Source organism: Diceros bicornis, chromosome 3 (genome assembly GCF_020826845.1).
Source record: "Diceros bicornis minor isolate mBicDic1 chromosome 3, mDicBic1.mat.cur, whole genome shotgun sequence".
Classification (NCBI taxonomy): Eukaryota; Metazoa; Chordata; class Mammalia; order Perissodactyla; family Rhinocerotidae; genus Diceros; species Diceros bicornis.
In genome coordinates this window covers 11,495,145-11,567,233 of record NC_080742.1, presented here as the reverse complement: position 1 = coordinate 11,567,233, position 72,089 = coordinate 11,495,145, and the positions used below count along the sequence as shown (strand labels likewise).

The window sequence follows — 72,089 nt, the reverse complement described above, 5'->3', positions numbered from 1 at the left end:
GGGGCAGTCCCCATTACCGTGCAGAATTACACTTCTTTGAATTAATGCTATGATTTTAAAAGCACTGCTCTTTTAAAAACAACAAAACTATAACAAAGAAAAATTAAAAATGCTTTTGCTTTTAATGCTGCCTGCTTCTTATAAGTCCTTGCTAATATCTTCATTTCTCAGTCAAAATGTGGGTAAAATAAGTTTACTTTACATTCTTCAGAATATCATTAGCAAAAATGTTAGCATATTGGCCTGACTAATTTTGATTAAATTGTGCTTCATCTAAATATCTAAATGCTGGGTTTGCTTCTTCCAAATGGCCTTTACTTAGCTTACAGTGTCTCCCATAATGCATCTTCCTCTACTCAAGTGGTAAGAAAGGACACTGTGTTGAAGGTCAATTCCCACCCATAACCGGCAGATATAGAAATACAAAATGGCGGCATTTTTGAGTACACGTTGATATAGTTTTCTGAAACCAATTCCGATAAAAAGACAACCACTTATGTCTCCATTTTCCTGCCCTATGGATCTTGCAGCTACGCAGGCAGCAGGTGTCTTCCAGTAATGCTTTTAGGATCATGACTAACATTTAAAGAAATAAAGGATGACAGTGTTCATATGCAGTAGCTGGAATTAGCTACACTAAGAATACATGAATGCCTCCATTTTTACACTTTCCATTCTCATATGTGTAGTTTCCACAGCTTCACTCATCTCCTTGTTACTTTAGCAAAATCTTTCTCTGTGTCACTCTCGACATCAAAAGTATATTAATCAATGGGGCCGGCCTGGTGGCGCAAGCGGTTAAGTGCGCGCGCTCCGCTGCGGCGGCCCGGGGTTCGCTGGCCCGGATCCCGGGCGCGCACCAACGCACTGCTTGGCAAGCCATGCTGTGGCGGCGTCCCATATAAAGTGGAGGAAGATGGGCACCGATGTTAGCCCAGGGCCGTCTTCCTCAGCAAAAAAAAGAGGAGGATTGGCGGATGTTAGCACAGGGCTGATCTCCTCACAAAAAAAAAAAAAAAAAAAAAAAAAAAAAGTATATTAATCAAGAGTTATTCTCATCAAAAGTCCACAGTGCCTCATTTTATCGTGTATGCATTTCTTCTTAAGTCCTGTAGCGTCCTGGCTGTAACAATAATACTGCCTCTTCACAGGATTGCTCTCTCTGGTGTTAGTTCTGAGGAACTGATTCTAGAGGCTAAGCCTCAAGAGACTTTGTTCACTTCATGGATTTGCCCCCATGGACTCAGTGTGGACTCATGTTCACCATGGTCAATTTTGGTGCCAACACCCAAGACAATAGGGGTGATTCTTTTTCTCCAAGAAAGTGCTAGGCCTACCCATGGCTTCACCCTGGTCTCTCTCCACATTTGAGGGGCCCCAATGGGACCTCCAAGGCATCAGTGTTTAGTCCATAGCTGAGCACCCATTCTCAACCACCTCATCAAAATTTCTGTGGCAATATATCTATGGAGATAAATAAATGCTCGGAACTTAACATAGTCACAGGGACTGTAGCCTCTATTTTCTGCAATCATATGACATGTGCAATAAACTATGATGATTGCGTATATGTCAACTGAATTTAGTGTTATCAAAACTGCAAAAAAGCTAATTCAGCACCTTCATGGATGTGTCTATTTAACATTTTGCTGCATAGTAACTATGCATAAATGGTAAGCAGTTTTCGTGAGTTGTGATTACTTTTGCCAAAGCAAGTTTTATAGTTTTTGGGTTTTTTGCTATGTGTGTGTGTTTTAATAATATCTATAAATGTCAATATCAACAAATTTCCCTAACATCATATAAATCCAAACAATAAAAGAAATCAGTGCAAAGACTGACCCCCCCTCCAATTGCTGGGGTTCCCTGGGCGGTAGGACTCACCCACTGGCCCTAGAATCAGACCTGCTATTCTTATCTTCAGTATCCCTCTTACCTCTGGGTTGATTATCCCCCACCCTACTCCACCAATGCTCCCTCAACCTGAGAACAGCATTATAAAGCCAATTAACTCTTTCCTGTCCTCCTTCCAAAAAGCTTGGCCCATATTCTAGAGGCCCCACACGTTACAAAAGCTCCAAAAAAAAAAAAAAAAAAAATATATATATATATATATATATATATCAGAGAACCCATGGTCACCTCTGTCCCTTGGAATCTGGTGTTCAGAACTGACACAATATAACCCATAATCCTAAACATCCATCCTCATGACTAACACCATTCAGTTCCCCAGGAAATACTTCCTTGCATGCCTTGCCCTATGCCCTGCAATCTCAAAACGAAAGTCGATTGCAGCCAAACATCATGAAGGTTGTAGGATGTATCTTTGCTGACTTTGGAGATACTGCTTTGACTTTGAGATTTGAAAGACAAAAGCACTTAAGTAAGAGAAAATGCAAATTAATTAATTCCTCAAATCTTTCCTCTCAACATCAATGCAATAGATTCTTGTATTGACCGAGTAGCATGTCCCAATGGTGTCAAAGCTCCTGGTCGTGTTCCAATTCTGGAGGGATTGGTTCCAGGGTACTCACAAATTACCATAGTATTTGCAGCAGTTGCATATGGCCTCAGGAATATATATCTAGTAATATTAAACAATCCGTACTACTGTTAAATTGTATACATGTAGGTTTGGACACGACATTCATGAAACATGAAACCATTTTCCTAATTGCTGCATGTTTCTACATATTGCTTTAAGAGAGTGAAAAATCAAAATCATATGTGATAACAATCTGTATGGCATGAAGTATGATATTGTGTGGACTTCTGACTCTAAATCAAAAAGTGTTCCGGGGCGGTTAAGTTCGCATGTTCCGCTTCGGCAGCCCGGGCTTCGCCGGTTGGGATCCTGGGCATGGACGTACTCATCATTCACCAAGCCATGCTGAGGCAGCGTCCTGCATGGAGCAACTAGAAGGATGTACAACAACAGCATACAACTATCTACTGGGGCTTTGGGGAGAAAAACGAAAAAAGAGGAAGACTGGCAACAGATGTTAGTATAGGGCTAATGTTCCTGAAAAAACAAAAACAAAAGTATTTCAAAAAAGTCAGACTCTAACTATAAATAACTTTTAATAATACTTTAAACAATTTATTCCACTTTTATTTTTCTTTTATGGGTGCAGTAGAACAGCAGCTGACAATGTGTGTCCGCGACCTCCTGAGAGTTCCAAAACTTTCAGGAGACCCACAACATTAAGTTTATTTTCATAATAATACTAAGATGTTATTCTTTTTCACTGTGCTAACATTTGCACAGATGTGCAAAAGCAATGATGGATACAATTGCTGGTGTCTTAGCACAAATCCAGCCAGTGGCATCAAATTTACTAGTAATCACTGTCTTCTTCACTACTGCACACTCACAGTTAAAAAAAAAAACAATAGCCATAATGAAGCAAAAGTACTTCTGCTGTGTGATGAAGTACTATGGTTATCTTGAGGAAAAGCACTAATGCAATTAACACCAGGCTTCCAAGAAAAAATGAATTTTTAAAAACTTGGGTCTGCCACTGTGAATTTGATAGCTTCCCAATACTTGAAGATTCTTCTGACTAGGTTGGTGATGTAATTAACAAATGTGATTTTTTTTAATATTGTATAATGAAATGTCAACATTTGGAATATTGGCATAACTCAGTGGACCAATATTTTCCAAATGACCATTGCATGTTGTCACAAGATCATGCCTGAGTAAAACACTCATTCAAAGTGCAAGATAGACCAATAGATTTTAATGGAACAAAGTACGAAAATTTGTTGATATGGTTTCAGATTCTATATTGCAATTAATGTTTAAGAAACTACCATTTGTCAGGTTTTGGTGTAGCATCAAAGAATATCCACAATTATTGAAAAGGCTGTTAAAATCTAGGTGATATGTAATCTGTAGACATACATATTATATATATATGTCACATATATGTATCTTTATCATATATCTGTATCTAGTCTTCATCTGTAGATATCTACATCTATATCTATATATCTGTAGATACATATATCTGTTGTTGTTAGTGCCCTCGAGTCAATTTTGACTCCTAGCGACCTTGTGTACAGCAGAACAGAACCCTGCCCGGTTCTTTTTTGCACCATCTTCTCACCTTCCAGCACTATATCAGACAGTGCTCCACTGCTATTCATAGGGTTTTCATGGCCAATCTTTTTGTAAGTGGGTGGCCAGGTCCTTCTTCCTAGTCTGTCTAGTCTGGAAGCTCTGCTGAAACCTGTCCACCATGGGTGACCCTGCTGGTATTTGAAACACTGGTGGCATAGCTTTCAGCAACACGCAGCCGCCACAGTGTGACAACTGACAGACAGGTGGTATGGTTCCCTGACCGGGAAAGGAACCAAGGCCTTGGCAGTGAGAGCGCCGAATCTTAACCACTAGACCACCACAGCTGTCTATATATCTCTCTCTTTATATATAGATATATGTATATATGTATATCTATATATATATATATCTGTATATGTGTATATATGTATGTATCTATATCTACAGATAAAGGCTAAGGCTAGATAAATATACATGATAAAGACACATATATATGATATATATAATACGTGTGTATATATATATATGTATATATACAGATAAAAGCTAGATTTTTCTTTTCTTCATATGCTTCAGCCAAAACAACATATTATAACAGATTGAATGCAGAAGCAGATATGAGAATCCAGATAAATTCTATTAAGCTAGATATTATAGAGATTTCGAAAATGTAAAACCATACTACTCCTTGCACTAATATTTTTTTGAAAACACATTTTATAAAATGTTATTTTAACATGTAGCACACTTGTTATTGTTATTTTTAAGTTATTAAATATTTTTTAAACTTCTCAGTTTTAATTTCTTATACTGGAAATATCAACAGAGTCCACATAAACCAAAGCTTTTGGGGCTTCTCGATAATTTTTAAGAGTATAAAGAATTTTTTAAACGAAAATTGCTACACTAGATTATACTAGATATAGTGCTACACTATATACACTAGATATAAACTAAAACTGTATGTCTAAATTAGTCTACGAGATCTTTCAATACATGTAAAATAAAAATTCTCAGTAATAAAACATTACTTCAGAGTTCATTTGTCAGAGTATTTTCATTCTTGATGGAGCATAAAATAATGGTGCCTCTTACAATCTATGGATTCTTAAATTCATTGAAAAATGAAACCTATGCCCAGAAAACCTATGAATAATTACACCAAAGATATCACACAGTCCTGCACATGCAATTATGTATTCATTTTAGAAAAGGATTCACTTCACAACTCCCTATATCACCAGCTTTTCTACCATATTTAAAATGTGATCCTTGTTACAGAAATTCTATTTACGCTTACTTGAGCAAGGCAGCACATCCAGGGAATAGTCATATTGTAACAGCAGAGGTGGAATGCTGACTTGCATTCCAGTCACGACTTTTCCTGCTATGCATGGCTCCACACATCCATATCCAATTCACATTGTTTAGTTGGAAATTATCCAAAGATCTTTACTTGGCTTTTTTTCCGTCTTAGTGGGACCACACTTCTTCTGGAGAGAACTCCGCCCTGTCTGGTGGCTGCACTAACCTTTAACCCAGAGACACACTGCACAGTCAGTGTCACTGAGGCTCAGGGCCTTCCCACCATCCGCCAACCCTGGTGGGCTCTCTGGTACTCATCTGTGGTGCAGTCAGAGGAACTTGTTAAAACGAGAGTTTAAATCAGACAGATTAGCAGTTTCCTAGTACTTGGGACTCAACAACAAAAGAAAGTGTTCACAATAAGGAAAGGAAATGTTACAGTAAGGAAATGTTTACAATAACACACATATTAAGTTTACAATTTTATCTACATACTTAATTTTCTCATTAAAGCACAAGTTAAATATACCCAAAAATGAATGACATATATACTAATGTGTGTATGTGTACTCATATTACGTACATACAAATTATTGGTAAGCAAGAATCGGTTAGTAATTAACTTATATCACACCTGGGAGCAATCTCACCTACTAAGTTACTCTTAAGATTTTCACAATGTAGTAAGTCTATAAACAAAATGCGTAGATTTAAGAGCTGGGGGAAGTCAGGAAATTGGCTACTCAGGTCACAAACCAAAGAATGACTCTGAGATTTGTTTTTATTCACTATTCTCGTGATTTGACACAGACTAACTGAAAATATTCAGCTCATATCACAACCAAACTTACCTCAGCTCTGTTAAAGAATACAAAGAACCGTGTCTATTCTGAAATGGCGGTGAAAATATTAAGTGCCATTACAATTTTTTAAAAAATCAGATTATCCTCAATTCTTTACAAATATAATAGTTAACAGTTCCTAACTTTTTCTAACACACCACAGATTAAAGAAAAGTCCCCGTACTGAGAGACTGCACCAAACCTTACCTGCGGAGCTGACAGCATCGGCGGCTGAGCTTATCAATGGGCTGAGTGGGCTGTGGAGAGCCAGAAAAGCCCTCGTAGCCCCCTCTTCCCCGGCCTCGCCTGCAGGCCTAAAATTCCAAGACCAGAGACTGATTTGCTTAACACTAAAATAAAAATCTCCCTAAGAGAGGTAAAGCATTTAAAGCCTCTGTCATTTACAAACAGTGGAATTGAGTTTATCAGTCTCTTCCCCAAGATCACGTGGGGTCTAGGAACCTTCAAGAGCATACTTTGGCTCCCTGTGCCCAGATATATCCTGAGTGGTTTCATCCTGGGGTCCTGTTGCCTCCCTGGGCAGTTCCAGGAAGCTGAGTTGGGGCCCTTGTACTCTATTTGCACACAACTCATTCTTTTCTCTTCCCGCCAAGCACTGGGGTTGGAGTGGAATAGGAGGTTGTATTTTTAGTCTAGGGTAAAATCTTTTCTGCTACTCCTTCTGACATAGACAAGTGGTATTTTCCATAATCCAGTTCACAATCTATTAATACAGTTATGGGAACAAAATGAAGAATTTTTGTTCTCTTATCTTCTATATCTCTTCTCCAAAGCAATGAGCACAAAACTAAAACTTATGATAACATGCCCTCTGATGTCATAATTCAGTCATAACATGACTACCATTAACTCCAGTTGTCCATCCATTCCCCATTCTCAAACTAGGGTAGGTTAATTATAAATTCCTAGGAAGGATGGGGGAATGACATGGAAGGAAGAGAAGGCTGAAGGGAAGATGGCAGGGAACCCCAGATCAGAGAGCAGAGAGGAGGGTAAAATCCTGCCAAGAAACCTGGAAATTTCTGTAGTCACCACTATAGTCCTGGAAGTCCTAATGAGGCACAGGACTCAGAATGGTCCCCGTTGATATATAAGCTGTAGTGAACCACTACTATCAGGATGGTCCAGGAAGTCTCACGGAATTCCTGGCCAGCTAGCTATGCAGACTCACCCCAGGCACCTCACTACTCACGAAATAGCTCAACCCCACATTTTGTTACTGAATTTTTTAGATCCTGCTCTTCCCATTCTTTATGGTTGATATTTACAGTAGATATTACTGGACATGCTTAAATAAGGAAAAAGGAAAGGAAAAACTACAGGAATAAAATTAATACATGTTTTTATCTCAAACGATATCCTACTGCAAGAGGATGCCCGAGATCAGGTAGTGATCCAGGTACGACACGGTGGCACCCTGGACTGGGGTTGTGGCTGTGGGGCTGATTGAAGAGGATGTATGCGGAGCGTTATTTGGAGTTAGAATCAATGGAACCTGAGGTTGGTTGGCACCGCTTGTGAGAAGCAGGAAGGGTCACAGAGAACCCCCAGGTTTCTGGCTTGTGCATCTGGGCAGATGGTGGCGTCACTGACTGAAGTAGGGAACACAGGAAGAAGAGGAGGTCTGAGCAGGAGGAATGATGTGCTCGGCTTTGGACCACCGGTTTTGAGATGCCTGTGGGACATCTCGCAGATTTCGAGGACACAGCTGCGAATCAGAAAAGGAAGCAGCCAGCAGTGCCAGGAGTGACAAACTGTGCAGCCCCTTGTTCTCGGCAGCCAGGGAGGCCTCTTAAAGATGGGCTGACAGATTGGTACTTAAGTACCTTAGAGTGGAGGCATACATCTCCTTTAGAGTGGCCGCAGGCCATTAACACTCCGCAGCACTCTTTACTTACATTGCTCTCAAACAAACAGCACATCCGGAAAGTTAAATGCCAATTCCACATCCATTAGAGATTGCAAATCAAAATTTGTCTTTCAGTAACATGTAGAGCGAAACAAAACAGCATTCAGACGTTCACATGTGATGATTCCATGCTATGTGATGCTTTTCATCAATCTCACAAGGTCTCCCAGTCACTGTTCATGAACAACCCGCCTCGCGCAATCCATAATTCTAAACCCCGGGCTGGGTGGTGCTCGTGTCCCTGTGGGACATCACAGAAACAATTTAGCTCAGTGCTGATTAATCAACTCATTGCAGTATACTGTCTGCCACGTCACCAACAGCAATTGCCCCCACTTGACACATTGCCTGATGAAAAGAATCTCCTTTTCTTCTGAAATTGAAACCCAATGCAAGCTGAAAAATATTTGGATCCCCTTTATAGCGCAGGGATATCAATATTTCAGTGTTGCAAACAACCTAGGCTAATTTGATCAATCAACAATTGTCAGAATAGAAGTAAGGAAGGCTGTCACCTCTATAAACTCACTACTTGATGGATGTTAGAATAGAAATCTCAGGCCCAATGTTGCCTTGTATACAAATATTTTAGTAATCAGGAACAAAACCTGGTTACTCTAAGAGAAGTCCCTGCTCTCAGTCCCGGGCAATATACTCCAACAAGCACCCAGCATGAAGAGTTCCCTCTGAGGCAGAGCCCGTGATAATCTGAGAGCAGAATCAGCAGACCTTTTAGTTTTATCAGGTGGCATGTCCTCCATTAAGTGGGGGACACAGGACCAATGGACTTCTAGACTTTGGGTCCTAACTCCAAACATGTTTTATTGCTGGGCCTGCTAACTCTTACGGTTTATCTCTTAAGGGAGGTAGAGCCCATTAAATCTCTCTAAGTAACCACACATTTTTAAAACTACTAATTGCACCAATGAAATATTATTCCTAACATCCTCTAAGCTAATTAACAAGTCCTATGGTGCAGACCTGGATGCCTATATTTAAAACACTAATGCTAAGCTTCTTGGAATGTGGATTCCTAGTTAGAGGGCTTCAAGTGCTAATTAACCAATCCTGCCTGGAAAGAGTAGTCTTGGTTAAACCATCTCAAAATGTTAGTTTAAGTCCCCTAGGATTTAGATAATGTTAACTTATACCAGTATATATCACATACTGAAATATTTTAAAGTAAACGTCACACACAGACAATATGACATTCTGGTTTTTATTTTTCTTGTTGCTTTGATGTTAAAAATAACCCCCAAACCTCAGAGCATGGGTATGTTCCAATTATCTTTTGCTATGTAACAAGCCATCTCAAAACTTAACGGAATCTAATGTACAGCATGGTGATTATAGTTAATAATACTGTATTATATACTTGAAAGTTGCTAAGGGAGTAGATCTTAAATGTTCTCACCACAAAAAGAAATGGTATTATGTGACCTGATTTATGTGTTAGCTAAGCTATGGTTGTAATCATTTTGCATTATAGAAGTATACTAAATCAACACGTTGTATATCTTAAACTTACACAATGTTATATGTCAATTAAATCTCAGTTAAAAAAAACTTAATGGAGTAAAATAACAATCATCCTTTATTTTGTTCACAAATCTACAATTTGGTCGTGGCTAGCTGGCGGCAGCAACTCCTCTCTGCACCATGATATCTGGGGCCGCAGCTGAGGAACCTGGAACAACACGGGGATGGGGGTGCTGAAATCATAGGAAATCTCCTTGACTCACCTGTCTGTGCCTGGACTGGGATGACTCAAATATGGGCTTAGCTGAAACCAGTGAACTGAGCATCTGTACGTGGCCTCTCCATGTGTTCTGGGCTTCTGACAGAATGATGGCTGGGTTCCCAGAGTGAATGTTACATGAGAACCAAAGAGTGTGGCCTTTTCAGACCTGGGCTCAGAAATCTCACGGCCTCACTTCCACAATGTTCTGTGGTGACAAGCGAGTCACAAGCCACCCCAGATTCAGTGGGAGATTACACCCCACCTCTAGAAGGGCGGAGGCAGGCCACACCGCAGAAGAGCAGACGGGAGAGGAGATATGGCCATCTTCGGAAAACACAATGTGCCACAGACTAGGACACAAAAATGGATAATATACAGTCGCTGGGTCCTTATCCTCAAAGAACTCATGATTTAGTTGTGGAAGCAGAAAAATAAATTAACAATTACAATATAATACAAAATGACAATAAAACAAGGGTCAGCAAACTGGAGCTCACTGCCTATTTTTGTAAATAAGCTTTTATTGGAACGTAGTCATGCTTGTTTGTTTACATATTGTCTGTGGCTGCTTTTGTGCTACAACAGCAGAGCTCAGTAGTTTTGAAAGATACCATATGGCTCGCAAAGCCTAAAATATTTACTTTCTGATCCTTTAGAGAAAAAGTTTACTAACCTCTGCAATAAATTTTAGTACAAAATGGTTTGCCAGTATTGAGAAGCGGACGATTACACTTCTGTGGGAATTTCAAAGGAGATGTCACATAAAAGGTAAAATTTAGACTGAATTTTATTCAATGATTTATTCCTATTTGCCTTGCTTGAGAAAATACTACAGGCCGTTCAGAAGGCTATGGAAAGGATGACTAAGGATATCCCCAGGTGCTGGAAAGGGCATTCCAGGCCAAAGGAACAACACACACAAAACATGTCTAAGGAAATAAAGAGGGTGGTCTGGTCAGAGAACTCTAAAGAGTTCAGTGTCCTGGACCATGTGGTGGACGTGCCAGAGTTGGAAAGGAATGAGATCATATGAGACCAAGAAATACAAAGTTTGAAGCATGGAGCCCAAAAACTCTCAGAGAGCAGTGATGAAGACTGGCCGCAGGCAGGGCCAGTAAGAATGCAGAAGCAGGGCTGTGTCCAGACACTCACACGGATCATTCCCTCACTTACTCAGAGGTCTCTTCATGTGTGACCTCATCAGAGCTGTCTTCTTTAATCAATGTATCTAAAATGGCAACTCCCAGGCCAGTCTGGTGGCATAGCGGTTAAGTTCATGCGCTCTGCTTCAGCGGCCTGGGGTTTGCAGGTTCAAATCCTGGGCGTGGACTGATGCATCACTCATCAAGCCATGCTGTGGCAGCGGCCCATGTACAAAATGGAGGAAGATGGACACAGACGTTAGCTCAGGGCCAATCTTCCTCACCAAAAAGAGGAGGATTGGCAAGAGATGTTAGCTCAGGGCCAGTCTTCCTCACAAAAAAAATAAAAAATAAATAAAATGGCAACTCCCATCTATCACTCTTTGCCCCCTCACCCTGTTTTATTTTTCTTCCTAGCTCTTAATACCAGCTACCGTAATATACTTATTTGTCCATTGCCTATTTCCTCCTGTTAGATATAGGGAGATGGACTTTATCTGTTTTGTTTGTTGCCATTACTGCAGTGCCTGGCACACGATAGACTCATGTATTGAATGAATGAATAAACAAATAGGAAAAATGTCAGAGTAGCGGCCACAATTCAGAGACAAACTGGATGCGGGAGGTGGGAAGGGGAAAGCACTGAGGATTGCTCCAGAGTTTCTAGCTCAGTTGGTGAGGTAGATGCTGATGCCATGAACCAAGGGAAGTAGAACAAGTTTGGTGGAGAATGAGGCATTGGGTGGGGAGACTGCAAGTTTGGTTTTGAACATATTGAGCTCAAGATGCCTGTAAAACCTCTCAAAGGAGCTGTTCAATAGGCAGCTGGGAATATGGATATGAGGGGGTGGTCCAGTGGCGCAGCAAAGTGTGCGCGCTCTGCTGCGGCGGCCCGGCTCGGGGTTCGCAGGTTCAGATCCCGGGCACGCACCGACGCGCCGCTTGTCAAGCCATGCTGTGGTGGCATCCCATGTAAAGTAGAGGAAGATGGGCACAGATGTTAGCCCAGGGCCAGTCTTCCTCAGCAAAAAAGAGGAGGATTGGCATCGGATGTTAGCTCAGGGCTAGTCTTCCTCACACACACAAATATATATATATATATTTACACAAATATATATATATATATATATATATATATACACACGGATATGAAGTTTAGGAGGAAGGACCTGGGCATGTAGATTTGTAAGCACCTGAGCATAGGTGGTAGGTGATGCCAGGGGAGGATATGAGATTTTCTAAGAAAAGGCGTAAAGTAAGAAGAGAGCTGGTGACTGTATCTAGGAGGAGAAAGCACTCCTCAAGGGGCTGGCAGAAAAAAAGGAGTCAAGGAGACTTAGGGGACAGTCAGAGAAGAAGAGAACCAGAGAAGAGCCGGTGCCAGGTGAACCAAGAGAGTATCTTTTCAAGAGCAAGAAGGACCAATGAATTCAGATGCCGCAGAGGGCTTGTGACAGAAGGACTAGTTTAGCATTGTTTATAATTTAGAGAATTTGCTGTAACTTCTGTGACTTGTTTCCTTTTTTAAAATTCTCTGCCAGCCTTAGAAAAATAAGATTCATAGATCTAGAGACCAAAATTCTATTTCTGTAGTTGACAGCCTCTGTTGCCTCTATGAACAGATAAATTTAATAATACCACAACCACAACTACCTGGGCTAATCACTAGGGTGTGCACTCACTGGCTAATGAACTCCTGTCTTGGGTAATTAATGAAAACAATACAGAGTCATTATTTGGAGTATGAATTACAGACACTAATAGATTTGCATCAGTCTTTAATTGAACCAAACAAGGCATTTCAAGCGAGTCAGCAATGAACTCTTGGCTGAAGGAGGTAAAATTTTCTCTGAATCTCAGCCTGTGTTTTTATTCCCTCTCCTTTGTTCTCTCATATCCACTCTCATCTCGATATGACATCTATCACCCCCTCAAACTGTTCTCTCTACATCAGGACCAAACACCTCCCGCCCGAATTCAATGATCTATCCAGCATTTTGATCTGCTGCTTCTCACCCGGCTGGTCACCAGCCACCTCCACCTCTCTTGGAAAGCGCTTCTTGTTTGGTTTCTCTGATACCAGGTTCTCCTGGTTCTTCTCTTTCTCTCTATATTTCTTCTTTATTTCTGTGAATGGCTGGATTTTCCTTCTTCTTCTGCCCCTAACTGAAGTTGTCTCCTAAATTTCAGTCTTCATCCTTCAGTCCTTTTACGACACTCATCCTTGTCTCCTCTACTTCTCTGTTCTCCTACAGTCTTCTAACTGGTCTTACAGTTTATATCTTCTTTGAATGTTGTTTTTCCACAGAACGTTAGTATATGTACTTATATACAGAACATTAGACACAATGTATCTGCAAGGATGCTGCCCATTTGAGTCAGTGTCAGTTTACAGAATCCTTTTATACTGGAGTCAAAGAGGCTATTCTGACTTAGGATATATGAACGAAGCATTTTAAGAGAGAATATCTGAGGATTATCTAAGGATGAGACTGGGCAGAGTTTAATTCAGATTGAGAACTAGACTAGCTCAATTAAGAAAACACTAACTCTGAGGGAAAATTATATTAAAATTAAATAGCTAACTTTGGGGCGCTATGCTAGGTGCTCATTTACATACATTAAAAAGGCAGTCACATGAAGCCAATTAAGCTACTTCTACAATAGAAGTCATCACAGAGGTTAAAAGTTCATTATTTATTTCTCACATTTTCTTTAATAAGAAATTAATTAATTTAATACTACATGTTTATTTTGCTATATGTTTAAAGTTTATCTTTTGTCTGCAAGCTTTATTTAAATATATAAATTTAAATTTATATATATAAATATATATATAAATTTAAATTTAAATAAATTTATTTATTTAAAAAACTTTAGTATCATTAAAGATTTATTAATAAATCTTATTAATAATAAAGTTTTGAATAAATCTTTTAGGATCTAAAGTATAAGTATAAATTATACATTTGTAATACTGCCAAATTTTCAGTGGTTCCTGTCAGATGCTACGTTTATCTTGGCTCCTGCTGTCAGTAAATCCATGAGCAAAAGTAAAACATTTATTTGTTTAAAGAAATGGTAAAGTCAGTCAATCTCAGGTGAAAATAAACTTGATCCCCGAATATAATAAATGACGTCAACAATGTGGACTCCTTTCTAGCTTTCTCATTTCTGCCAGAAGTATCATTTTTTTCCTGGTCCACAGGCTTGATGTCTCAGACACTCCTTTGCCTCTGCCCACTTCTTCCTTACTCATCTCTAGCCTGTCTACAATTATTACTCACTCTTCTTCTTTATTTCAGAGCCACTGTCTGGTCTAGGCCTTGAGTACTTCAACATGGGGAGTGAAATGGCTTCTTCCTGGTCCTCCTCCTCCCAGTCTCTCACTACTTCAGTTGTTTCTCGCCAGGTGAATCTTTCATATGATTCCACAACTGCCCAAGTTTAAAAGAGCTTCAAGGCTTTTTAAAAAATCATTTTCTATCATCTGAGATAAATTTTGCTCCTTTATATGTGCAGCTAAACATACATCAACTCTGTGTTCTTTCAATGAGTTACAGATCATTGGAGATCAAAATTGTCTCCACTTTTGTCTGCATCCTTGTGACATTGGGCTCTTCAATATCTGAATGTTTCTATTATTTAACTGAAAATTCAATCTTAAATTGAAGATGAAAGGCAGGGGTAATAGGCAACAGACCGAACTACTTGACATACTTCCAGTAATAGAGGCATGAAGATAATTAATTATCCTGAGAGATGGAAAAGTCAAAAACATAAGTAGACACAAGAAGGATTTAGATACATTTGACGGCAAGAGATCAGTAAGGGGCATCAACGCATATTCAGACTTTTATCCACAGTCATCGAGGATATTATCACATGTAGCATAACAAAGGATGTCATATAAGTTTGCTCTGATGACCTGCTAGTTATTTCCTAGAGAGTGTGTTTTGAAGGCTTTCTATTGCTTGTCATATAAAAACCAAACTGAGAATCCGGGCTCTGGTTTCTTCAGTTGTAAAATGGCCACTCTGGTCCTCAGGAGTGGTTTCCAACTTTTGAGCAGCCCAAAACATAAAGCAGATTAAAGTAGAGCTGCTCAAATTAAAGCATACAAAGGAAGCAGACCCTATCACTCCCACCACTGCCTCTTGCTCCCGCCCAGCAGCCTCCACAGATAAACCACTGACGGAGAAGACCTCTTTCCTTCTTGCAGCTGTACTGCTCTAGGACTCTCTCCTGAACATAGATTGAATGTCCTCCATCAAAGAGTCTTGTCTTCTGTTACCAAACTCAAGTTTCTCCATTCCCCCTCAGGGTTCAGGACAGAAGCCCAAATGCCCATGGGCAGGGTGGAGACTGAGGCAATCCAGAAGTCTATCCATCACTAAAGGGCTTACAGGCCCAGAGTTGCCAGATCTTTCCATTTTTCCAAAGAAGCTAGAAATTTGGCTCTTCCTTTTCAAGTCCAGAGATTTTTTTAATATTGGTAGCTGTGATGGTTAATATATGTGTCAACTTGGCTAGGCTACAGTACCCCCTTGTTTAGTCAAACACTAGTCTAGGCACTGCTGTGAAGGTATTTGGTAGACGTGGTTAACATCTACAATCAGTTGACTTTAAGTAAAGGAGATTACCCTCAGTAATGTGGGTGGGCCTCATCCAATCAGTCAAAGGCCTTAAGAGCAAAAAACTGAGGTTTCCCAGAGAAGAAAGAATAAAGAATTCTGCCTCAAAAATGTAACATAGAAATCCTATCTGAATTTCCAGTCAGCCAGCCTGCCCTACAGAATTCAGACTTGCCAGCCGCCACAATCACATGATCCGATTCCTTAAAAATCAATCAATCAATCAATCCATCAATCTCTCTTTATATATATATAAAGATAAAGTACCCAACACAAATTTTTGTGAAACCCTGTAGGTCAAACAAAACACATGCATGAACCCAGACTCTGCTCACAAGCCACCAGTTTGCAATCTCAGTTCTGTACAATCCAGCACATCTCCTGGGGAGCCGCTGTTTCACGCACACCTGATCATTGCTACCACTGTGCCCTTTGCCCCCCAGGAAAGCCTTTCCCATTTTACCTTCCCAGCCAAATCCAATGCTTCCTAAAGGCACTAGGTGCTCAAGGATCTTCTCTTTCGGGAAGCTTTCATAATAATCCATGCCATGATGATCCCCATGCATTACTTTTAATTCCTTCTACAGTTAATGTTCATAGATAGGATACGCTATGTTACGCTCTATTTATGATTTTTTAAATTGCTCTCAAAATGTTATCTACCTTGTCTCTCAAATAATAATAAAGATCTCACCTTTAAAGACTGTCTGCCATCGTTCTGCAACTTGTACTGAAAACAAATTGCTCAAGAAATTAGAAGACATAAGTTCCAGGCTCAACTCTGCCACAAGTTAAGGACATTACATTGGGAAGGTCACCAAGCATCTCTGGGCTGCAGTTTCTTCATCTGTAAAACAGGATAGAGCTAGTTAATGACTAAAATTTACCTACTGCTTACCATGTACCAGGCACTGTTCAATAAGCTTTACATACATTCATTCACTTAACCCTTAAAATTTTATGAGGAAGGTACTATTATATAGAATAAGCTAAAACACAGAAATATGAAGTAACTTGCCCAAGACAGGCTTGCAAGCAGTGGAACCAGGATTTGGACCCAAGCAGCCTGGTTCCTAAGTCCACATTCCTAACCATTACACTAAACAGACTCATAATACATATTGCATAAGTCCCAGAAGCTCTAAAATTCTATGATTCTACTTTTAAAATCACCTTCAGTATGCTCTTTATTATAAGACACACTAAGGACTCATTAAATGTTTGTTAAAGTGAATCAACTACTTTTTAGTTAATTTCAGCTTCGTTACCATAATGGCCTGGCACACTGTGTTAAGTGTGGCAGACTAGATTTGACTGAGACCATTTTCACAGGTCACTAGTGATGGGTTCTAATCACAAGGACTGACTTGGCCATCAAATGCCCTGTCTACACTTCACCCTATACTTAGACCGTAAGTCACTTATAGGTCAGATTTTATGGAACATCATTTGTTTCCTACAAAACAAGATGAACAGACATCTCCACAATTAGTTTCTAAGGCAAGTCTTTACAAATGCATCACATGCTACTACTGATGATATAGTTGGGGTCAAAATAGGCAGTTCCAGTTGGCAACACAACCCCAGAACAGGAGGTAACTTTTTGCCGATAGGAGCAGAGACAATAACATTAAAAGATGGGAGTTAACTTGGGTATTCAAGATGCTGTCAGTATCCCACTCATATCCCCTTGGCCCACCCCAGAGGTCTTCAGGAAGTAGTTCTCACACATGCCAACAGCTACCAACCTCAAACACCTGTGTCTCTTTGCCCAAGGGCATGCTCCCCGCAAGCTAGCAAAAGGCCAGAAATGCCAAAGAATTTATGTGGCCAGGAGCAACCCTCAACCAATGAGGGATAAATAATTAACTTCCACTCCCATCAGTAGGATGGTTCTGTGGCATATTTCGCATATTTTCTTGGAGCATCCCAGAAGGATTGAGCCCCCATGCCCACAGTAGTCATCAATATAGCTTTATTGACTTTGCCCCCTTCTCTGTCTCCCCGTCTCATTCTTTCATCATGCTTCCTAGGATCATCTCCCAAATAAACTACTTGCACGCAAATCCTTGTCTCAGTTTTGGAGGCTGCTGTTTTGGAGGAATATACACTAAGACACTGAACCTTCCATTCCAAATTTGTTCACTCCTACATCTCAGGTTTCTAAAGCTGCAATCTTCAAATCAACAAGGCATCATCCTCCCCATAGCAGCCAGCTAATAGTCAGTGCTTTGAGTCTGCCGTTTGGGGAAGCCACCAACTGTGCATGACAATGCGTTGTAACATTGTATAAATACATACAGACACACAGAGAGAAGAAGCAAAATAATCTGGGGCAACATTTCCTGAAATGTATTTCAGGGAATAGTAGTTTCCACAGAATTTTAATAAATTTTACTTGAAAAACCATTTTAATGTCAAATAAACTTTGGAAATGCTGGGTTGCTTAAAGGGTAGAGGGGTATATTATACATACTATGATTCTGTCGTGCAAAGAAAAAAATGTATCTGTTTTCTACAACTGACTTATCTTGCTCTTGAGCCTCTACTCTCACCAACAGAGAAAAATTAAACTTTCCAATTAAAAGTCCCTCAGTCCTATCAATTTTAAAAAGTCTCTATTGGGTAAATAGTTAACTCGATGTTCATACTCCCTATCAGAGAACTTCTCCCTTCTCAAAAGGTCTCACCGTCTCTCACATCTCAAGGTGGTTTACGGGCATGCAGGCAAGTGCACACGTCCTCACAGCCGAGGAAGGATGGGGAGGGCATGCGGCCCTGTGTGCTGTCCTCTGGAGGGTCCTCTATGGCCTTTGCTGAGATGGACCCAACTCTCTGTCCACCAGAATCAACTGGAGAGATTGTTAAAAATGCAGATTCCCAGGTCGTTTCTCTGGATATTTTGATTCAGGGAGAATGTAGTGAAACTAAGAACCTGTGCTTTTCACGAGTCTGCCAGAGGGTTCTGCTGTAGTTAGGCCAAAGCCTGGCATTTGGGAAACACTAGCATAGCCCACCCTGTTTCCTACCAAGCTTGGAACTTCCTGCTGTACTGTAAAATAGTGAAGACTCCTAACCTATTGTCTCTGAGGAGTATGTACATGATTTAGTATTGTTGTCATCTTTCTTCATCGTGAGGCATATCGGGGCAGAGGATGCAAGGTACTCACGATGAATCTTGGCTCTAGTGGCAAATATACTAACACTGCAATTTAAATATGGTAATCACAGAATTTCTAAAGCAGAACCGAGGAAACAAAAGGAGAAAAAGATCCTCTGGTATTAATTCCAATTATTTCAAAACCATTAAGAAGGAGGAGGTTCTAAGAAAAGCCACACAAAATCCCTGAGGGGAAGAGAAACAGTTTTATGAAGAAAGACAAAAGAATTTTATAAAATCTACTTTTACTAAAATCTACATCTAAAACTCTGAAAATTGTATCTCTTTTAAACACTGCTGGAAAAATAAATTAGCTATTATTTTTCTATAATTGTGGACCTTAAACATTAGATAAAATGTTTGTTGTTTCTCTGGTATCATATGTAATAAAAAAGTTTATGGCATCACTTTTGAAGCATTTATAAATTGAATATTGTATTTTAATGAATAAATAGGATTGATTTATACCAAATCAAAGTTGATATCAACAAAATCTTCCACCCAAAGCGGCTTTACATTTCAAATCCCACAGAGTGAAATTTAACCTTTTAAAATCTGATCCAAAATACTATGTCAGCCCATTTTTTCAAGAAGAACCTTTACCTGATGTAGCCGTCAGAACATACTAGGTTGGACTGCGGTTACAAACGACTCCAAGACTTCAGCAGCCTGACCCACCAAAGGTGCGTTTCTTGCCCATATACATGCTCAACATGAGTGAACTGGGGGGTTGGCCTGATCCCAGTCTTTCAGGGGCCAGGTTCACAAGGTTCCATCTCAACACGTGCTTCCAAGTTCCCCGCAGCAAAGGGAAGGAAACATGGCAATGTGGGACACACTTCTGCTCACCTTTCATTGGTCCAAGCAAATCAGCAATCACTCCTAACTTCAAATAGGGTGGGGGAATGTCATCCTACCACCTGCCTTCTAGGAGGAGAACTGGAGAATTTGTCAGCAGCCCTATTGACAATCACATCTGCTTTTGCTTTTTATCCCCTTTGGACCTCGGCACCAGGTAACAATCCACATCATCTATTCCCCTGTTTGGGACTCATATTATCAATCCAACAAACTTATATTATCAATCCAACAAAAAAACATTTCATTCTTTTAGAACCATCATATTAAAGCAAGATCTCTTTTTTTTTCTTAAAACCAACATCTCTAGTACATCTCATTTTGGCAGAGCCAGGGTATTGTATGTAAGTTTAAAGAAAAGAGAAGTTGGTAGCCCCACTGTGGCAGAGACGACTAGCTGTTCACCAAAGACTGATGACCCTCCCACCACCACCATAGGGTAGAGTTGTTGCTGAGTTGCAACAGCGGCCATATTTCTCAGACTCTTGTAATAGGAACTCAGGACTGAGTTCTGGCCAACGAAATGTAGATGTAAGTGCCATTTACCACTTTCAGGCCCAGCCCATAAAAGTCTCCTGCACCATCTAATCTCTGGACTCCAAATGACTGCATGACCCCAGCCTTCCACCAATCCCCTACCCTGCTCATGATACATACAAACTTTTTATTAAAAATATTTTTATTTTTAAAGTTTATACAAATAAACTTTTATTAGGATAAATAAACTTTAATAGTGATGGGGTAGTAGAAAAAATTAACAAAACATTCCAGAAGTGTGAATTTTAAAAAATGTTTTGGTTGGCTTTGACAATGACAAGGTCAACTAAGGTAATTTCTTAGTAATCGTCTAATCTCTCTCCATTCTCTTACGTGTATTCTCTGGATTACTGTACTGCCTGATTAGAAGAGAATTTCCCAGCAAGTAAAGGAAGAGCTGCATTATTGAAGAGGAGTCTGGAGAAAGCAACAGGGAGGACTGCCAGTTTCCGGTTTTGTAAAAGCCTTTACTTATCACTAACCATTCAACATAGAGACGAGATATAATCATAACACCAATGACTGCCTAAGGCTGATGGGCTATATTCTAAGTGTTTCATGATAGAAATAATTCATAACGCATGAAATTAGATATATGATAGTACTTAAATTCTATCATGCTCCTCAAAGCCGTATCATTTCCAATATGTTGTGACAAACATAACGCCATGCCTTTACCAAACATATTTCTTTTCCCACTGGGCACACAAATAGGCTGTACTTCCCAGCCACCTTTGGCGTTACGTGGATCTCGGGACAGAGTTCTGGCCAATGGAATGTGGGCACAAGAGATGTGAGCCATTCTCAGATCCAGTGGAGGACTCAAGGCTCAAGGGGAGAGCAGAACCACTAGTTGGAAGGAGGTGGGTCTGAATGAATGCTTAGAACAGCGCCTACCCCACCCAACCGTCTTGGGACTATGATGTGAGAAAGAAAGAAAGCACTGAGGTTTTGTGACAGCGATTAGCACAGTTAGCATATCCTGATGAATACATTAGGACTGTGGCAAATGCCTCAGAGAACTATGTGAAAGGTTAAAACTGAAGGTGGTGGTACGTAAAGTACACCTCAATAAAGCTGTTAATTTAAACAAGAAAGTCCAGGGGGCCCTCGAGATATACTCTGACCTCACCCCTACTCCCACCCCACCCTGTTCCATTTGGCTCTTCCTAATTGTTTCTCAAGTCCTACAGAATGCTTCCTGCTGTGGCCCTGTCAGGAATACCATAATTTGGCCATAGTCTATGCTCGCTCTCTCTCTCTCTCTCTTTCCTTCGCGCGCTCTCTCTCTCTCTCTCTCTCTCTCTCTCTCTGTCTCGGCCCCTTCTCCCATTCTTGACTACTTAAGGAAATTTCACTCTTCTGAACTTGGACTGCAGTATATTATTTCCTCTGCTAGAATGCTCTTTCCCCTCGCCTCTGCCTGCCCAATTCTACCTGATCTCCCTGCCACCCCTCCCAAGGCTTTCCCTCTGAGAGGCTCAGCTGGAAAAGACAGCACTCTGCTGCTCTGTACAGTTCTGAAGGTTTGTCTTATGTTCCCCACTGCATGATGATGATCAGTGGACATTTTCTCTGCCCTGCCAGCTTGCCAGCACACAGATGATATTCAATAAATGCTAAATGAATGCATGAACCAATGGTAATGAATGCATACATCAATGAATAATTAAATGGAATTCCACAACAGCGGCTGGGATCAGAGACCAATTCCCTCCAAATGAGTCCAAATGTGACCATGTTTCCTTTATGACATTCTGCCCAGTGTGATGGCCCTCCAGCTAGATAAAGACGGAGCATCCTGGCACAGGTCACTGCTTGTGAGAGGCAGACACCATGGTCCAGCTCTGGCCTCCACCTGACACATCAGATTCATGTGGAGAGAAGGAGTCTGCCAAGAACATGAAAAAAAAGAAGGAAAAAACCCCACTTAATTAAGAAAGTATGGGAAGTAGCTTAAATTTAGACATTCTTAAGTAAAAATAACTTTAGGTAAATACTGTTTTTTGAACCTTTATTGACGTATAACGCACACACAGAAAAGTGACCATCGAGCGTACAGCTTAATAACTGCTCACAAATGGGTCACCGGGGAGCCAGCGCCTCGTCAAGAAACACATTACCGGCAAGCCCGAAGCCCCTCCCCCCTCGAGTCTGTAAATACTATTTTAAAAGAAAAGGAAGGAAGGAGAGAGGGGAGGGGTGGCCAGGCAACCATTTTAGAAAGAAAAGGAGAAATGCTGCGGCAAGCAGGGGTTGGTGGGGTGGGGCACACTCCAGACACACCCATCAGGGCTTTTCTCCATCTGCAGAAAATTCACATGGGATGAAACACACCCACGAAACGGGTAATTGCAAAAAATGCGGGCCGAGCTTTGGAGGCGAAAGGATTCCTCGTACGGAGCGAGGCGCGCCCAGAGGCGGCCCCGTGCCACCCGGTCCTGCCCTCCCGCCGCCGCCCCGCGGGGACCGGGCGCGCTGGGCCAGCAGGAGGCGGGCGAGGTGCCCCGGGCGCCGGGCCTGCGAGGTCCCCGGCCGTCCGCCAGCCACGGAAGGTGGCCGTGCAGGGCTGTGGCCCCGCTGCGTCCCCAGCCAGGGAAGAGCTTGGCTCAGGGCCAGCGCCCCGCCTCCCTTGCTACCCCCATTCCGCACTCCTGCGCCCTTTTTTTGAACCTGGAGAGGCAGGGCATCCTCTTGGCTTCCTTCCAGCGGGATGTGACCCCTCCCGCCCCCCGACTCTAAGCCGAGAACCCAGGGCTTGGGAACGAACATTTTCCCCTACAAAGTCCAGAGAAGCAACTTCTATTATAAAGTCACCACCGGGCCTCGGGACCAGGGCTTCCAGGGCAGCGTCCACGCAAGCTGGTCTACTAAGCGTCCTCTCTCCTAGGACCCTCTGCTATGCCCTTGAACAGGAAAAACCCCCTGAATGAAGGAACCGTTTTGGGTTTGGAAACTTCACTCCCTGTTGCAAACAGCTTTGTCTCTGTCCGATCATGGTGTGTGTGTAAGAGGTAGGTAGAGACAGGTAGGCCATTAGATAGATGTGTAGGCAGAAGATAAAAACACTTGACAGGCTGCTGATAATTCTGAAGGCACGTCCCAGGGATGGTCTGCGTATCCGTTATATGGGAGGATTTCTTGCTCACAAGGATGTGGTAGAGGCAGTTTTTGGTCTTATATTTCAGTCAATATTAATAAGAGAACAACAAAGAGAACTAATAAATCGGATCAGACAGAGGGGATATAAAGGGGATATTTCTAAAGCATTGTGGTTCCTTATAATGTTAGTCAAACTGGATCCATTCTTAATCTTAACTGACCGTTGACACATCCCACTGTGTTCTTATTTTCTAATCTGTTCTATCTTGTTGTTCCTGTAATTGTTGGATGTAAAATAAAGATCAGACTATTGATTGTATTTTTTTCCAACCAAAATGTGGCATATGTCTGCTATATGTAAAAGTGCTAGATGCATGGAGAGTCACGGAAGGGAAAAAAAGAAGGAAAGAGAGAAACAAGTTAATAAAACAGAATAATGATGAGGCCTAGGGGTCTTCTAACCTAAAAATTCTGGGGATAAAGAGGCCCTAACTAGTCGAGAATTCCTCTGCATGGAGGAAGCATCCACATAGAGGAATGGCAGGCTGGCCATTACTTCTCCCTTGGAACATTTACTATGTTTGGTCAAATTTTAATGGCTATATTAGGATTTGGGGGAAAGTAAGGTACTTTTAATCTCAAACCACCAATAAACCCTGAAGTATTTGCAAGTTTAGTCATAGAACAGACAACTTTTGCATAATTGGACTTAGCTGAGTAGTTCCTGCAGAGGCAAGGAGACCCAAGTGGCAGAGTCTAGCATTTCTGAAATAACTAGTGTGTGTGTGTGCGTGTAGGTTAAGGTGTCAGGTTAAGACTTGGCCCCCTAGGTGTGATTGAGCCAGGGCAGGAAAGGACTCTGTTGAATGATCTGGGGACAGAGCTGGCCAAGATCATGGTCCCTCTGTGGTCAGCACTACCAAGCCCAAACCCCCACCCAGCCCATCTACCCCTCTGAGCCCTCCCACACACTCTGGGTGAGGCATAGCTTGGCAAGCTCCTACAGTGTGGCTCCTTGGTCCCTCCCTCAGAACCAACCAAGAGGGCCAGCTTTAAGGCTTCTAAAGCTGCCAGCCTCTTAAGGGAGTATTCCTACATAGGAATATACTTTGGGAAGCTGATAAGCCCCCTCTAAATATTTGGGAGGCAGCCTTTGAATTAAATGGTTTGCCTGCTGATGTCAATTATTATAGTACTATTTGTAAAAAGCTAAGACTCAAGGGGCCTATGTGAATGGAGACAGATCAGATCAAACAATCATTTATCTTGATGTCAGAGTAATTCAGAGGAACTCTTAATTATTTACCTCCAAGAAATCTGTGAGGCCAATGCCATCCTACTTGTTCCTGGGGCTCAGCTGAAGTCTATGGGAGCCCAGGTTGGAGAACGAACTCTGGTTAGGAAACCCTGGGATGGAGGAAAGGGGGCACTGGTTCAGGATTTGAGTGTGCTTGGGGGTTCTAGAAGGAATTGAGATCACCTGGAAGATACAAAGTTGCTCTAAAAATGATTTAGGATGGCTTTTCTATGGATTTTCTACTCCCATGGGGATCAGAAGCCATCTCCCGGTGACTGTCTATCTGATGGTGTGACAGTGCTCAGTTCCCCAATTTTCCCATGATACCAAGAAACCTATTTTGTCTGCAATCCATCATTGCTCACAGTAAGTCTCCACTCCCCACACTCACAGATACACACACACACATACACACACACACACTGTACTTTCAGTTTGAGCCAGTGATATTTCAGACCCTGAATGCTCTGAAAAAAGAGAGACACATCTCACCAAACCAAGGAAGTGAGCTCCCAGACCTTTACTTTGAAAATGTTCTGCTTGACAATTCAGTCCCTTAGATCACTAGGTTTCTCTTCCCCTATGCCTCAGTTACAACGTATGAACGAGGGTCCTTTTGAATTCCCATGAGGGAAAACTATTTGAATGTGCTTGCAGGACTTATGGGTTTAATTTGGCTCTTAAAAATTTCTCTAATATGGTGGCTGTTAGGTCTTCTACTTAGAACTTGCTGGAAAAATATTTCATATGTTTGTCTCATGAATGTGTATTTTTTGTTTGGATCTATGTAATTTTAATCCGTTTCAGTCTCACACAATTTTTTAAAAATTAGTTTGAAGAGTAAAAGATATATATGTGGTAAACATTGCTCACTCTCGTGCTGTGCTCTCTGTGCTATAACAGGAAATGCATTTCTGACACTTTTAAAATGAGCAATCACACGTATAATCAACTTGGTTAAAACTTCCTTCCTGGTAACTGCAACACTTCCTCTGCATCTGGATATGAAGGGAGACCCAGAAAAGCGGAAGAATTTAGAGGCACACTGGGTAGGTCTGAATTTGTTTTGTTTTCAAAAATTAAACAAATGATCCTTCAGCATCATCGCCTCCGCTGCTTTATCAGGTATTACTTCCTTCTATTTTCTGCCCTTTGCTGGGTCTGACTCGGAATAGTGACACTTCCTTCTCAGCTAGAATATTTTTATCTGGAACGGTTGTCGGGTCTTGAGATGACACCACTACTGAATGTCTGTTTCCTTGTCTAGTCCAGCCTGTATGGGTGGATATCCACGAGGTTCCGGCAGTAGTTTTGCAGGTGCATCGGTCCTTTTTTGTTTTTGTTTGGGAGGAAGAGGGAGGGCACAGGAGCCTGTGCCGGCCAGGCTCCGTGTTCTTACAAGTGCTTGCTTAGCGACTACTGCACGTAACAGTGTTTCTAACGTCTTCTCGTAAAAGGAGAAAGCTTCGTAGCTCAACCATGAAGGACAGCAGTGAGTATTCAGCCAGCCTGTGTTCTTCTGCATCTTGTGTCTTGTAAGATTGTCTAGTTTCACTGAGGCAGAAGTTATTGCTATGTATTTGTATGTTGCCTAAATTTGGACCTATTTTATTTCAAGTTAGTGTCAATATTAACATATCTTATGGTTCTCTTCTTTGTTAGTTATTCTATAATGTAGCACAAGACCAAATAGTGACTGTTTTAAGCTGCAAAAGACATTTCTTTGGGGCAGTTGGTTTCATGTATTTACTAAGTATAACTTCATAATACCTTAAGAGAGGGAATATTGACTTTAAAAATAAGTTTAAGCCAAGATTTGAACAGAAGTTTGGATCTAATGAAACTTGTCGTTCTTATCTTTTAATCAAACTCTCCTTTTTGGAATATATCAAATGCTCCACTATTTCTTAAGGAAATAACTAGTTATGAGTCTCACTAACATTAGTCATTGAAGAGAGTAAATGATATTTTCTGAAACATTAATTTTTGTTTCAATATTGATTCTTATTTAGAATATATCTTACAATGTAGTGATACTAAATATTAATATCAAAATACCTTATTCACATTTAAATTTTAATATTTTTAGCATTTCAATCATTATTTGAAGAATTTCTTACTGCAGTATGTCACATTTATACTTAAATATTTTGTGCAGGGTAGGTACTTAGTAAATATTTGAGCAAAGAGTGGATACGTTTGATGTGAATAAATTTGTGAATTCTCATTATGGAGATGCCAATATTAGAGCGAAAAAGAAATTAAATAATCGATTGAGATCCAAACAGCAGGTCGCTGGAGTCCAGAAATCCTTCTTTCCATCCTGTGGCTTCTCCACTATCTAATGCAGAGGCAGGTGGAATGAACTGGTACAAAGTCAAAATTACCTGAGTGTTCATATTAGGAGAGTACAGCTTTGGGTGACTCCCCCAGGATACTGCCCTAATATAGCAATGACAGCCAGAATGTTCACACATTTCATCATTCAAAATGTTAAATATCTGCAAATGTTCTTGATTGCAGCTTCACCAATTCTCATATGTGAGTTTTACCAATGAAGTGACTACCTTTCCTAACTAGAGAGAAAAAAATGAAAAAAAAACAAGAAAGCCAGGAAGTTAACTAGGGAGTAGATACCTGATCCAGAGAGTTTGAAAATGGAGAATGTGAGGTGAGGTTGGGTAAGGTGTCTGGGTCCCAAAGAGAAGTGTGAGACTGAACAAAGGGGAAATAAGTCGAAGGCCTGTTTTCAACGTGGGGTGTTTCAGCATCTCAACATTGCACCTTGTAAACTAAGACTTGATCCTTCAACTGGATTGTTTTACTCATATATGCGTTTCACTATGCTTAAGAACAATAATTACCACTTTGAGCCATTATAGTATGTCAGACACTGTGCTAGATGAATGCTTTACATCTTTTTTAAAATTAAATTTCCAAACAAAATGAAAGTAGAGAGATTAATGAACCCCCATATACCCATCGCCCATACTGAACAAGTATATTACCTCATTTAATTCTCACCTCCACCCTATGAGGTATTACTAACCCCATTTGACAGTTGGGAACCAGGCTCAGAAATTAAGCAGCTCAAGTCACCCAGATACTAAGTGGCGGAGCCAGGATTCAGGGGCCCCGACTCCAAAGCCCCTGTATCCTCCTGCGCACATTCTTCTACACCGTCTCCTTCTACGACTCACTGAAAAATGTAGACGGAAAATGCCTTCCCTGTGACAAAGCCCTCTGTTTCTCCGCTCCCAGGTCGTGTAGGGCATGGAGCTGGAAAACTATGAACAGCCGGTGGTTCTGAGGGAGGTCAACCGCCGCCGGCGCCGGAGGATGAAGCCGCGCAGCTCTGCGGCCAGCCTGTCCTCCATGGAGCTCATCCCCATCGAGTTCGTGCTGCCCACCAGCCAGCGCAACAGCAAGACCCCCGAAACGGCGCTGCTGCACGTGGCTGGCCACGGCAACGTGGAGCAGATGAAGGCCCAGGTGTGGCTGCGCGCGCTGGAGACGAGCGTGGCGGCGGACTTCTACCACCGGCTCGGCCCGGACCACTTCCTCCTGCTCTACCAGAAGAAGGGGCAGTGGTACGAGATCTACGACAAGTACCAGGTGGTGCAGACGCTGGACTGCCTGCGCTACTGGAAGATGGTGCACAGGAGCCCGGGCCAGATCCACGTGGTGCAGCGCTGCGCGCCCTCGGAGGAGACGCTGGCCTTCCAGCACCAGCTCACCGCCCTGATTGGCTACGATGTCACCGATGTCAGCAACGTGCACGACGACGAGCTCGAGTTTACGCGCCGCCGCCTGGTCACCCCGCGCATGGCCGAGGTGGCCGGCCGTGACCCCAAGCTCTACGCCATGCACCCCTGGGTGACGTCCAAGCCCCTCCCGGAGTACCTGTTGAAGAAGATTACCAACAACTGCATCTTCATTATCATTCATCGCAGCACCACCAGCCAGACCATCAAGGTCTCAGCTGATGACACCCCAGGCACCATCCTCCAGAGCTTCTTCACCAAGATGGCCAAGAAGAAGTCTCTGATGGATATCCCGGAAAGCCAAAATGAACAGGACTTTGTGCTGCGTGTCTGTGGCCGGGATGAGTACCTGGTGGGTGAAACGCCCATCAAAAACTTCCAGTGGGTGAGGCATTGCCTCAAGAATGGGGAGGAGATTCACCTGGTGCTTGACACGCCTCCCGACCCAGCCCTGGACCAGGTGAGGAAAGAAGAGTGGCCGCTGGTGGATGACTGCACGGGAGTCACCGGCTACCATGAGCAGCTAACCATCCACGGGAAGGACCATGAGAGTGTGTTCACTGTCTCCCTGTGGGACTGTGACCGGAAGTTCAGGGTCAAAATCAGAGGCATCGATATCCCTGTCCTGCCCCGGAACGCTGACCTGACGGTTTTTGTGGAAGCAAATATCCAGCATGGGCAGCAAGTCCTTTGCCAGAGGAGAACCAGCCCCAAACCCTTCACAGAGGAGGTGCTCTGGAATGTGTGGCTTGAGTTCAGTATCAAAATCAAAGACTTACCCAAAGGGGCTCTACTGAACCTCCAGATCTACTGCGGCAAAGCTCCCGCGCTGTCTGGCAAGGCCTCTGCAGAGACTTCCAGTTCTGAGTCCAAAGGCAAAGTTCAGCTACTCTATTATGTGAACCTGCTGTTGATAGACCACCGGTTCCTCCTGCGCCATGGGGAATACGTGCTCCACATGTGGCAGATATCCGGGAAGGGAGAAGATCAAGGGAGCTTCAATGCTGACAAACTCACGTCTGCAACCAACCCAGACAAGGAGAACTCAATGTCCATCTCCATTCTGCTGGACAATTACTGTCACCCAATAGCATTGCCTAAGCATCAGCCCACCCCTGACCCCGAAGGGGACCGGGTTCGAGCCGAAATGCCCAACCAGCTTCGGAAGCAACTGGAGGCGATCATAGCCACTGATCCACTTAACCCTCTCACAGCAGAAGACAAAGAATTGCTGTGGCATTTCAGATATGAAAGCCTTAAGCATCCAAAAGCATATCCTAAGCTTTTTAGCTCAGTGAAATGGGGACAGCAAGAAATTGTGGCCAAAACATATCAGTTGTTAGCCAGAAGGGAGGTATGGGATCAAAGTGCTTTGGATGTTGGGTTAACAATGCAACTCCTGGACTGCAACTTTTCAGATGAAAATGTAAGAGCCATTGCAGTTCAGAAACTGGAGAGCTTGGAGGATGATGATGTTCTGCATTACCTGCTACAGCTGGTTCAGGTAGGGGATGCTGTGTTATCAACAGAGCGCTCTTCTCAAGAAATTTATTTGCATGTGCACAGGCATCCCATTCAGTTGTGATCAAATGCCCATTGTCCAGAGCCTCATGATCAGTCATAGTAGATCTGATGAAGCCACCTTAAAAAGTAGTCAGCTGTTCCATTTACCTTTTTATTGTCTTTGAGGGTTTGCCGACAAGCATTTTGAAGACATTGATATTTCCACTTAGGAGAACCAGCCCTGTGGGGAATACTTTGTTCTCATTTACTATATTGATGATAGATTCGACTTATTGAATGCTCCCTTGTGCCAAGGGTCCAAGTGATTTGCATGCTCTTCTTGTATTATCACATTTAACTCTCCCAACAACTATGATGGAGCTCAAATTAATATTTACATTTTATATATAAGGAAACAGGCGCAGAGAGGCTAAATAATGTGCCCAAGATCACATACTTTGAAAGACCGGAATTCACACCCAGGAGGTCTAACTCCAAGCCCTGTTGTTTTCACTGACTCCCAATATCCTGCATCAATCCTGTGTCAGGACAATGTGTCTTAGCGAGAAAAGGTCATACTCTCTGATTGTGTCTATCACAATTCATAGAATAATATTTCATATTTGGATGGGACCTTGAAAGGCCCTCTCTTTAGACAGGTCCAGTACTGTGCTTCCACTCCTGTTCTCATACCTTCCCTTGGGCCCCAGAGAAGCTAAATCATTTGCCTAAGGGTTTCATAGGAAGTTAAAGAAAGGAGGAACACTTGTATCCACTATAGCCGTTCTCAAATTATATTGTGCTGCTTGACAAGGAAGAGGAAGTCAAAGAATTGGAATAGAAATGCTATTTTAGAGTGCAGACGTGTTCATTCATTAATTCAACATGTGCTGAGTGCTTCCCCTGTTTTGGAAGCTGGATATAGAGCAGCGATCAAAACAGAGCCCCTCTCTGCCCTCGTGCAGCTTGTGGTGTGTGGAGAAGACTGACATTAAACGAGTACATACACAAGCAGATATTTAAAACGAATGGGACAGATGCTTTGGTGAATAACCGCAGAGTATTATGAGAAAATAGTCAGGGGTCCTAGGGACACTTAATTTAGACCGAAGAAGCCAGAGACAGTTCTGAGTAGGTGATGTTTGACCTGAGATCGTAAAGATTAGCCAGGCTAAGTGTTAGACACTGAACTCTCTAATCATTGTCTACATTTACAGGAAGTCCTTGGAGTTTTCTGACGAGCATTTTGAATACTCCCAACTTTAACTCTGAATCTTCACCTTTCCATTAGGCAGATATATGAAACATTACATTTGGCCTTTGCCTTCATCTATCAAATATATCGAATATTTTTCTCTGCCCACAAGTTCAGATACTGGCATAACACTAATGAAAATGTTAGAATAATCAAAGTATGTTCAGTTTTCTAGCTTTCCATAACAAGAAGAACATAAAACCAATATGCATGAGATCTGCTCCAAGTCCCAAGGCTACCATGAATTATGTTACATTGTTATTTTCACAGTAAACTTTGCAGAATTGGAAAATGAATAGTGTTCTTGGAAATGTTTAAATGAAAGAGGTCAATAAGTAATATTAACATTGAATTTGTGGTCATAAATTTGAAGAAGAGTAGTCATTTGTAAAACTATTTGAGACATTTTCAGATATGGCCAAATGACTCATCCTGATTAAAATGGTCTCCTAGTTGAGATCTGCATTGTCTTTACAGAAGTGAAACACAAAGAGGGTCAAAAAGATTCACGTTTGGGTTAGAAACTCAAAACATTTCTGAAGTGAGTACTGGTGGCGAAATAACCACATTCTCAGAATTAAGATCTCAGCTGCAGCTACAATGGCACCTATTTGACCACACCCTGGAAAGTATGGGGATAATCGAAATATTATCAAGTCAGGATGGATCATTTCCAAATTGGAAAACCCGAGTAACAATTGGAAATCATATCCAAAAGCCCCCAGGCCCTAAAACATAAAGTGGAATGGGAGTTTCTCATGTTCCTTGGGGAAAAGGATAGACCATGTCTATCTATAAAGGAAATAACTCTGAGCTACTTAATTTTAGGCTGCTCTTTATGCTTATACATGACATCTACCCTATAACTTTATATATGCATCTATAATAATCAAACAATATTTATTAGTCTTGCTGCTTTTAAAATTATGAACTATTGCAGACTTACAGGAAAGTACAGAAGATGATATAACAGATCTCCATGCACCCACCAGGATTTAATTATTTTTTACATTTTATTGGTTCTTTTTCTTCGGAGTTGTCACCTAAGTCAATATCTCTATATTAGCTAAGTGATATGAAAACTGCTAAACACTACTAAAGCTGAAGAAGCAGATAAACTAAGAGATTTTCAGACACAAAGCTCTGTATACCCCACAGCATGGCAGGGAGCAGCCATGGCTCTGTGTGGATTGATCCAGGCTTGCTGTTTCCTTGCAGTAAGAACCTGTGGGGCAGCTCCGTGACTTGCCAGTAAGATGCCAAACGCACACCTTGAGCAGAAGACAAGCTATAGGATTTTAGGATCTTCATATCTAACGAATATTTTTCTCCTTACATGTACTAAATCTCCGTGTTTATTTTCTTTCCAACAACCTCTCTTACCTTCCACTTTTATACATTTTTTATAGCCATCTCCATCTTTCCCTTCTATCCTTCCAATAAATCAAGTAAGCCCTTCATGGGAGCAAACGCCTCGCCTCTGCACCTGTGAAGTTGTCAAAAGCACATGACTGGGAGCCGAGAGTTCTGGCCTCTAATCCCTGTCTTTAAGCAAGTGGTTCACTCTGGCCCGAAGTATCCTCGAAAAAAGGATTGAACTTAAGTGACTGGTAGGATTCTCATCACCCAGCTGTAAAAACCCCCTAAAGCATAGCACCCGTTTTTCTCCAGAATGCAGTCCTACAAATGCCAATGTGTTCTTCCTTTAGGCTGTGAAGTTTGAACCATACCATGACAGTGCCCTTGTCAGATTTCTGCTGAAGCGTGGTTTACGAGTAAGTACTTCCATTTTGATAATAGCGTGACATTTCAAAAGTCATCTAGAATTGGGTAATGGATCCAGAGCATTAGTCATAATAATTGCAACCTTCTTGTTCCCACCCTCAGAACAAAAGAATTGGTCACTTCTTGTTTTGGTTCTTGAGAAGTGAGATAGCCCAGTCCAGGCACTATCAGCAGAGGTTCGCTGTGATCCTGGAAGCCTACCTGAGGGGCTGTGGCATGGCCATGCTGCACGACTTTGCCCAACAAGTCCGAGTAATTGAGATGTTACAAAAGGTCACCATTGACATTAAATCGCTCTCAGCTGAAAAGTATGACGTCAGTTCCCAAGGTACAGTGCTACGTTTCCAGGTTCTCTTTCCAAATGCCTGCATCTCCAAATGCCATCGTCCTTGTGATTCTTCTTCCTTCTGGAAGGCCAGTTGTACCTTCCTAAAGGCAGCCAAGAACAAATTTTTTAATCTTCTGTCTCCATGGAGTAAGCAAATTTAAAGTTCTCCCTTTACAACTTAATATTTTTTTAAAAAACTATATATATATTCTAATGATGAATCTATGATACTAGATATTAAACTTTTTGAAAAATTAAAAAGTATTATGCAGATGTAAGATGTATTTTTAGAACAACTGTGCACACACACAAAAAGATGTTATTTCCAAATATTTACATTTTTCTCCCCGTCTTTCAATATATGCATATAATTTTCAAATTTTCAGTCTTTTAAAGTGAAATTATTGAGAAGCTATTTTAAGCTTTGTGTATATATATATCTTCATATATAGATATATATACTCTATGTATAAATATATACATATATATCAGAATACTTTATGTTAAAATACGTATCATCTCCTCTCTGAAGTCATTTCCGATGCATATAGTCTTCTTATCCCTAAGAAATCCTGTCCCTGTCCTAGGAAAATTAATCATTCTTTCTCTGTATTCCCATAGGTTTAATCATTCTTTCTCTGTATTCCCATAGGTTTGCGTTGACACTGCATTAAATTATACTCATTAACACATCTTTCTGGTCTGGTAAACTGCATGAGCCTTGAATACCTTTCATGTTTGTATACCTAGACCTAGCACTATGGTTCATAATGGACTCTCACTAACATACTCAGCCAATATTTTCAACTTCTGAATATTTTGAATTTCCACTTTTTCCCTTTGATTCTTTTCCAATGCACCAATTATGCTCTTTCCTAAAAAGAATAATGGTAATAATAATCTTACTTTTATTTTTATTGTAAGAAAGGGAAACATTTGTACTGGCCTCCTGTCTGTTATCCAGGGAGTAATTTTTTGTATTTTGCCTTTAGAATTTTGAGGCTGTGACAGTGTGTCTACACAACTTAACTTCCTCTTTTGAAAAGAATTTACAGAACCCTAACCGAATTCCATTTAATATGGTCTTCAAATGTCTGTTCCCCAAGTCAGATGGCAGTTTAAAGTTTCACATGCTGGAAAGAAAACTAGAGTACCAATTCCTTATCATTATCCTTAAAACATCCTCCTCTACCTGATTGTCTTGGTATCCCACATATATTCACATATTTCTGTCCCCTGTTGTGGTATGTGGACATGGTTATATTGCTCACAGTAAGCCTGACTTATCTTGCCACCTCGAATGGTTAGTTCGTCAAACACAGAAACCTTTTCTCCTCCACACCAGACCAAATGTATAGAACATTGTGAATAGACAACTGCCTCAGGAAATATTCTAGATAATATTGATAATTTCTTGAACTCACATAACTCTTGTGTGCTTTTGACAATTACAGTTATTTCACAACTTAAGCAAAAGCTTGAAAACCTACAGAATTTGAATCTCCCCAAAAGCTTTAGGGTTCCATATGACCCTGGGCTGAAGGCAGGAGCACTGGTGGTAAGTATCACCCTGATGTCTGCACGTGGTGTCTGTGTCTTGAAAATGTCCCTGCATGCTTTACAGGGCCTAGTAGATAAAAGCTAATGTTTGTGTAGAGACAGGGAAGCTGGTAAGTCCCTGGTCAGCCTCTATCGAGCCCTTCTCTCACCTCATACTAAAAACCTCCACACCGAGCAATCTCCCATCCATTTTATTTTAAATCAGCTTTCTTGAAGAATCATTTACATACAATAAAATTTGTCCATTTTAAGCGTACAGTTCAATGAGTTTTGACCAATGTCTATAACCCTATAATCACCACCACAATCAAGATATAGAACATTTCCAGAGAAATGTTATGGAAAGAGCTCTTTCATATCCCTCTGTAGTTAGTCCTTTCCTCCTTCTGTCTCCCATCCCAGACTACAGATCTGCTTTCTATCATGTAATTTTGCCTTTTCTATAATTTCATAAAGTGGAATCATACAGTATATAGTTGTTGTATCTGGATTCTTTTACTTAGCATAATGCTTTTAAGATTCATCCATGTTGCTGTGTGTATCAGTAGGCTGTTCCTTTTTATGACTGAGTAGTATTCTCTTGTATGGATACACCACAATTTGTTTTCCATTCACCTTTTGAGTAAATATTTAACAGTGAACTAGTTGGGTCAGATAGTGTGTGTCTAATTTTGTAAGATACTGCCAAACTGTTTTTCCAAATTGACCGTACCATTTTCTATTCCCACCAGCAATGTACGCGAGTTCCAATTGTTCCACATCTTAACCTTAACACTTGTTATCATCAGTCTTTTTAATTGTAGCCATTCAAATGAATGTGAAGTGGTTTCTCACTGTTGTTTTTATTTGCATTTCCCTAATTATGTTGAGCGTCTTTTCAAGTGCTTATTTTCCATCTTCTTTTTGAGAAGTTTCTATTCACGTCTTCTGTTCATTTTTAATGTGGGTTGCCTTCTTATTATTTATATATTCTGGCTAGAAATTCTTTATTGGGTATACATTTTATAAATATTTTCTCCCAGTCTGTGGCTTGCCTTTTCATTTTCTTATTAGTGTATTTCAAAGAGCAGAAGGTTTTAATTTTAAGTCCAATTTATCACCTTTTCTTTTATGATTCCTGCATTTTGTGCCTTAAGAAATATTTGCTTAATCCAGTGATTCTTAACCAGGGGTGAACCCCACCCCCTCTACCAAGGGACATTTGGTAATGTCTGGAGACATTTTTGATTGTTACAGCTGGGAGAATGTTACCAGAATCTAGTGGGTAGAGGCCGGGAATGCTGCTAAATATCCTACAATGCACAGGATCACCCCCCCCAAAAGAAAAAATTATCCAGCCAGAAATGTCAATAGTGCCAAAGTTGGGAAATACTGCCTAATTCAATGTGACAAATACTTTTTATAGAAGTTTTACAGTTTTAACTCTTAACACTTTAAGTCTTTTTTCCATTCTGAGTTAATATTTGTGTATGGTGTGAGGTAAAGATCAGGTTTCATTTTTTTATCTCAATATCCAACTTTTCCAGCAGCATTTGTTGAAAAGATTGTCCTTTTCTTGTTGAAATGCCTTGGTACTTTTGTCAAATATGAACTGACCATATATATGTGGGTCTATATCTAGATTCTCTATTCCATGCCATTGATCTAAGTGTCTATCCTTACATCAATACCACACTCCCTTGATTTCATTCAAATAATAAACCACTTCACATGTGGGTCAGAATCTTCCAACAGTATACTTCCATTAACCTCCTCTCATCTTTTATACTATTTTTGTCATGCCTTTAACTTCTACATATGTTATAAACCTAATACATTGTTACTATTTTTGCTTGAAACAGTTAAAAATAGATTTAACAGATTTAATAGATTAAACTTTTTTTTTATATTTACCCACACATTTACCATTTTGGGTACTCTTCATTGCTTTCCATAGGTCATATTTCCATACGGCATCATTTTCCTTCAGCCTTTAATATTTTTTATAGTGCAAGTCTTCTGGCAAGAAATTCTTTCAGCTTTGGTGTGTCTGAAAAAGTCTTTATTCCACCTTCATTTTTGAAAAATATTTCCCCTGGGTAGAAGGGAAAGTTCGTCTCTTCATGTTTAATTTTATATACAATTATCCATAAACTGGCCCTATAGCAAAAGCACACACTATCCACTGTCCTTATCCAGTTAGAGATCTGTAGGAATAATGATATATTAATACGGCTTCAAATTGTGTTTGCTTTTTTTAAAGCCACATCACATTTTTGATCCATGGTGAATTTGCTTTTGGCTAAAACTCGTAAGATATTTGATTTTGAAGCGAGTGGCTGCTAAGCCACATCTCCCCCCCCTGGAATTTATTTAGATGGATGGGAGTTTTTTTTGGAGAAGGGTGGCATTGTACCTGAATACTAGATTTCCATTTATTGCTGTTAAATTTCATCTTGTTAGATTTGGCCTTTTGCATCTGATTCTGCAATAATGGTTTTTATTATTATCTGTGGTAGCAGTAGAACTGTTTTTTTCAAATTAAATCTTAGAGGGAGGCCAAATATATAAACAAATAACAGCAAAGTTGCTCTGTAGTAAAGGGGACATGGGAGTACCAGAGTCCTATGGGAGTGGGGCATGCAGAGGATGGGATCTGCCATGCCTCTTAGGCACCTTCACAGACTCTTAGAGCTCCCTGGAACACACTTTGAGAACCACTGGTTTAAGTGTTGTAAATTAATCTCTTTAGTATTTTTAGATTTGGTGAGAATACTTTTTGTGTTTTTTACCCAAACCATTGGAAATCATTTTCCAACTAGGACTTTGTCCTGGTTGTTTATGGTGATGCTTTGCAAGAGGATGTGTGTCTCCACAATGTGTATTCATTTGTGTGTAGGAAACATGTGACTGTTTCCTTACAGATTGAAAAATGTAAAGTGATGGCCTCCAAGAAAAAGCCCCTGTGGCTTGAGTTTAAATGTGCCGACCCTACAGCTCTATCAAATGAAACAATTGGAATTATCTTTAAACATGGTGATGATCTGCGCCAAGACATGCTTATTTTACAGGTATGCTACTATTAAGGAATTTTTTTTTCCATTATCTGAAAAAAGCAATTCTGTATTAGATCTAAAAAATGCCTTCTACTGACTCTATTCCCATTCTCCGTTTTGTATGATGAACAGTGATCAAAGATTACATAATAGAGAGTTTTCACTGGGGGAATGTGGCTGTGGAATATTAGATTTGCGATCTAGTGACCATCACGGTTCTGTCCATTCCCCAGAAGATGCATATCCAACATTCCCAAATAGCCAGACATACTTCAAGCTTCACCTAACCTCCTTTTTATACACCCCATTCCTAGTATGGTAACATAGAATAGAGACATATTTACCCCCTAGCGTCCACTTTATTCATATTCACAGACATAGTTACATACCCACAGGTGCTCTCCTTAGACACATCACCTTTGATACACATCCACATACACAAACTCAAGTGAATGATTTGATAGGAAGGAGAGAAAAGATGCACAGGTAGGCGATTAGAGAAATCATGCAGTTAAATAACAACAGTGAATAGATTATTAGAGCAGAAGGCAAATGGTGACGGTATCAATGTTAATCATTTTCACATTTCCTAATATTTCCGGATAAACTTCAGCTTTGCAAATCCATAAAGTAATATTCTCCATATTCTAGTTGTTCAACACGGTAGAGGTAACATAATTTCTAATACTTAATGTGATTTATTTAAAATGGGCAAACCACATTGATTTAAATGTAGCCTATTTAAAAACTGGTCATGTTTTCAATTCTCTCTCGGTTTCTGTTTTTACTTATTTCTAACATGGAAACAATAATACCCTTCGCTCTCTTTTCAAGAATTGCATGTGTACTGTCCTGGAAGTACTTTAAAAAAAGAAAGAAGAAGACATCTTTCCAATCTTTTGAAAGTTTATTAAATTTCCAATAAATCTGTAGAATCTTTTGAATTATTCAAAGAAGGGCACTTCAAAAACACAACACATCACGGTTCTTCCTCTCATTTTAAGGGACAGTTGGCGCTTGCCCGTTATGTACTTTGTTTTGTTGTTCAGGCACTTTGCATAGCAGGTCAGGGCAAGTTTTTAAGCTCTCTAAGCCTTAGTCTCTTCACCTGCTGAGTGGGAATAATACTCCTATCCACACTATAGGGGGAATGCAAAGGATCAACATAAAAGAGCACCCAGTAAGTGTGAACTATCATTGTCATCATTGTTATTGTTGCCTTGGTTGTAGCCCAAGAGTGCCTTATGGATAAAAATTTATAAGGATCTTAGAATGGAACTTTTTTTTATTGTGGTAAAATATACATAACCAGAGTGGAATATTTGAATAGATGAGTCATGGCTAAAACCTACCCCAGAATAAATCCATTTATCCTCCTCCCCAACATACATCTCAGGGACCAAAATTAACAGGCTCCCAAGGAAGAGAAACTTTAGAGTACCAGGTTGATAAATAAAAGTATAGTTGTTACTTATATATTTTATGTTTACTTGTATATTTTGTTTTACCAGATTAGATTGTTGTTTCTTTTAAGGGAGAAGAAAAATACATATTTATAATGGAAACGTTCTTGTGTTTTGATGCCCAGATTCTACGAATCATGGAGTCTATTTGGGAGACTGAATCCTTGGATCTGTGCCTCCTGCCATATGGTTGCATTTCAACTGGTGACAAAATAGGTATATGGTTACCTCAGGAGATGAATATACCACTCAGCTAGTTTTAAAGGATCCTAATTCCTTCAGTGTAGGCATTTAATAACTCAAGTTACAATCATAATCCATATAACAAGGAAGAAAATGTTCCAAGGCTGGTGAATGTGACTCTCCATTTAATACGGATATGTAGAGAATCCATGAATGCATGATTCAAATCCTTGTGACTATACATGGAAATGATTTTAGTAAGAACTTGTTCTCTCCTCTTGACTTCTCCACCTCTAGACTTTAACTCGTTTCATTGCACATTAAACTTCTCTCTCACAAATAACATTTAAAAATAGACGGAAAGATCTGTCACTGATTTTAATATCCTAGAATTATCAAAGCTATTACATACTCTACTCTTAGGTGCTTTTACAGACATTTCACATTTAATTTCAATCAAACATTTTTATTCAAGTTTCCGATTTGAGAACTGTACAAAACCATTTATATTTGACCCTGTAATTTAAAAAAGGAATAAGCACAGGTTGCCGAGTGAGGAAGGATGTACTCAGCACAGAAATGCTTTTACTTAGTACCTTTCAAAACCCACCCTTTCCTCTTCATTCAGGGATATTGAAAGGATGTCCCCCACAACTTCCATATCCTCCTCCTTTTCTTTCTCTTCCTCCTAAGAAAACCAATAGCATGAACCCAGAAAATAGCCCTCTGGTTGAAAAAGCCCTCTGCCCTCCACTCAACAAAGACATAGCCACTCCTCCCCTGGGCCAGGCACGAGGCCCCACTGTACATCAAACTCTGTGCATCCTTCTGTAGGAATGATCGAGATCGTGAAAGATGCCACAACAATTGCCAAAATTCAGCAAAGCACAGTGGGCAACACAGGAGCATTTAAAGACGAAGTCCTGAATCACTGGCTCAAGGAAAAATGCCCTCTTGAAGAAAAGGTGAGCTCCTGCTTTCCCCTACTCTGAAGACTCCTGACAAGTTGTCAATTATATAGCAATAGTGGTTTCACCTTTTTAAAGGCTCTACCAATGGCATGAGCCTTCTGACAGGTTGTTGAAGTCCTTCACTTGTCAGCTCGCAGGGGCTTTGAGTGCTTTCCTGTGGCGACACAGCAGATCTGTGTCAAACAGAGGCGCTCAGTCCAGAACTCCATGAGCATTTGCTTCTCCTTTGATTATCAGGCATGCTTTGCATAAAATTTGGTTCTGTGCAATAATTCGTTAGCACTTTTTATGACGATCTATTTTTGTTGTTCAGCAGAAAAATTTACTTACCATGTGTAAATTCTTTCCTACCTGGGAAACACCACATACCCTATAAAGTAATTTATAATTTACCACTGCACTCTAATCTAAATGGTAAATTATGGATGCTGAAAATGTCAGTTCCTCTGAGGTACATATGCCGAATCCTTCACAAGCTATGTGGTTGAGCTATTTGGCTGCCGTTTCAAGTTCTGTTGCACAGGATTAGCACTTCTCATTTGCATGATTAGCAGCCTTTTGGGGAGGAAATATAATTAGTAGCATTTATTAGTCTGTTATACGTGTGTATTTGTGAACCCATGCATACTGTAAGTGGTGACAAGCAAAACATGTTCGCCAATGAAGGTGAAATTATTATGGGTTCTGTAAAGTCGCTGGCAAGTGATGCATAGAGAGGAAGTGAACTTTTGATTAAATTACTGTTGCCCTTTGACTCTTGTTTCCTCCTCGTGCTATTGTGATTCATTGAATCTTCACCTAAAATATAAGTAGAGCAACGAGAAAGTTGGCACTTAATAGATTTAACATTAATGAAATCAGGCACAACTAACTTGCTCTCTGAAAATGAGTTCCCAAAATAGTGTCTTCTTGGAAGTAGTTTGTAATAAATTCATGCTGCTCTTTATAGTTAGAACACAACTAATATTCAGATGCATTTTAATTAGTTTCAGGCAGCAGTGGAGAGATTTGTTTATTCCTGTGCTGGCTACTGTGTGGCAACCTTTGTTCTTGGAATAGGCGACAGGCACAATGACAATATTATGATCACAGAGATGGGTGAGTTTATTTATTGTAGAGTAATTTTTTTGCATTGTGGTAAAATATACATAACATAAAATTTATCATTTTAACCAGTTTTAAGTGTATAGATTAGTGGCATTAAGTATATTCACGTTGTTGTGCAACCATCACCACCATCCACCTCCACAACTTTTTTGTCTTCCCCAACTGAGACCCTGTGCCCATTGAACACTAACTCCCCCTTGCCCCTGACCCCCAGCACAGAGTAGTTTTTAAGTGGAGTTCAAGGTTGGAGCACATATCTAGCAGTCATTATTGTGTAGGGACACAGATGCTGTTATCACCCTAGAGAGGACCCAGGAGTGAGTAATGGAAGAAGATGCAGGAAATGAGACTTAGGAAGGAAAAGTCAGAGAATAGCTAGAAAGCTAGGATAGAATCGTATCCCAGAAGTTAGAGAAGGTGGGAGTGATCAACAGTGTCAGATGTGCAGAGAAGCAACAAAAAGAACTCACAGATCCTTAAATCCAAAGTGCTGTGCCTTCCTAATCTACCCCTCCTCACTGGTTCACTGTCCACTCTGACAGTGGTCAGCATTGGCCATGTTGCCATGAAATTTTTCTCTGAGAAATATGGACCAATTTAAGAGTAGAGTCTAGAAAAAGCACCATATTGAGGTAAATTGCTTAGTCTCTGTGAGAATCAAAAGAGATAATGCATTTATGGACCACACATATGAGAAAGGGCTATTTGAATGAGAAGAGATGATAGTAACTATGGTGGTGATGGTGACAGTGGTAGAAATTGACCCAAAGGAGACTCAGAATGGTTTATTTCTATCGTGCTAATCAAAAGTAGAAGGTGAGTGCTTCTGCCCCAAGAAAAAGTGAAACATAGTCTGTCCTGAGTTACATAAAGGGCATAAGAGAGTCTTGGGCATAACGATGACATATTAGCCAGAGAGTTTTGATTTTTATTTCTAAGAATAATTCTGAGATGAGAATTTTTTAATGGCATTTGACTGTCATTTAAAGAAGACCGGAAGAATATCAAAAACACGTTTGGTTCAAAGGGTGCTTTGTGGCTACTACAGCACACACCTGCTAAGACAAAAATATCACAAGCTGATAAAACAGTGTAAAAATAGCTCTCTCACCCAAGATAGTTCATTTTCAGGCAACTTAAAAAAATATTTCAAGAAATAAACCAGAGTGTCGTTACAAGCACTTATGCCAGTATAATGATGTCAAACATTTTCTTCTTTTAAGGAAATCTATTTCATATTGACTTTGGGCACATTCTTGGGAATTACAAAAGTTTCCTGGGCATTAATAAAGAGAGAGTGCCATTTGTGCTAACCCCAGACTTCCTGTTTGTGATGGGAACTTCTGGAAAGAAGACAAGCCTACACTTCCAGAAATTTCAGGTAATTGGCCTCCCTCTTCATCGCCTACTGTGAACACCAGCCAGATGGTCCCTGAAGCGCACAGCAGCCCTCACCTGTCGCTCCACTTTGAGGCTCCTCTCACCTCTGCCCACCCCCTTCTGGCATGACCACCCCTACCTTCTCCCCATCTCCTCTATTCCTTCCCCAAGTGCAAATGACGTTTCTAAGTAATCTTCCCACCTAAAACCCAATAGCAAGTAAAAGCATTCCATAATCCGTGGGATGGCAAATACAGAACACGTGGATGACGCTGGTACTGAAGAGAGGGGTTTAAGGAAGAGTGCCTGGCCAGCAGGTGTTAGCCTTTGAATATTTATCTATTCAAGATATCACCTGGGAGATCCAAATTTTACATATATTTTTTAGGACTCTCAAACGATTGTGAGCTTCTCTTGATTTTTGCTACAGGTGTAGCAAAATTATCAAATTACTAACACAGGGAATTCTTGCTGCACCACTGCATGCTTGTCTCATTTTTGTAAAGGATAGTCCCTTCTCTCGTTTGGAATCTTGTCAACTTGACTACGGGTTCTACAAAGAGCTCCGGCTTGTAAGCAGGCTCCGACATGGCCTACCCATCTCCCTGGGAATGTTCACATTCTGCATTCTTTTTCATTCCTTCCTGGTCTACATCCACTTTGACTATCAAATTTCAAATACCCAAGGAGTAAAATTTTCACACTTGCAAATTTAATAACTCTGAGTGACTATAACTCAGAAAAGTTGTAACTACTGTAATTTACTTATTTTATAGCCATATAAACACAAAACTGTGGCAAGAGTGATTCCTTTTCATGTACGTTTGCCCTGGGTTCCCTTTCAATAGCCCCTCCCTTAGTGCCTCTTCAGCATGGTTTGATTTGCACTCAGTATTTCAGGAGCGAGTCTTTTTCCTAAGGCCCCTCTTGAGTCCCATCTTATCCTTGCGAGATGACACGGGCCTTGAAGTTCAGTGGAACAGGAACTAGGATGTATTGTTTTGAAACCTGCCGTTCTTATTTGTTCTCCTGGCTGGTTTTCGATTTGGTGATTACAGGACTTGCCCTCCCACAGGTCCAGCAGTGTAGTCAGAGAAACCGAGATCTCTGTGGCCAGATGGTCTGAGGATTTTTAATGTGTGTTTTTCTGTGTAAACTCAACTGGGTTTCAGACTGTTTCCAGGGATTTGACACATTTCAGTCCTGTTTTTCTTTAAAGTTAAAAATCTCATGTTTTGACAACTTCCTGGAAGAGAAAAATGGTTCGACAAAAAAAAAGAAAGAAAGAAAAAACCTGGAAGAATTTTACCATTTAAAGCGGGGAAAACACTCCATTTTCCTCTCCAGGAGGTGCGCTTCATCTGAGTAGCTTTTTTTTTTTTTAAATAATTTTATTTATTTATTTTTTTCCCCCAAAGCCCCAGTAGATAGTTGTATGTCATAGCTGCATATCCCTCTAGTTGCTGTACGTGGGACGCGGCCTCAGCATGGCCGGAGAAGCGGTGCGTCGGTCTGTGCCCAGGAGCCAAACCAGGGCCGCCAGCAGCGGAGCGCACGCACTCAACCGCCAAGCCACGGCATCTGAGTAGCTTTGAACAAACACAGCAGCAACAGCCCCGTTTATAGAGTGAGACAGATGCAGGAACTTGACCTCACTAACAGTCTCTCCTTGTTTCTGTGTATGTTCTCTTCCTTTTTGCCTGTGGTTTTCTCCAAAACGACTACCCAACTGTCCTGTTGCTGACAACATTCCATAGAGCCTATAGTGCCATGTCACCCTTAAAATCCTAGTAGTACTTCCTCTTTAGTCTTCTTTGTTGTCGTTTTAAGTTTCAAAATATTCTTTAATGAAAAGATTTTGGGTATGGGGAGGCCAAGAAGAGGCTGCCTCCCCCTCAAGACAGCTTCCACCCAAAGCAACAAATCTTCACAGAGAGACCTTGCACAGTCTATCCTCTCGGTCTGGGAGCATTTCTCCATCCTTTGTGACCAAAGCTTGTTTCTAAAGCCGTTAAAACCTCTTTCACTAAAGCGACATCTAGGCAGTGTGCACGACTAAAAACACACCTTTGTACACTTTACTGTACTTATATTTATCTATGTTTTGGAGGATTGGCATACTATGTAAGTGCCTGTGAATATATGCACTTTGAGCCTTAAACCCAGACCCAGCAAGGCATTATGGCTGAAAGGATGGGCTCTGGAGCAGACAAACTTGAGCTTGATCTGGCCTTGTTACATAAGCTGTGTATATGATACAAATTACTTATCCTTGCAGAACCTCTGTTTCCTCATCTGTAAAGTGGAAATACTAAGACCTGCCTCATGTGGCTTTTTTAGGGATTATTTGAATAAAATATGCAGAATGCTTAGCCCAGTGCCTAGACCACAGCAGAAACTCCATGAACAGTAGCCTCCATTGTTATACACCACAATGGGTCTGCAACCTTTGAAAACTTTTTAGTTGAGAAGCCCCCTTTGAAATGAGATCTCAAGTAGGACTGCAGTATATAAAACATGAAAAAGCAGCATTGTTCTGGTTAAAGAGTAGGTGGGGTCCAAGCTTTCCCCGCTCTGCCTCCCTGCCTACCCCCGGTCTGCTCCTCCCCTCCCACCCTCCTCACTCACCACAGGAAAAAAACTGAACACACATACATATATGTATACAATTATACATATGCAGAATTTCTGAAGTTTCAGGCCTGACAAAGATAAGGAGCAAATTTTTTCGTCATTTGACTCAGTCCTTGTGACAATTTTTTTTACATACTGCTAAGCCTTCCAGAAGATTTTCTGTTTCTTAGTTTCATGTTCCCTTTTTGAGACGAAGTGCTTCAGGCTCAGGGAACACATCTCTAAACTCTCTAAATAGCACCTCAGGATCTTGTATAATAAAGCTGCCATTTTTAGGTAACTGGGAAATGTTGTATATATTTACATTTTGAATTAAAGGGGTCCTCATTTCCAGGGAATTGCTAATTTTGACTAGATAAGGTTAATTAATGCATGCAGCACATTTGAATAACCTGTTAGGAAGGGTGGAGAAAAGTTGACCCACTTTTTGTTAAAGATGAGGCGAGCCTTCTCCACGAAGACTTAAAAATATACCTACCTAGTGACCAGAGGAAGGAAGTCAGGGGAACTGAAAGCAGAGAGCACTGTTTTATTCCACCTCTCTCTTCTTTCCAAGGTAGCTAGTGTAGCCTAGGACCATATTCAGAAATTATTTCTAGAACGGGGGAGAGTTCAGGAACAAGCTGTAATGAGACAAAAAGATGAAAAACCAAGGCTTACTATTTGGACCCAAGAATATCTGTTGGCCTCTGGAGCAGCATCCTACACACAGGGTACTAAATAGATATATTTCAATGGTGAAGATTTTGATAAATAAATTCTCCTTAGAAAAATCTCTCCCTTACTGAAGAGAAAAAAGAAAACGATGTTTTACCCACTGGAAATTTATTTTAGAACCACTTTGTTTCAAATTTCACTGAACAATTATAGAACGTATATTACATACAAATACATTTATATCACTGGCAAATGAAACTTGGCTTCGCATTTACCTTTATATAAGAATGTAGGGTTTTTTCCCCCAATTTTAAAAGTAGTAAATGCTTCTTTAAGAAAACAAAAGCCAGCAAAATATTAAAACCATCAGGAGGATATTAAAAAAAAGCATTATCCCGTCTTCCAAAAATAACACTGTCAACATTTTAGTGGTTTCCCTCATTTTATTAAATATTTGGTCTTTTAGAAAGTTGTAAATTAATCAGAATTTGGTTAAAAACTGAATTTAAGAAATAGATACAATGTTGCTTCCTTACTCTAAACTGTTCAGTGGTTTTTGATCGCACTTTGAATAAGATGTAAATATCTAAGTTTGCCCTACCAGGCCCTGTGCCACAGAGCCCTGGCCCCTCCAACCTTACCCCATGGCACTCTCCCTACATTCTGTCACTCGGGTCACAGTGGCCTTCCTCCGCCTCTTTGCTGCCCTTCAGGTCTCAGTTTAAATATCATTCCTCAGAGCAGTCTTCTAAACAAGGCCCCTGGTGTTATTCTTTGCCACAGCCCCTGCATGTTGCCTTCACAGCATCTGTCACCGCGTATAGTGGTCTGCCCTAGTCTGCTCTCTGTCTCTCCCTTTCCAGAGTAAGCTTTGTGCAGCAGGGCCACATCTGACCCGAATCCCGCATTTGGGGCCTGAGAGATAGTAAGCACTCAGTCAGTGTTGGCTGAGTGAAGGAGTGAATGGTGGAGGGGCAGTTCCTTCATGGCGAAGGAGGTAGATGAGACTAGATAACCCCTTGGGTTTCTTCCTTCCCCATAATACATGGTATCCTATGAGTAGCAACTCAGGCACAGATTGACGACAAACTACCATCACATGGACGTTAATAAGCCTTCAAGCTGCAGGTTAAATATCCATACATCCAAAGAGGAAGTAAACCTCATTATGAAATCTAATGTTTAATAAATAATACAAATATGTCAGTGTCATATGGTGCCTATTCACATTTTTGTAGAGACTTCCTTACTGACATAAACATTACATATTTTTCCCAATCACAGCAATAGTCATGCCAAGAGAATAGGACATGCAGTATACGCCCACAGCAGAGAATGCAGTATATACCTATAGTAGAGAATGCAGTATACACCTACAGTACGCGTTCAATATAGGACAGTTTTCAGGGAGTGTGAATGACTTGGCCTTGTATAAACGGGCATTTTGAAGATGTTCTTTGCACACAACAGGCACTCAGCAAATGTGTGCAGATAAAGCTGAAGCAATCAGGGGAGCCACGTCCCATCCTCACACGCACCTCTCTGCAGGCAGTTTGAGTGCACTCAAAAGGTACTTGTCCCTAGATGTCACTCTTTTTTTTTTTTTTTTTTGGTGAGGAAGATCAGCCCTGAGCTAACATCCATGCCAATCCTCCTCCTTTTTTGCTGAGGAAGACCGGCTCTGAGCTACCTAGATGTCACTCTTAAGAAGTGTTTTAGAGGAGAGAAGTCTGGAACCCATTCATTGTGTTGTTTTAATCTAGGATGCCAGTTTTATCAGGCCCTGCCTGGTTTCCACTACTGGCAGTGTTGTCCCCATGCCAGGGCTTACCCAAGCCCCTCAACCTGCCAGCTCAGCCCCGTGCCCGGTCTCTGCCAGAGCCTGATTCAGGTTTTTAGGAACCTTTATTCCAAGTCCGTCTCTGCTGTCGTCTAGTTCTCACCTCAATCACAGGCTGTTTTGACTGCTTCTGCCTCAGTTCCTGCACCAGGGCCCTGCTGTTTACCTGCCTCTGGGACTGGCCCCCGCTCCCACCTGCCATTTGCCTTGCTGGAGACTCAGGTACGGTCCCTAAGCCCAGCCACAGGGACACCAGTACCACAGAGACCTTGCCATCTAACACTCTTCTGCAGACTGCGGCCACTTCACCACTATTCCCCCTTCCTATGCTCTGACTCCCCTTCCTGGGTGGCAGCCCTGCACCTGTCTACACCTATAACTGTCTATACCTGTGACCTGCCAGACTGGGCCTTTTCAGCCTCCTGCTCCATCCTGTTGTAGTCACCAGGCCCTGTTCTTCCATATCCAAGATAGCACCCTAAGTCCACACACACCTATTAAATCCCTACCACATTTCAGGCACTGTGCCTCACATAGAGAAGGCTCAAGTTCTGCCCTTGGCAAGACAAGACAACTTTACAGTGCAGTCCCCTTCAAATATGATTGTTCCCTAATTCCTCCTGATATTAAAGCAATGAATCTTGCCCAAAATCGAACTTGGCTCCTGCACATTAAGCATTTATTCACCATCTATTTGCAGATTGTCCACAGTGTGCCAGACACTGTCCTGGGCGCAAGTGACACAGCAGAGGCCCAGCCCCAGTGCACAGCAGAAGAGATATACACACAGCTTTGTACCAAGGATTTCAACAATGGTTTACAAAGGAAGCGATTAATGCTGCCCAGGGGATAGAAGAGGGCTGTGGAGTGAAGGAAGTGTTTTTATCCAGGCCATAAGGGCTGAGTCCAATTTCATTTTGCCAGGTGGATGCAGAGAGGGGAAGGAACATCCAGGCAGAAAGAATAACTTGAGCAAGGGCGTGAAGTTAGTATTTAGTATCAGTATTTAGGAACAAAAAATGCAATTGTCCGGTATGGATGGAACATAGGTATACATGGAAGTGTGTAGTGGAATTTGAGTCAAGAAAGGAAATTTGGGTCCAGTTTGAAGCAGTGCATGGACTGGATTAGAGGGATAGCGAGCAAAGCAAAGAAGTCATTTGAAGCTTAACCGATTAATCACAAATTACTATAAAAAAAGCCTATTATAGGTCAACAGGGAGATGAGTTTATCTGAGTTGCCCATAATATACTGAGATGATAAAGGATTCCCTCTTAGGATTTGCACATGGTCCACTAACGAGGTCGAGCTCAGCCTCTTCCATCCAAGTCTGCAGACTGCCAGTACTCTACTCTCTCCATTGGAAGATGTCCTCGGAGCAGGGTCCAGCCTCAGCCATTTGTAGAAGTTTGAATGTGTTAGTGTAATATCTCCCCCAGATGCACACTTGCATGAGATTATAGAATTGTTAGGACGTAGATGAGCTTGCTTAATTTTATCACTTTTCTGGAAAAGATATGAACACAAGACTGGAAAGATGGCCTTGGATTGGATTTATGTGTTAATCCACCAACATGCAGTGTCACCCAGTGCCTAAGATATCAGACCCCTTACTTTGAAACATTTATCAAGAATATCCACCCAACTGGCATCATTCTCTCATGTTTAGTTTCCTTTAGAGAATTGTTTTGTCTACCGTAAGAAAATATTATCCAGGACATTATTCACCATGTTACAAAGTGTACTCTTTATAAAGGTCTCTTGTGAAATTTCTATCAGATCTTAGACTCTGGAAAAGCTGTGTTTCTCCTAAACAAATAGTTTACTTAAATATTCTGAACATTGGATGAAGTAACAGATTCAGTTTTCCTTTCGGCCACAGACATATTTGAAGACTGCCCGTAGCAAGTCTGTAGGATTTGTGATGTGTGGTTTTCCCAAACCCATTGTGGATCATTTCCTTTGTTATTCTCTTTCCCTTTTCTACCCACTTCTAATTAATGTTATTTTGACTTTTGTGTATCCAAATAATCCACATTCAATCCTTTTTGGAACAAGGCTAGAAGGTATATAAACACACGCCCACACCCCTACAGTCTGTTTAGAATATTTGACTACAGTAGAACAGTTTAATTGTAGCCTTTAGGTTTCTAACGACCTTCTAGCTAAATATTTGAGAAGATGGCAGTACAGCCCTTCCTCTGGTAGACAGAGCTAGTCTGAGAATAATTTTTAAGAAATCCTTCAAGATAGGAATCCTAATTCAAACTCAACAAATGCATGGCCAACTGTTGGACACACGCTTCTTTCAGATTTACCAGAAAGTGCTTCTTCCTGCATTATTAGGTCTGCTAATCAGACCTAATAATCAGACCTGCTAATTCTTTGTTTTGCCAAAATAACTTCTAAAGACATTGCCTAGCCAAATCATTGATTTTTATAAAAGACAAAATAGAATCCTCTGTCTTTGACTGAAATATTATTTTTCTCCACTGTCTCTTTCCTCTAGCAGACAGAGGCAACATTACAATTTAGGAAAAGTAAGTGGGTGAGAACATTTCTTTTCATTGATGAATATTTGTGAGTTTTTCTTTTCTCTCTCTTCTTAGCCCTTGATTCTTTAACTGGAATTTCTGTTTTATTGTCCTGAGGTTACTTCCTCATTCTTGTGGATATGTACAGTAATATTTCACTTCCACTTTGTTTCTAGATGAGAATGGAGGAGTTTAAGTTGTAAGAAGAATTAGGCCTATTCTCTATGACCTGGGACATTCTAAAGCAGCCACAGCTCATTGGTGGTGAAGAAATTAGTAGATTGTGCGTTGAAAGTAGTTTGTTTTCAGTTTAGTGAACTAATCAGTTGGGCCAGTTAACAAATCAAGTCAAAGTTTTGACCCTGAAATGGTAGTGAATTCCTTTGTTCCAAAGACTTCTGGGAGGGGTAGCCTTGTAAAAGCAATCCTTTCCTTTGGTACTGGATTCTAAAATTAAGGCATTTAAATCAACTATGAAATTAAGAGCAAATGTACTATGTAGACTCAATCTATTTATCAGCTCCTAATGGAGAGGGTTCTAGCCAATGACCTCAACAGTATTGCAGGGTTCCCCCCATTCACTCTCATTAACAAGGACATTAAACCAAGTCCCTGAACTCAGATTCTTCTCTCACCCCTTCTTCTCCACTCAATAATATAAAGCCTTCAACAGGCAGTTGAGAAGGACAGAATGAGGATGTTTGAGGTCAATGCCAGGCAGCCCTGGCAGAAGGGAAAATTCTGTTGCTACAGCCAGTAACTTCTGTGTTCTGTGCTTCCCCCTGAGATCCCCAAGCCACATCCTCATAGTCCCTCCAACCGCAGGCCTCCGGGCCGAGGCAGCGTGGTCAGGACACTCTCACAGACCTATGGCTGAGTACAGAGGGCAGAAATGAAACCGCTGGGACTTGAGTGGGTGGAGCAAGTGCTCAGCTGTGCCCCTCATAGCGAGAGAACCACCTGCCGATGTAGCCAGGGAGCCATATGCTTTCATCTCCCTACCTACCTCAGCGAGGACAGCTCTCCCCTTCAATACTGGTTGGAGTGAGGCTTATCTCCTACTCCAACCCACCTCACCACCTAGATCTTTACTATCTGAGAGACATTTTGGACAGGTGGTCTGATGGCAAAGTGACCTCCTCAGCATTGAGAAGTGTGTGTTCAATAGTACAACTTCTCATACTATTAATAATAAGAGCCAACCACTTACACAGCACTTAAATCTCACCACAACCACATAAAATGGGTATTGTTATTATTATTCTTATTCTACAGATGAGGAAACTGAGGTCCCGAAAGGTGAAGTAACTTCTCCAATGACAAATAGCTTGTCAGTAATAAAGCCAAGATTTGAATCTAGGCAGTGAGGTGTGAATCTGTGCTTTTAACCACTGCTCCACACTACCTTTAAGCAAAAGATAATTAAATCCACCAAGTCTCCAACTCTGCACAGCCAGTTAGAATTTAGACATTGCGTCTGACAAGTATGGGGCATGCAGTTAAATTTGGAATTGAAATTTCTTTCTCATAGTAGCAACCGTTGTGTGTGAAAATCGGAACTAACGGAATAAATTTGAGCCAGCAGAAATTCCTTATATCGGTGAGATGGCATCAAGAGAAACAGGACAGCTCCCTCCCTTTAACATGTCTCTGTGTGTGCTACAGCAGTCAGTGAATCGGTATGTTGCCACTTCACCAATATTTACAGAGCACCTATATTATAATAACTTGGCCCCAAATTAATTTTCCTCCTCAAAACTTTTCTGTTAAAGAGTTTGACCACACAGTGGGCTCAGACAGCAGGGGGTTTGCCTGGAGCCCCCAGTGTACAGAAGCATAGAAAGTAATTAAAAATCAGAATGTACTCTAATTCAAAATCAAAAGGCATCCCCATCTATGCCCTTGTGAAAATTGTGTGAGTTGGCAAATTAATGAGACTGTTGCCTGGGGTGAACTCCACCCTTAGCCTGTGTAATTACCAAGAAATAAGAGAGACCTTGGTGGGTCCTATGGATGAGCAAAAGAAAATGATGTCTGGACATAAGTGGAGTCATTAAGAATGCAAGAGCACTAATGCACCGGGGCTGCTTCCAGGGGACAAGAGATGCCTGGGCTGCAGCGGGAACAGCCCAAACAGTCTTTTGGGTCTGTTGAGTCTCCCACTTCACTGTAAGTAAGCAGAGGGGAGATGCGGAGTCGATTTACCGTCCAGATAGAAGAGGGAGAGGACTAACATTTGCTGAACCCTCGCTACGTGCTGGACTCTGTGCCAGGCATTTTATATATATTGTGTCACTTAAAAAATGCCAGAATAGCCCCTGGGTTTTTGCACGGGCGATGCGTACACAGTCCAGCCTTGACATACAGAATGACACAGGCATGATGACCATTATCATCGCAGTCACTCTGCCACATGCAAATGATACAGACAAGATAATCTAAAAGCAAAAAGAAAAATCGCTATTAACATTTTGGCCCTGTAAACTTATATTCTTTTTTCCATATATATATTTTGTATTCATTTACCAAAATGGGATTATATTACATGTGGTGCTTTATACCTGCTTTTTAACTCAAACATCTTTACATGCTTATTAAATATTCTTCTACAATATCATTCTAGTAGTTACAGAGCAGGCAATTGTAGGTACTTTCATAAATGCTTTTTATCAATCCCCAATTATAGTACGTATAAGTTGCTTTCAAGTTCCCACAATTTTAAACAATGTTCTGATGAACATTCTTGTAGACAAATCACTGCAAAATTATCCAATTTATTTTATTTTATTTTTTTAATTTTACTTATTTATTTTTTTGGTGAGGAAGATTGGCCCTGAGTTAACATCTGTGCCCATCTTCCTCTATCTTGTATATGGGACACTGCCACAGCATAACTTGATGAGTGGTGTAGGTCCACACCCAGGATCCAAACCCAGGCCCCCAAAGTAGAGCACACCAAACTTAACCACTGCACCACCATGCCAGCCCCCCTCCAATTTTTTTTAAAGGCAAATTCCTAGCATGGAAATTGCTGGGTAAAAGGATATAGACATTTTTAAAGTCAAGTTTATTGAGGCATGATTCACATATAGCAGAAGTCAGCCTTTTTAGGTGGACAGATCTGTGAATTTTGACAAATGCATCAGTTATGTAACCACCACAATTAAGTTATATAACGTTTATAAGCATTTTAAAGCTTTTGATGCATGTTATCAAATTGTCTGCTAGTAAAATTATACCTACTCCCATCCACTATCAGCCTATAAAATGTGAACATTGCATATTATCCTTAAAAAATTGTTTTAGGGGCTGGCCCCGTGGCTTAGCGGTTAAGTGCGCATGCTTTGCTACTGGCGGCCCGGGTTCGGATCCTGGGCGCACACTGACGCACCACTTGTCGGGCCATGCTGAGGTGGCGTCCCACATAACAGCAACTAGCAGGATGTGCAACTATGACATACAACTGTCTATTGGGGCTTTGGGGAGAAAAAGGGGGTAAAATAAAGGAGGAAGATTGGCATTAGATGTTAGCTCAGGGCTGATCTTCCTCAAAAAAAAAAAAATTGTTTTAAAAAAAAGGATTTTCCAATTTGGTAGGTGAATGTTTCCATCTCATTTTAAGTTACTTTATTTGATTACTAATGAGGTTGCATGTCTTTTCATATGTTTGTTATCTATTTTTATCTCTTATAGTATGAATTCTCATCTATATCCTTAGCCTGTATTTCTAGGCAACTATTACTCTCTTTCTTATTGATTTGTAAGAGGTAGTGGGGTCTGGGGGTGAAGAAGTGATCTGTCATGTTGTAAATATGTTTTCTCTTGTTATTTGCCTCTTTTAATAGTGATAGCTTTTTTTTCCTCAAAAGTTTGAAGTTTCTCAAATTTCTCCATCTTTTCCTTATAGATTCCACCTTAGAAGTCATCTTCATAAAGTCCTTTCCCACTCCATGATTATTTAAATATTTTCCCTTTTTACATTTAAATCCTTAATTCATCTGGCACTTATTTTGGTGTATCACATGGAGTAAACTTATTTTTCCCCCAAAATGACGAGCCAGTTGTAACAGCCCCATTTATCAAATAGCAGACCTTGTTCCCACTGAGAAGTCAGCTTTATGATATATTATATTTATTATGTACTTAGATATGTCCCTGAACTTTTCATTTTGTTCCATAAAATTTCTTATCTTTTTTGGAAAAGAATACATACTGATTCACACATTTTTAAATATTGTAGTTTTATAATATGTTTTAATATCTAGTATGGCAAGTACTGTTTTTCATTACTATACTTTTTCGAAATGTTGTCTCAGGCCTTAATTATTCCAGATGAACTTAGAACAATATCTGAGTTTAAATATCCAATAGGAATTTTTATTGAAATTTCAATATATTTATAGATGAATCTGAGAAGGACTTATCTCTTCATAATAAGCAGTCTTATCACTGAAGAACGTGCTACATTGCTCCACAAGTTCAAGTTTTCTTTGCGTGCCTCGGTAAATGTTTAGTTTTTAAAAATGTGGTTTGTATATCTTGTGTATGTATTTATCCCAGGAATCATGGTTTTTCTGTTACCATTACTCACAGCATCTGTCTTTCATTATACTTTCTTACTGGTGGCTCCTATTTATAGCATTCTATTTAATTTTATAAAAAGCTAGTTTAATAAAAACTCGTTACAATAGTATTTTAGTTTTCGTTTCCCTTCAGTGTTCCAAGAAGACATAAGTTATTTATCAATACTAACAATTTTACCTTCACTTTTCTGATTTTATACTTCATTTCTTTTTTCAGAACTCATTATTCAGAATGATTTTGATTGGTAATTTCAGTTAATTCTTCACATCATTACATTTTAGTTACATATTAAGTTACATGTTACTTTTATAAAAGTCAGAAGTGGATTTTAATATAGTACCTTATGATGAACTACTCTTGCAATTCTGGAATAAACCTTATTTGACTATGGCACATTATTCTTTTAACATTTTACTCAATATTTTATTTGAAATATTTATATCTGCAATCATTAACTTCAGTTTTCTTTGACATGTTATCTTTTTCAAGTTATGATATTAAGGTTGGGTTATTCTCATGTCGTAAAATTAGGAACTTTGCCTCTTTTTCTGTGCTTTGGAACCATGCCTGCTGCTTGATACGTGGATTTAACTCACCTGTATGAGCTGCTCCTAGGCTCGCGGAGGAGGCACCAGCCACAGCATTTGTTAAAGGCCTCTCTCTCACTCAGGATTCAGAATCTGTATTAAAATTCCAAAGTTCATTCAACAATTTTGAGAGTCAGACAATGAAAAGCTAATTCATCTGTTTTCTTAGACTAGGACAAATTGTCAAATAAAGATGAAAACTAATTAAATCACCAACACCACGTTCCCACCATTTCTTTAGATTCCATTAGCTCTTGGCAAACATTTACGCTGACATCAAGTTTATTGACTCCAGTACGGTGTTCAAAACCTGACTCATTCCTCTTCAGACACTACAGAAATCTCCACCCTCTATTTCCTAGGACTGAAATGGAAGTAAAATGGTAAAGAAATAAGATGAAACTTACTGCATCACTTAGTTTTCCTTGAGCACACCCTGGATATAAGCAATTACACTAAAGTGCTTAAGAGGCTGGAAAAACTGTCTATGTTCTCGTCCAGGTTTTCACTGAGGCAAGGTACCCACCTTGTTTGTCATGTTTTCCTCTCACAGATGGAGTGATGCCATGTAAGTTCCAATACAGCCCGGTGGTCCTCAGCCTACTTAGTTCCGGCAACAACAGTAACAGCATTTCCTTCTCCTTTATCCAGGATGTCTGCGTGAAGGCTTATCTAGCCCTTCGGCATCACACAAACCTACTGATCATCCTGTTCTCCATGATGCTGATGACGGGAATGCCCCAGTTAACCAGCAAAGAAGACATTGAATATATTCGGGATGCCCTAACAGTGGGGAAGAATGAGGAGGATGCTAAAAAGTATTTTCTTGATCAGATTGAAGTTTGCAGAGACAAAGGATGGACTGTGCAGTTTAACTGGTTCCTACATCTTGTTCTTGGCATCAAACAAGGAGAGAAACATTCAGCTTAATACTTTGAGCTAGAATTAAAAACTAGGCAGTGTTCTCAAGCTTTAAATCAGCATGTCAGTCATTGACCTTGCATTTAAAATGTAAAGGGACATTACGAAAGCTGGCACTTCCGAAATACGGCTCTCTTCCTAGCTGAACCCCTCACTGGAGAAAAATGTTGGCGTGGCTGACTGTTTCAGTAATGTTCAGTTCTAGGTCTATTTGCAGGTGTGTTTTTTCTCCTTTGTCTCAGTGATGTTGGAGAACATTCCAAGTTTAAACAGACTGATTACTTCCTCATTGTGCCTGACGTTTTGACTATCTTCATATTGACTACTTTTGGAAATTCTTTAAAATAATTGGTGAAGAATTATTGGTAGAATAATCTATTTTCATTTGGGTTTACTCTGAATTTTGGTTATCCTTGTGTTCCTCAAGCTCTTTACAGGAAAAGATGTAATCATTGTAACCTGTGTCTCCTTCCTGAGGTGATGCTTCCAAACATCCTCTCCGTGTCTGCCGACGTTAGTGATGTGCTAAAAGCCAGGAAAGCAAGTCAGTCTTTTCAGTGTCTTCTGTAATTAGGTTCTTTTACAGTATACAACTGAGACACACAAACACAAAATGGAAAATCTGAACCTTTGTGGCCATAACCCTGGCCCTTCTCTGCTGGTCTGGTTCCAGGGTTATGAATAGGAAAAATAGAGATGAGACCATTTGTCTCAACTCTGCCCACAGAGGGAATTATCAAGTACAATTATTATAACCTTCTCCAGCATAGAAACTACTGTAACTAAAGGGACTCAGTTTCTTCCTCTACATTGTCTTCCTTTCTCCTGGCTTCCCTTCTTCCTCCATTGCCACCCTCCCACAACTCTTTATCCAGAGTTGTGAAATCTTCAAGAACATCTTTACCCTGGAATTCAAAAGTTAATTGAAAAAGAATTTCTCCTCTAGGGTTACTAGAATTTTAGGTACTTACTTGTAAAAATGGGGTGCAGTTTTTTAAAAGTATATTATTAAAGGAGACATTCTAGAAAATATGGATTAGTTTCCAAATGCCTTAATTTTAAATTTTGGTCTGAGCAGCTTTTTCTTTCTTTTTTAACAGAAGAAGATATTTGATATCTAAAAAGTGCTCCAAGTTAGGAAGAACACTACTTGCCTTATCCAGCTCTAGTTTAAAGGACTTTTCAACTTCAATACATTCTTCAGATTTCCTAAAAATAATTGAAATGTCTTGTTCAAAAACTATTTTTATCTCTTAAATATTTTGCTATTTATTGGAAGTATTGTTTAACCTTAGAGAAAGATCGTTAAATTATTTATAAAATATTTTAAAATTACCTATAGTTAATACTTTACATAGAAATAACTGTTAATGGTGTCTATGTTTAAGTATAATCAGATTAAAATTTATGTTTAATTTTTAAGTTTTCTAAATAGATACTTGTTTGACTTTGCTATAGCCCAAAACTTTCCTTTTGTGGATGCAAAAGCCCAGTGCTTCTTAAACCTGGCTGCAAATAAGAATCATCAGGGATGCTCTAAAAAGTACCCTGCCTGAGCACCAACGTCAGGGTACAACTTTAGTTTGGGATGAGGCACAGACAGCATTATTTTTCTAAGTACTCTAGGTGATTGTAATATGCAGCCCGGGTTAGAAAGCCCTGCATGGGCTTTGAAGGTGCAGGAACCATGCTTCCTTGCCTTTCCCTGGCTCATAAGGTATCTAGAAAGAACTGCTCTTCCTTGACAGCTCATCTTTTTAAAATCACGCTCTATCCCCCTGTACAGAGGACCATGCCCTGTCATGAAATGTTTATTCCTCTGTGTTAATGCAGGATAGATGGTTTTATGGCATTTTTAGACCAACTGTTCCCTACCATTCTTTTGAAAAAGAGCAGGAAGAATGATGCTAATTCAGAAGAGGATGTTTTCATTATTCTTTTAAAGACTAGCCAAGCTCAGACCTTGCACAGATTTCACTTTTTATTTGAGTTGCTGGAACAATCATCTTAATGACAGAATTACAGAGGAATGTATTTATATTTAGCTTACTGGCACATGTGCATACATATTTGCTCTTCAAATGAATAAGTTCTTACATTATGATGAATATATATATTGGGCTTGATTCTTCCATATTCCAATGAAGGTATAGACTTGCAGATAAACAAAAATCATCCTTGTGTGCTTCCTTCCTTTATTGTTCCCAGTGAATCACATGACCCACAACTTTCATATCTTTGAAAATATTCTAGAACTAGGATCATCTTGCTGTTGGGAGGAGATGCTGGGAACTACCCACAATTCTATTTTCAATGCCAAATGAAATCAGAGATCACAAGTCAAATGACTCATGTGTCCAGGACTGGCTACATAATTTGCAGAGCCAAGGGCAAAATGAAAATGCTGAGCCTGTCATTCAAAAATTATTAAGAATTTCGTGATGGCAACAGCAGAGCATTAAACCAAGCACGGGGCCCTTCCGGCATGGGTCACTGCACAGGTCACAAGCCCTTGAAGCTGGCACTGTGTGTATCTGACTAATGGCTTTGGTGCTCAGTTTTACATTTGGACCATTTCTGTATGAGTGTAGATAAAGTGCCCAGATCAAAATGTTGCTTTTATTCAAATTGAAATACCTCATCTGAATGGCTGTACGTTAGGACCTCAAACACTGCCTCATTGCTTTTGGACTAGAACCATGGCCACTAAAACAAAGCAGGTATTTTAGACCTGGTCCCATATGACTGCATTTGACTGGCTTTGGTGATACTCTGATGAAAGTAGGGGGAAGTAGAGATATGATAGATAAAATATATCAACTCCTAGAGAGAACACTTGAATTTTAAAAAATTTTTATTAAATATATCTTTTAAAAAAGATTAATTATTTTTTTAAAAGAGGTTAGATATAGGAATGCTGCAGCTTAATTTGGAAGCTGTTAGTCTTATATAAATGGAAATTAATTATTTTTTGAAATGAGTCCAAAAAATAATTTAGAAGGTAAGTTTCTGGAGCAAATTCCGGTTATTTGGTATTATTTGGTAAGCTAGGCTCTATTTGCCAAGATTATGAAATAAATTGTCAATTATATTTTACAATATGAAAAAAAATAAAATAAATTTGGATTTTTAAAGGTTCTGCTGTCTTATTTTCTGTTTAATCCAACCTAATAATTCTGGTCAATAAATTTGGTTCTAGTCTGGGTGCTTGTCTGCATATTCTCAAAGACTCATTTTCAGGACAGGTGCTGGGGGAACCTAAAGCACATACCCATTCAGAAAGCTGAGATAGTCCCTCTTCTGGACCGTCCAGTTCTCCCCACTTGCATTTGTATTTTAATTACAAATTGTTGTATGTAAACTTAAATAAAAGGAAGAATCTGATATCTTGTGTTCTCTGTACACATCTTTTAAGGTCTGAAAGGCCAGATATTCCTGAAATTCAAATTCTTTCTTTTAAGAAATCTTTATTGGGGCCGGCCCAGTGGCGCAAGCGGTTAAGTGCGCGCGTTCCGCTGCAGCAGCCCGGGGTTCCCCGGTTCGGATCCCGGGTGCGTACTGACACACCGCTTGTCAGGCCATGCTGTAGCAGCGTCCCATATAAAGTGGAGGAAGATGGGCATGGATGTTAGCCCAGGGCCAGTCTTCCTCAGCAAAAAGAGGAGGATTGGCGGATGTTAGCTCAGGGCTGATCTCCTCACAAAAAAAAAAAAAAAAAAAGAAATCTTTATTGAGGGCCCACTACCCACTAGACACTGTGCTAAGTACTGGGGATTAGAATATGGAATAAGACTGACCCAGTCCAGTCCTTAAAGAGTTTATATTTGCTGGTGATAGCAGACACTTCATGATGGGGGCAGTTGGGGGTTGAACTATGTCCCGCCAAAAGATATGTTGAAGTCCAAACCCCTGGTATCCATATCCAATCTTATTTGTCAATAGGTTCTGCAGATGTAAGCAAGTTAAAATGAGGTCGTAATGGTGGATCTTAATCCAATATGACTGGTATGCTTAACAGAAGAGAAAGGAGACTGGCATGTGATGGAGGTAGAGGTTACAATGATGCATCCACAGGCCAAGGAACACCTGGGGCCACCAGAAGCTGGACTAGGAAAGGATCTTCCCCTAGAAGCTTCCAAAGGAGCATGGCCTTGCCAACACTTTCAGACTTCTAACCTTCAGAACCATGAGAGAATAAGTTACTACTGTTTTAAGCCACCTGGTTTGTGACACTTTGTTATGGCATCCCTAGAAAACTAATAGTGTCAATAACCAAAAGTTTTGTGGGTTTTTTGGGGGGGGTTATGTAAGTAAATTTGTTTGATATGTTCTGCTGTTACCAAAAGGTTTAATTGCATGCAAAATATGTGACCAAGTGCTAATATTCTTAAATATAAAAACCTCTAATAATTCAATAAGTAAACGATAAATACCTCATCAGAAAATATTGAATTCAAACAAAAATATACATGTGACCAATAATCATATGACAGCAAACCCCAAATCACTATTGATTAGACAAATGCAAACTAAAATAACTTAAGTTCCTTTTCACCATCAGATTATCAAAGATTGGTAACGTCTAGAGTTGATGATAATTTGAGAGAAAGAGCACTCCATCACACTGTTGGAAGCAGAGCAAGTTGGTAAATTCATGCATGGCATCTCGTCAGATTTTATCAAAATTAAAAGGTATCTCTTCTCTGACCCAACAAGTCTACATCTAAGAATTTATCCTCCAGAAATTATTGGACAAGTGTGTAAAGACTTATGGACAAAAACAGTTACTAGCATTCCTTGTAATAACCAAAAATTGGAAACAGCCTAAAAGTCCCTCAATAGGGGATTGGTTAATTAAATCACATCGATACAACGGACTGCAACGAAGCCCTTGAAAAGATAAGGTAGATCAAAATGTATTGACAACCACGTAGATCTATGACCTATTGAGGAGGTGAGCAAGGCGGTTACAGGACAACAGTACATTACAGTCATGCTCAAGTCAAAATGTACATTTGCACATGCATTAAAAAGCTGGAAGGATATACTCACACCAAACCGTTAATAGTGATTTTTTTTTACCATGCATTTATTTTTTCTCTTGGGTTTTGGTGAACTTGACTTTCTAATATTTTAATTTCTTAACAAGGGAAAAAATTAGGTCTTTTCATTTTGGGGAAAAATATGGTCTGCATGATAATCATATCCTTTAGCTTCCCTCAAGCCTCATTAAAAGCTCAGAAAATTTTGCTTCTCAAAGGGAAAATAATCATGTGAAGTCAATAGTTATCAAGCACTGGCATCAAAGCTGTTGTTGGAACTTCCTGGCATATAAAGGACTATGTCCAAGTTTCCTGCTTTACCCGCCCCTACCTGACTGTGATCTGTTATACGCTAAGGCTGGCCTGATCTACCTCCTAAAACGACAATGCTTTTGGAGAAGGGGGCCTCCAGGAATGCTGTCTATTCAGTCAGTAAGGGATGCCTTGTCTGGCCCAGTTCTTCTCAGCTCTGCAAACCTCGTGCAGCCCGTGTGGCCATGCTGAGCTCTCTAACTTACAGGTAAGGTCCTCCTTGGAGGTGCAAACTGCCTCATCTCCACTTCTTATGAATGTCATGTTGTTTTCTAAGCATTCATTCATTAGCAGGGATTAAATCTCCCTGCCTGCTGCTTTGGTAAGAATTTTCCCTCCTGGGCTCCGAGTCTGGGTTCAGAATGCTCTTGTCCACCTGACTTGGAGGATGTAACGGGGACAGCGACATAGCAAAAAACGGAGAATCCATTCGCAGCACCTCAGCAGCACGTCTCTGTATCTCACAGCAGATGACAGCCATCTGAGAAGTTTTATACTCAGAGAATCAAACTCAGAATTCTTTTGATTACACTTAAGAGTTAAAATGGGTCCCCACTATCTGCAGAGATGCTCCCACCATTGCCAGCCACGTGCAAGGTTTGTGGCTGAACAGCACCTCCCATCACCAGATGTGTATGGTGGCCAAAGCCATACTGGTTCCCAGCACCTCCCACCCTGTACTTTTCCTTTGCATCATCACCAAGCACCTGTGCTACAAGACAACCAACCCTGTGAGTCCTCAGGGCTTCCACTGGGGGCATCCTGTGGCCACAGACCACTGCCAAATCCCTGATCTCTCCGGGCTCTGCTCTCTCCAACCCATGCTTCTGGAAACCAGAGAAGACAATTCCTCATTCTGGAAGCAACTCCTTGCTTAGGCAATAATTGCTCATAATGGCAGAGCACATTCAGCAGGCTTTCAACTGGTAGATGGGTTGACTCCTGTAATCTATGGAGATTTAAAGAAGTCTGAGACCTGAGAGATCCTGGCGGAAATGCAGAGTAAGTGTATGCGGCTGTCGGTGCAGTGTGGACCAGAAGCCAGCAACTTGAGGACAATCCGTTTTAGAGTCTGAGCCAGATGATGCAGGAGCAGTTGAGAGCAGGTGAGGCAGGAAAGAGAGTAGTTAAGTGGCTTTGGCATTAGATGATCTCAAATTCAAGTACTAACTGTCACTTGAAAAAGTTGTCCCATCTCTCAAAGCTCAGCTCTCTCCTCCGTAATCTGGGAAGATGGTAGTACCACCTTGACAGAATTGCTGTGCAGATTAAATGAAATAATGAAAGTGAAGCGTTTAGGAGACTGTCTGGCCTGGAGTTATTGTTCAATAAGTGAAAGCTATCATTTCTATGTTCCTTTTCAGGGAAGGCTGAAGAATCTCAAAAGCCAAAACAAAGTTCAATGGCATCATCCTTGGAGTGTGACTTTTAGGAGTACTTTAAGTGATGGAAATCTTAGCTTTCTAGGTATGGTGTCTTCCCAACAGGACTTCAAAGGAGAAATAATTTCCATTCTGTGTCAACGTCAGATACCAAGGAAAATTTCTAAATAGCATCCTTCTCTGACGAGTCATTCTAATCAATGCAAATTAGACCCTGGCTTCTGGCCTAAGGAAAGTTAGAGGAAGTAGAATCAATTGACAACACTACTAACTCTATTTACTTTTTTCCATCAGCTTTATTGAACATTAGTTTACATAAAATAAAATTCATGAATTTAATGTATAATTTGATGAGTTTTGACAAATGTATACACCCATGTTATCTACTACCAGTCAAGACAAAGAACAGCTCCATCACTCAAAAAGTTCTCTGCTGCCTCTTTGTAGTCGATCCCCTCCCACCTCTCCACTGAAATGCTTTCTGTAGCTATAGTTTTGTCTTTTCTAGAATTTCATACAAATGGACTCATACAATATGTGGTCTTTTCTGCCTGGCTTCTTTCACATTGCATAATGCTTTTGAGATTCATCTATGTTGCCTAAATAAGATATAACTTAGGAAGGCTTACTTTCTGGACAGACTGGCTGCAGTTCACTCTAGAGCCACATGCCGACTTTCATTTTTAATTGTCTGCTATCTATGACAATCCATGCCGACGGTTCCTGCTCTATCTTAGAGTATCGAGAGAGACTCATCATTACTCCTATCTTGTTGCTGTTTATACGGGAAAGGAGGTGATAAGAAGCTTCATTTCAGAGGCTTCATTTTCTTTGGTTTTGAAACAGTGCAGGGAGAGAGTGTAATATTCTCCACTATTGCTGAGGAGCAAACAGCTAGCAGTGCCAGCAGAGAGAAGAGCGCAGGCACACCTGACGTCAGCGGAGACCCCAGGAAAGGAGAGCTTCTGGAGCAACGTTCCTCAGACTTCAACGTGCACACCAATCACTAGGCTGCAGATTCTGATTCCATAGGTCTGGGGTGGGGCCTGAGATTCTGCATTTCCAACAAGTTCTCAGGTGAGACCAGTGCTGCTGGTCCCCCCACCCCCTCACTTTGCACAGCAAGGCTCTATAGGACACGGAGGCGGATTCTGTGGGTAGGGGAAAGTCACCCCAGCAAGAAGGCTGAAAACATGTCCCGATCTGCGCTTGAGAAATACTACCCAGAGACATGAATTTTCGTCAATACATATACATACATTCTCAATCATCCCTGTTTTTTCAAATGGTGTCTCAATTTTCTCATCTATAAAATCGGAGTTATACTATCATCTATCTCCGTGGTAGGCAGACCTCTAATGCGATCCCCAGTCATCTCCAACTCCTGGTGTTCATGCCCTTGGGTGATTCCCTCCTCTTCAGTATGAACTGGGTCTAGCAACTTGCTTCCAACAAACAAAATACAGCAAAGGTGATGTGATGTCACTTACAAGATCAGTTATAAAAGCCTGTGACTTTCCTCTAGCATTCTCTAGCTCGCTGTCTCTCACCTGCTCAGCTTGAGAAAGCTACCTGCCACGTTGTGAGCTGCTCCGTGGAGAGATCTATGGGGCAAGGAACCCAGGGAGGACTCTGGCCCACAGGGCGTGAGGAACTGAATTCTGCCAGCAACCACATAAGTCAGCTGGGAAATGTATCGTTTCAGCTGAGCCTTGTGAGAGACCCAGAGCCAGAGGACCCAGCTAAGCCGTGCCCAGATTCCTGATCCAAGGACACGGTGAGATAACAAATGTTGTAACTTTAAGCCACAAGGTTTTAGAGTAATTTGGCATGTGGCAATGGATAATTAAGACACTTCAGGGTTGTTTTGAATATGTAAAAAGACAAAGGAATTAATGTGTGTGAAAGAACTTAGCCCAGTGCCTGGCACAGAGGAGCTGCTTGGCAATGTTACTTGAATCTAAAAACAGCAGAGTCACAAACATCACCAAGATCTGTCAACAGCAGCCACAGCCACTAATCTAAGAATAATCCACGTTTCAGCCTTGTCAGGGACACTTCAGACCAAAAGGTATGACGTGTACATATAAATACAGAGACATAACTAACGCCCACATGTGTTTTACATACATATGTCGACAATCCCAGTTTTTAAAGGTAATCCTGTGTTTTCATGGGTCTTGGAGCTGTGTTCAGGCACCCTAGCAGGCCCTCAGGAACTGAGGCAACAATGATGAAGACAAGAGAAGGGGAGCTCCACTGAACAATGTGTTTTAAAGTGGCCATCCCAACTTTCTTCTCATTTTCTCTCTCCTACTTCTTGTTTATTCAAAGATACAAGTTAAATGGCAATCAGCAAACCAAACGGAAACTATACGAATCGTGTAAGGGAAGTCCGTCAGTCCCAGGCCCAGAGCTGCCACTCTGCCAAGCTATCACAGCCCTTCGCTGAAACCGGTTCCATACCACAAAAATCTATATGAAAACCACTGTGAAAAGTGCGAAAGCATTTCCAAGTGAGACCAAGGCCACTCTACTCAACAGACTGTGCATGACACTCAGCCCTGTTTGGTGATCCCGGGAAACAGAAATAAGTAAAGCTCCATCTGGTGGAGCGAATAGGCACCTTGACACTTGACTATCGGAGGAAAACCCGTGATGGAGCATGATCTACCGATACGTGCTCGGTCCTAGGCTCAGAGTAGGGGCAGGGATTTAAAGATGACCTCTTGACTAGAGAGACAAGACAGGTTGTGATGTGTTATAATAGAGGTATAAACAAAGAGTCAAGAAAATACAAAGGTAGCAAGAGTTAATTCTGACTAAGGGACCAGGAAAGACTTGAGGAATAAATAGGATCTCAGCATGTGGGTAGGAGCATTCCAGATGGAGTAAGGGTAGGAGTGGCATAGACAAAGGCAATGAGGTGTAAAAATGCAAGGTGAGTCAAGAAATACCAAGTAGAGCACCACAACGGAAGTGTCAGCTGTATGACAAAGGAGGAAGCAAAGACTAAAATGGGCAAGATCATAAAAGGCCTTGAAGGCAAGCAGAGAAGGTTGGACTATTCTGCATGTAACAGAAAGGCGTGGATACTTTTTAAGGATGATAGCGATATGGCCATGCATTAGTCAGTATGCCTTAGGTTGCTAGTGACTGAAACTCAATTCAAATTGGCTTAAGCAAAAAAGAATGTATTGCTTCATTCAACTGGGAATTAAAGAGGTGCATCTGGCTTCAGGCTCAGCTGGTGCCAAGGAACAAATAATGTCATCTCTCAGCTCCACTTTCCCCTTCTTGACTTCTTTCTCAGGGGGGTTCTCTCCACACTGTGGCAAAGATGGTCACCAACAGCTGGAGACTTACATCCTGCTGGCTTAAGCTCCCTGTGAGAAGAGACAGCTTCTTCCCCAGTAGTTCCATCAAGAGTCTGGTGGCTGAATCTTATTGGATAACTTGGATCACCCATTAGAGATGTAAATACTATGGCCAGGGGAATGTAGTGCCCGTCCTTGGAGACAGAGGGTGGGGTCAGCCTACCCAAACCCCACTCACCAAAGGGCGGAGGTCTTCAAAGAAAAATCCAAGTGCTGTTTTCAAAAGAAAAAGAAATAGGGGGCCATCCCTGATTGCCTAGCAGTGAAGTTTGGTGTGCTCCACTTTGGCGGCCCAGGTTTAGTTCCCAGGCACAGACCTACACCACTCGTCTATCAGTGGCCATGCTGTGGCGGCAGCTAATATACAAAATAGAGGAAGACTGGCAAAGATGTTAGCTCAGGGCAAATCTTCCTCAGCAAAAAAAAAGAAAAAGAAATAGGTGCAAAGCTGGCAAAACAATTCATTTAATTTAATAAATGTCCATTACAAAATAGGAAAAGAATTCTAGAGGCAGTCCGTTGGAGAAAACGAAGGGAAGGGAGTTTCCCCAGGGCCAAGAAAACCTCTGCAATGGACTGGGCAGGAGATCAAATGGAACCAGGACAGAGATCAGGGGCCACAGGAACAAAGCAGCTGTTTGCGACCTTACACTGAGTATCCAGGGGTCAAGAGAGAAGAAAAGTTTTAAGAAGTAAATTTGGGAATCATCTGTGTAATGAATATGATTTAGGGGGACATGTGGTGCAAAGTCAACACTTAGATTTATCTTACGTATCATGTTTCCACCCGTATTAAATAAGTTCAGGTGACTTGGTATGTCATCATGGTTTACTGGATATCAGAACAAGCACAGCCTAAGATAACCTAGTTTGAAGTTAGACAAACACCATACATGCAGGTCTACTGAAAAAAAAACAATCACTTATTCACATTACCTGTAGACTCATATTTTTCTTTAATTTGCTTTAAAAATAAATGTCTTCAATTTCATCACAAGGACCATAAAATCCTTAGCTGTAAAGGTGGTATAAGTACTTTATTACGTATATTCTAAATTTAGTGCAGAAGGGGGGACCCGGGTGAAGGAATTCAGGACGTGCCACTCCAAATTATGCCACTTTGGCATGTTGATTATTTTGAGCTGAAAGCACTTGAGAAACAGCAGATGCAGGAAGGGCTCTCTGACCTCCTCTTTTCTACCTAAAAACAGGTCATAAAATTTCCCATGAGAGAGGTGCCCTCCTGTACCAGGAAGAGGAGAACATCCTTATCACCAGAGACTGGGAATCGCTGCTGAAATTGATCTGTACAAACACACAAACACACTAAATAACCCTCATCTTCTGGCAGCCTCCCTCTCCTATGTATCTCCTAGTCACTTCCCTGAAATTTACTGCCCCTACTCCAACCCCTTTGTCTTGTCATTTCTTCACAAATTTATCATTTCCTTGTCCGAAAGGTATAAAAGCTCTCTGTTCTGGTTGCTTCCTCGGGTCTTCATTCTCTTGCGAAGGCCCCCACGTACATGTAAAAACTTAACAAAACTTGTATGCTTTTCTCCTGTTAATCTGTCCCATGTCAGTTTAATTCCCAGGCCCAGCCAGAGATCCTAATTGGGAAGAGGAGAATTTTTTCCTCCCCTACACAGGAATCTAAACCCTCATTTTCATTAAGAAAGTGCTAGAGGCAGAATGGTCCTGGAGAAAGAACACTGTGCTGGAGGTAGGGAGTCCTGGCTCCACCCCCCAGAGCAAACCAATCAGCCTCCCTGGGCTTCCTGACTCTCATCTGGACAAAGAAGAGGTGGAGCCGGACTCGCATAAGGTTCCTTCCATCTCTACCACTCTATGATTCTGGACCCCAAAGTCCCCCAAAGCTAGGAGTCTCCCCCCAGGGGAAATTCTGAATCTCCTCAGGTCTATTTCCCAGTCTGGTCAGTATGCTTGGGGTCAGCTCTATTAAAAGCCTCATTGACACTTCCAGGAGAAGCCATCACACAATTATGGAGCAGCATTTCCGTGCGGATCACGCAACCACATCCACCGTGAAGAGCGTGACTGGAGTCACACGCCCACCCCTCAAATGGCCGGTGCAGGACGTCAACATCCTTGCGTCCCACAAGAGGAACTACCACAGCACCCGTGCAGGTCAGAAATGACAAGACCGACAACCCGCAAACCCGGACCGTGGAAAGAAACGTGGTAAAAGCTGATTCTAGCAAAGCTGGGTGTTTTATGAGGAGCCTTTTGGTTGGAAGTAACAGGAAACCACTCTAACTTAAGAACAAAGTGGGATTTACTTGAAAGATATAAATCTGTCTCATAAAACCTTGGATCAAGAAGTACATCCAAGCTGCGCAGATAAACAGGAACTTAAAAGCATCAAAACTCCTTCCAATCTCGCTCTCTCTTCCCTCCTCCCTCTGCCTCACCTTTCTCTTGTGTGGTCTTGAGTCTCTCTCTCTCTCCCTGCATACCAGCTTTCCTCCTGTCCCTTGGGCAGGTAGCTAAGCATGCTGCCTGCAGCCCTCCTCTGTTTCGAATGTCTAATTTAAACCTCCAGCATCTTTGAGTTCCAATTATACTGCACTGAAGGTTATGATCGGCTCAGCTTTGGTCAGGTGTCCACCTCAAGGCCAATCAGTTATGACCGGGTAGGCGGGGTCACATGGTGACAACATGGCTGCCAGCATCTATCCCTACTCCGTTGGAAACAACGGCAGGGTAACAGACCAAGTTTCTGAAAGGTTTTGGCCACGAGTGGAGATATGTAGGTGCAGAAACATTTCGGCCAAGTTTTCTGTGATTTTCTTGCTCAAATATTTCTTTGCATATTAAAAGATATACATAAAGACATTCTATGGTATTCATATTTTCTGCATAGTCTAATGTACATAGGATGTAACTGGTAAGACACAACCTCTCAAGCCAAACATCACTATCATTCATTAGTAACCATCACAATAATGGAAGAAAAGTAATACAACCAACTGGAGTTAATCTTGCCTATCTTTCCTCCTACAAATGAACCCGGGTCATTTAGTTCTCCCCAGCTGAGTACGCAGCTGACATTCAGTGAAGGAAGCATAAAAATGATTTCTGGCTATGTGGGTGTGTTTCATGCAAACACTCTCCCTCAGCAGCTCCTGACTTCAAATGAGAACTCCAAGCACTAACAGACACTTCTCGTGCTTAATACATTTAACAAAAAAGAATAGAAGCTATATGGTTTCCCTGGAAACCTTTTCTAAGGAAATTCACACATGCACCTTCTCAAAAACTGGGTGCTGCAACCTGGGGATTCATCTCTGCCCCAGGCAATCCATTAAAGGGTCAAGGCCAGGGCTCCTCAGCTGTAGCTCCAGGAGCAGTGGTTGGCCTTATTTTGCTTAAGGTTATCTAATATCAAGTCTCTCTTTACCAGCTGGTTTTATGAGAAAAATAAGCCCAGGTAGTTTTGGGCATCTTTCAAAGCATTTGCAAGTTCTGGCTTATCAAAGGGAAGGGAGGAGGTCCTACAGTGTGCAGCAGAATGGGTGATGGGGATTCCTCAGGGAATAAGAGAGATAGCTCACTGATTATCACAAGTTATTTGAATCTGAGTTCTCAATGCAGTCATGTTCAGATTAGAATAAAAATGACCCGGAAAAGAGCCATGCTTATTAGTATCAGTTCCAGGACATTTTTCAATAGCTGTGATCTTATGGAGTTCTTGGATAAGGTTACCAAAAAGAGAACTGTCAGGTTTGCAGGATTTTAGAAAATTATTGATACCTTGATTCCCAAAGTGCCATAGGAACTAGGTTGAGAATGATTCCCACCTGGCTTAAAGGGCTATATTATGAACCACCAGGCTTATATAAGTAACCCCTTCTTCCAGTGCAACATTTCTCTTCCTGCTTCCTCCCCTCTCATCTCCATAACAACCAGGGTTGTTACCAGGATGAAATCAGCCTGGCTCTTTGACCTTTGTCTCTAATTTAGGGATGCTTACATGGGAGGTCTACGTTATTTCTTCCTTGGGAACTCTTGATATTTTAAGGAATCAGTTCAATATCTTGGTTTCAAGATCCTTCCCGATGTCCAACATCAACAGAGCAGATGAAAATCCAGCAACTCACATAGGAAAAGGGTGTATCATCGTAAGATATGGACAAGACTGCACGACTATTTGAATAGATCAGGACAGGCAGTACAATTATAACAGTGATTAGTCTTGTATAGGCAAGACAAAGAAATATTAGCCATAACAGCACTTACTCCAGACTCCCTTTGTAAGCAAGGCCTCCAAAACAAGTGTCCCCATTTCCACTTGAAGTCATCCTCAACACTTAGGATGCCATGAGGTCAAGGCTGAAAGTACCCAATCTACTTTCAAGATTATGTCCTTTCTCTTTCAATGTGATTATCAAACATTTATGTGCCAGACACTATGTGAAATCTTTGAAATTCAGAATTAATAACATACAATTCCTTCAGAGACAGAGTAATTAAATCTCCTGCCTGTATTTTTTCCTGGCTCACTTTTAGGGAAAAATCTGTTCCCTTATTAATCTGGATGAAATATTATTTAGGAAAAACTTTCTTGAAGCAACTTGGCTTTTTAAATTTTCTAAAACACAAGAGCTCAAATTCTTCAAATGTTTATCACTAATGAATGATTCTTATCCTTCCTGGCCTTTGCTCTTCTTAGAAGGAAAATGGAGCCAGCAATTCAAAGTAACATAGGATTGGCATAAACAAGAACTACCATCAGCTCGCCTGCAAAGTTCCATAAAGGCTCATCATTTTGTTAGTGGCCTTGCCCTCTAAATTCGATCCTCTGTTTCTGCAAATAACACGTGAATTGTGCTGTTGATTGATAACTAAAAGCTGCATTCCCTTTTCCTCAAATTTCCTGGCACTCTCTTAAAATTTTATATTTATCTTAGTGAAATACGTAGGGCATATTTTGAATTCTTGGAATATTTTGTCTTCACCAAGTATATCGATTGACTTGAGAATATTTTGAAGTTACACACGTCTGGATATAGAAACTGCAGAATAGAAGGAAAGATTTCAGAATGTCTAATTAATTGGAATAAATAATCAAATAACTAATACTATGACAACTAGAATTACTGGATCTAAATGTACTCAGATTAAAAAAAAAAAATCCACTCATAAACTTTCAAGAGACAGCCACAAAGTGTACCATGGATACCTGTAGATCTAACACCTAGGAGTTCAACTATCGAAGGGCAAGGCTGAAGGTCCATGGTTTGTGT

The 72,089-nt window shown here is 40.8% G+C and overlaps 1 protein-coding gene across 4 annotated transcripts; it reads left to right on the top strand.

Annotated features, from left to right (window-relative positions):
- Window positions 1-25,665: 25,665 nt before the first annotated feature.
- PIK3CG (phosphatidylinositol-4,5-bisphosphate 3-kinase catalytic subunit gamma) lies at window positions 25,666-60,067 on the top strand. Of its 4 annotated transcripts, none has more exons than XM_058523396.1 (11): window positions 25,666-25,742; window positions 27,879-29,885; window positions 32,849-32,914; window positions 33,027-33,252; window positions 34,707-34,810; window positions 37,716-37,862; window positions 39,436-39,526; window positions 40,328-40,458; window positions 41,451-41,562; window positions 42,795-42,952; window positions 56,440-60,067. In XM_058523396.1, exons 2-11 carry the CDS (start codon window positions 27,891-27,893, stop codon window positions 56,716-56,718), a joined length of 3,309 nt encoding a protein of 1,102 aa, XP_058379379.1. In that variant the 5' UTR covers window positions 25,666-25,742; window positions 27,879-27,890; the 3' UTR covers window positions 56,719-60,067. The 4 variants fall into 4 exon arrangements, 2 of the variants coding, with proteins under 2 accessions (XP_058379379.1, XP_058379386.1); XM_058523403.1 differs by lacking the exon at window positions 56,440-60,067 and adding an exon at window positions 48,783-49,869; XR_009215833.1 differs by lacking the exon at window positions 41,451-41,562 and having other exon boundaries at window positions 56,440-56,525.
- Window positions 60,068-72,089: the final 12,022 nt, after the last annotated feature.

Excerpts from the sequence above, each read along its gene's own strand:
- PIK3CG (XM_058523396.1), top strand. The coding sequence starts at position 27,891 with ATGGAGCTGGAAAACTATGAACAGCCGGTGGTTCTGAGGGAGGTCAAC. Across the intron at positions 33,253-34,706 it reads GTATGACGTCAGTTCCCAAG|TTATTTCACAACTTAAGCAA; the intron begins GTACAGTGCTAC and ends TGACAATTACAG. Across the intron at positions 39,527-40,327 it reads TTCAACTGGTGACAAAATAG|GAATGATCGAGATCGTGAAA; the intron begins GTATATGGTTAC and ends ATCCTTCTGTAG.